We start from the raw sequence: 72,089 nt of genomic DNA, 5'->3' as shown, positions 1-72,089 counted from the left end.
TTTTGGCTGCATTACATTTATCCCAAAAGGTCTTGTATGTTTTCTTTTCATTTCGTTCATCTCTAGGTATTTTCTATTTATTTGTTATTTCTTCTTTGCACCATTGTTTATTTAGGAATTTGTTTCCGAACTAACAGATGTCACAGCAACAGAGAGTACAATGGTGGTCAGCAGGGTCTGAGGGATCGGACAATGGTGGAGATGTTGGGCCAACGGTAGAAGCCTGCAATCATACAATGAATGAGTTCTCAGAGTCTATGGAACAGCAAGGTGATCTCGCTAGTAATACCCACTTGTGTACTTCAATCTTGATCAGAAATTAGACCGTAAGTGTTCTCATCACACACACACACACACACACACACACACACACAAACAGAGAGACATAAACACATTACCTTGTTACTGATGAAGTGATTAATGTGCTAAGTGACCGATGATGGTAATCACTGCATAAAGTACACATATGTCAAATCATCACATTATACACCGTAAATTTGTACAATTTCATTTGTCAATTATACATCAATAAACCCGGAGGGGAAACATGAAGGAATAACCACCATACAACAGAGTAACAATGTTTGAGCATCTCTGTGTTCCTTCTCCTCCTTGGCTCTCTTAGGGTCTGATAGTATTCTCTGAGAGAGCTTCCTTTATCGATTATTCTGGGGTCCTTGTACCCGTCTCAGAGTGGGTATTCCGGTTTAGTCATCTGTACTTACCATATCTGATTTCGTAGGGTGGAAAATAGGGAAAGGTGGGCAGGAAAGTCGTTAGTAATCTTGAAAATCATTCTTTTTCATTTTGGCACGTAGTTTACTTAGTTCTCAATTCCCTCAAAGACTTATTAGGCACCTGATATAATTTCAGGCCTCCAATCATTACTATGTCCTACGGATCTCAGGAAGGTCCTTTTGTAGAAGTAATTTTCTGGCCTCATTAAATTACTGCCTTTCCCCACAACATACTACAGCTACCATGAGGCTCCCTGGCACAAAGGTGGAAAGATGACAACTTCTGTCTCTTTTCTCTGTTGTAACAGTCAACTGAAATTGGACTTCTATTTGAAAACCACTTCTAATCTCATCTCTTACTCTTTAGGACTTACAAGCAGTGAGTATTCTAATTCAGCAAGGTTTTGAGTTTCTGGGCTGTATTATTTTTCTTTTCATTCTTTACATTTCTGGCCTGTCAACCAGAAAGTTTTTCCTGAACATACGTCTACTGAATTACCCTGAGCAAATCAACAATTGACCAACCGTTGCTCTGCATCTAAAGATACCATGGACAACCATTACTGCAAACATTTTGCCATTGAATAACACGTAGAACCACATTTACGGCTTCCAATATCAGATTCCTTTCCAACCACGTCCAGACACATAAGACAATGACACAATTTTGAGATTTGTTATGGGAGCATCCCACCTCAAAGAACTAATGTCTATGTCAGGTCAAATAACAGTAGCTACAGTAGAGAAAACTCCCAAATCTCAGTGTTTATTTTTCACTCATGTCATAGTCTGATGAGCTTTGAACAGTAACATGGGCATCTGTTTGCTTCTGCAGTTCCGGCATCTTTGACTCCTTTACTTCTAACCACAAGAAGAGATATGCTTAATAAACACATCCCTTTTCACAGCTTACTGGACCAGTAAGCTGAGCACTTGGAAAACAAGCTGCAGAGCAACAGTCATTTTGTAAATCAAGATAAACATTGGAATCCCCAGTGTATCTCAAAGGGGGGGTGGTCAAAATAATCAAGAATGTAATTTCCGAAGTGAAAAATTATAATGAGACCCTGAGGTTGTTGAGTTTTGCAGTAAGAACGGCACGTTATACACATGGAGAGCAGGGAGCACTTTGTTTTGTAAGGTCCCTTTAAATTCCCTTTCTTTTGTACTACCCATGTTTTCAGAACTATTATAATTTTATACAGAGTACCCCAATAATTTCCCCAACTGGTTATTTTCTAGTGTCAGATTAAAAATTCGGTTAAATTGGAAAAGAAAATGAACACAGAGTATGAACGGGTAATAGAGTTTAAGAAGCTCCTTGCATGCCCTACATGCATGTCTGAACCACTCCCCTGCTGGAGCACCTGGGTGTGGTGGTGACGGTAGTGGTGGTGGTGACGGTGATGATGACAGAGACAATGGTGATCAGCCACCTCTCAAATGACAATTATGTGCTCGGCATTGTGCCAACTGAATGACACACATTCATGTAATTTTTATGCCTAAGCAAGTTGGCGCTGTAAAAGTGATTTTCCCCACACTTTATTAAAGGGTTTGAAATCCCAAGAAGGTAAACTATTTGTTCCTCAAACCAATCAAGCAATAATTAGGAAAATAACCTCTATTTGAAACTGTATAGAAATAATCATTGATACGACTCGAAATTCAGATAACACTGACTCAGAGAGCCTGAAACTCGGGATCAAAGAAAGATCAAAATCAAGCAAAATTATGATATGATATTGCTAAAAGCAGGTTTTTAAAAAAAGAAAAAATTTTTCCCATCACAGAAAAGAATTGTATTTTATTCAGGAAGTGGGGGATAAGTAACAATTGCTCAGCTGGTAGTAAGCCAGGCCCAGGTGACCGAACGACACAGAAGACAGCAAGAGAATCCTCAGAGGGCGCCCAGGAGGAAGGCTGCTGCTCTTCCTTCTGAGGCTCTGCGATGCTTTCTTGGGCACCTCCCAGAGGGAAGCAGTACAGCAGCCTCAGATAAGAAACCTCTGTCTGTCAGGAAGCACCACACGCATATGGAGGCTGAAGGGTGGAAAAGCTTCTTCCGTATCCATGATAGGCTTTGAAGAGAAGATGAAGGTGGAGCTGTGGAACTAGTGGAGCCGATTGTCCTTATCCTTTGCAGATGCAGATTAAAGGGCAAGCTCTTACCTACTCTTGGGCGGGCACTTCTGCTAGCAATGATGAGCAGGTGCCCCAGGAGGGCATTTCTGCTTGCACTGCTGAGGCAGGCATGGGTCAGGGCACTTTATAGGTGGGCAAGGGTCTGGACACTTGCAAGGTGGGCAAGGGTCTGGACACTTGCAAGGTGGACAAGGGTCTGGACACTTGCAAGGTGGGCATGGCTCAGGGCACTTTATAGGTGGGCAAGGGTCTGGGCACTTGCAAGGTGGGCAAGGGTCTGGACACTTGCAAGGTGGGCAAGGGTCAGGACACTTTGGTGGGCACACTGGTGGTGGCTGGCAGGGCTGCTTGCACTGCTGATGTTGAGAAGACATCTTTCTGGAGTCTTAATATCTGAAAGAAAGTATATGACTGTGTTCACAAGAAGGAATTCCTATAGAGAAAAGAGCAAAATCTTTTGGAATAACAACAGATAGTATCTCACCAATCTCTAAGTATGTGCTTTAATCTCTTTAATACCTTTTCATGAATTTCTGACTTCTCTCTCCCTCTTCAGAAAATCGTTATAGCAATCCAGAGAAAACCTTCTCTTTTCTCACACAACTTTTCTAAAGAAAATGTCTTTGTTTTAAAGAAACAAGCAAGGTTTTCTCTTTTGGTTTGTGTCTTTCTTTCTTTCTGTATTTTTTACTTTCTTTCTTTTTTATGAAAACGACATCTTCATAAAAGACCATCACAAGTTCTAAAATCCTGGGCAAGCTCACAAGCAATTTCTATCACCATTTTCTCTCATGAGGTCCCGACAGCAGGACTTATGTACAGAGCAAAGGGCAATCAGGATGAATCTAAGGGTCTCACACCTTCTAAGGCAAATGCCTCTGAAATCCCAGCAGAGGTCCAAGAGAAAGGCATAGAAAAAGGTAAACACTTTGCTCTTTCTCCCTTCATGTAAAATTTTCCTGTTGATTTCTTTTTCAATAGCGGAATTCAAACTAGGTATCAGAAATCTAGTCAATACAACACAACGTTGTGCCCAGATTCCAAGTTCCCATCCACTAAGTAGCATTATACCCATGATGATAACTTTGGACCCATCAAACTTGCTGTCTCCAGCATAAACTCAACATGCAGTTGTCCAAGAACAAAGTTGAACTGAAGAATCAGACTCACCAGGTTCTACAAATTCAATCGGAACTCGAGTAGCAGGAAGATAGCCATCGTGGAGCAGAGGCCCTTTTTATTGGGGTTTGCCGCCCCACCCAGGGGGAAGCGGAACTACCCAAACTGGCCTGGTCCAATCACTCCCCAGCCCAAATGCAAATCCATCCATAACTGGCTTGGCAGTGACTCTGAAAACAGGAAATATCTTGTTACAGGTCTCCTCACTGGATTATGTTCTCATGACTCACAGAGTTCCTGCCTTACCTCTCACTTTCAGTGGTTTAAGGCGGTGGGAGCACTTGGAGTGTCCTCTAACTTGTAGTCAGAAGTTCCCTTCCTTGACTGGGGAGGATGACCCTTTTCTATCTTTCACCATCCTTGACATCTAAAGCTGCCTGCCTGCCTAGTTGCACTTGATCTGGTGGCAAGTTTATTGTACATGATGATTTCAAAAGGGCCTTGCTACCTGGTGACATATGTCTCCTTACCTCAAATCTTTCTTACAATTCATTTCCCCTTGTTTCATGGCTTGCTAAACAGAGTCTCCTTTCATCTTCGATAATGGACGCAGGGAAATTTGCACATCATCTCATATGATTTCCTATCATGACACTTGGAAACGGGTAGTAAAGTGTGGACCACTACGGTCCTCCTTTCACTGTTTGCCTCTTCAAATGAAGAACATCCAGCAGTCAGATTCCTGTGAACTTTATAAATCTGTTTTACTTCCTATCACAAGGAATTCACCAGGCACGGAGCATCCCCTGCCATAACTCGGATGATCCGGCAGCTCAGGCCCAAGACTTACAGCAGAAATGAAGCTTTTTGCTCATACCTCCCAAAGGGACATAACACATTCTCCAATCTAATTTCTCCCAACTGACCTCCTTGGATGTCTTCAATTTTTGAAGAAATCTCAGAGGATTGCTCCAGTATTCTGGCTTCCTGTCGCTTTGAAATTATTGGGAAACCCAATAAATTAGGCAATGCCATTCACGCACCTAAATTTGTACGTATTTAATACTTATGAATTATTAAAACACATGTTGTTTCACATCAAATCTAGGGGTAAATTCAAGAGAAAGTTGTAATCTCTTTATTAAAAATGCAGTCACTGAAGTTCATTGCCATTCATATACAACTTCTTAATCATTAATAATAATTTTGTTATATTTTAAACCTATTTTTTGCATTTTCCATTTTGGTCACGGTGGGGCATGTGTCAAATAAACCTATTTCCTCTTCTACTTTCTTCATACACTTTGTCAATGTGCTGGGAAGAAGCTTTGATGGTTAATTTATGGGGCAGATTCACTGGCACATGTCTCCAGTTTTCTGGTCAAACATTATTCTTTATGTTTCTGTAAGGATGATTGTGGATGAGAGCATTATTTAAATCAGTAGCCTGATCTAAGTCGGTGGCCCTCTATAAAGTGGAAAGTTCTCATCCAATCCACTGACGGCCTGAATAGAACAAGGCTGACGCTCCCTCCGGTAAAAGAATATTCCCCTGTTAGATGGACTTCCAGCAGAATTTCTGCTCTGCAGACTTTGCGTGTTCCAGATATTTTAACCTCTCTGTATCTGTCCTTGTCCCTCTTTCTGTAACATATTTCTGTATGTATATAAGTACGTACTTGTTGTAATATATAATTTGAATACTTCATCTGTCATTTCATGTGCATCATCACCTATGGCCCATTGAAATAAACATTTTCAAAGTTATTAGGAAGTGAAGTTAAAGCCCAAAAACTGAATGTAATATGACACATGGGGTGTGGAATTATGACAAATATAATGAGCTTTTAGCAAAGAGCTGAAGTTCAGGAACCAGTGCCTTAGCATGTCCTGCAAAGATTTCATTTCTGCCTTTTCAGTGATTTAGCTGTCAACAGTGTTTCTACAGTTCCTCCCTCCTATCCTTGACACGAACACTACTCTATGCTGTCCCCTTGGGCACTGAAGATTCTTGTGATGGGTCACGGTTGGTGAAGGCCCCTGTCTGCTTTAGGAAGAGAGTTGCAAACCTCGCTTTATGATACTGTTTAATGTGGGAAAACATGTTTAATGGAATCAGGATGTCCCATCTCACCTGACGTGAACTCTTCCCTAGACCGCTGTCGTATGCTTAAAATTCCTTTATCAGAAAATAAATCTCCTGTATTCCATAAGTAAATACCAGGCTTCAATTCTGTGGAAACAAAACTAGATATAAGATATCATTTAAGGCTCACAGCATCACATACAAATGATTCAGAGTGACGCTGGGACGGGAGAGATAAAGATCTGACATTGGGGTGAAATGTGAACTTAGGGCACCTCTGATATATGTGCTTTTTTCCACTCATTCCAACAATGTTTAGGTCTTTGAAGAGAGCAATTTGAAAAAAAATTTCACTCTTTATTGTCTATCTTCTTTTTCACATTCCAGAACACTCACCTCCATATTATCTTCACGGCCAATATCTACCCCTTAACCAACCAGTTTGGTACTTTGATATATCGCCCATGCATTTAGTAATAGTCATTTCATATATTTCATAATTCTTCCTGCAGTCAGAAGGAAGAACTGGCCTAGTAATTTCTCTTAGCCAAATAATAAGGAAGTTTCTTAGGAATGGGGTTTTATAATGGGACAGCAGGAAGAAGATGAGAACAAAGAGGAGAGGAAAAGAAAGAGGAGACACTTGAAACCTGTGAAAGAGTCATCAGCTAAGCATGTGCCAGAAAGCCAGGACGTAAACTTTTCTTGCAGCTTAGCACATCTTCCCTGACTACTATATATTTTTAAAATAATATGATACATTGTTATAAAAGTGAACGTATATCATTTCATATATAATGGGGAGAACATAAAGCTGTTAAAAAATGAGCATGTCTATTAAATGGCCAGAAATAATCACTGCTTATACTTTGCTGTATTTAGTGTTACGAGTTTGCAATCGTCATAAACCCACACACATGCATACATGTCTATCAGGTTGCTGATTTGAGATCATCTTTTGTAATATAGATATCTCCAGACATAGGTGGCTCTCTTTTGGCTGCATTACATTTATCCCAAAAGGTCTTGTATGTTTTCTTTTCATTTCGTTCATCTCTAGGTATTTTCTATTTATTTGTTATTTCTTCTTTGCACCATTGTTTATTTAGGAATTTGTTTCCGAACTAACAGATGTCACAGCAACAGAGAGTACAATGGTGGTCAGCAGGGTCTGAGGGATCGGACAATGGTGGAGATGTTGGGCCAACGGTAGAAGCCTGCAATCATACAATGAATGAGTTCTCAGAGTCTATGGAACAGCAAGGTGATCTCGCTAGTAATACCCACTTGTGTACTTCAATCTTGATCAGAAATTAGACCGTAAGTGTTCTCATCACACACACACACAAACAGAGAGACATAAACACATTACCTTGTTACTGATGAAGTGATTAATGTGCTAAGTGACCGATGATGGTAATCACTGCATAAAGTACACATATGTCAAATCATCACATTATACACCGTAAATTTGTACAATTTCATTTGTCAATTATACATCAATAAACCCAGAGGGAAAACATGAAGGAATAACCATCATACAACAGAGTAACAATGTTTGAGCATCTCTGTGTTCCTTCTCCTCCATGGCTCTCTTAGGATCTGATAGTATTCTCTGAGAGAGCTTCCTTTATCGATTATTCTGGGGTCCTTGTACCCGTCTCAGAGTGGGTATTCCGGTTTAGTCATCTGTACTTACCATATCTGATTTCGTAGGGTGGAAAATAGGGAAAGGTGGGCAGGAAAGTCGTTAGTAATCTTGAAAATCATTCTTTTTCATTTTGGCACGTAGTTTATTTAGTTCTCAATTCCCTCAAAGACTTATTAGGCACCTGATATAATTTCAGGCCTCCAAACATTTCTATGTCCTACGGATCTCAGGAAGGTCCTTTTGTAGAAGTAATTTTCTGGCCTCATTAAATTACTGCCTTTCCCCACAACATACTACAGCTACCATGAGGCTCCCTGGCACAAAGGTGGAAAGATGACAACTTCTGTCTCTTTTCTCTGTTGTAACAGTCAACTGAAATTGGACTTCTATTTGAAAACCACTTCTAATCTCATCTCTTACTCTTTAGGACTTACAAGCAGTGAGTATTCTAATTCAGCAAGGTTTTGAGTTTCTGGGCTGTATTATTTTTCTTTTCATTCTTTACATTTCTGGCCTGTCAACCAGAAAGTTTTTCCTGAACATACGTCTACTGAATTACCCTGAGCAAATCAACAATTGACCAACCGTTGCTCTGCATCTAAAGATACCATGGACAACCATTACTGCAAACATTTTGCCATTGAATAACACGTAGAACCACATTTACGGCTTCCAATATCAGATTCCTTTCCAACCACGTCCAGACACATAAGACAATGACACAATTTTGAGATTTGTTATGGGAGCATCCCACCTCAAAGAACTAATGTCTATGTCAGGTCAAATAACAGTAGCTACAGTAGAGAAAACTCCCAAATCTCAGTGTTTATTTTTCACTCATGTCATAGTCTGATGAGCGTTGAACAGTAACATGGGCATCTGTTTGCTTCTGCAGTTCCGGCATCTTTGACTCCTTTACTTCTAACCACAAGAAGAGATATGCTTAATAAACACATCCCTTTTCACAGCTTACTGGACCAGTAAGCTGAGCACTTGGAAAACAAGCTGCAGAGCAACAGTCATTTTGTAAATCAAGATAAACATTGGAATCCCCAGTGTATCTCAAAGGGGGGGTGGTCAAAATAATCAAGAATGTAATTTCCGAAGTGAAAAATTATAATGAGACCCTGAGGTTGTTGAGTTTTGCAGTAAGAACGGCACGTTATACACATGGAGAGCAGGGAGCACTTTGTTTTGTAAGGTCCCTTTAAATTCCCTTTCTTTTGTACTACCCATGTTTTCAGAACTATTATACTTTTATACAGAGTACCCCAATAATTTCCCCAACTGGTTATTTTCTAGTGTCAGATTAAAAATTCGGTTAAATTGGAAAAGAAAATGAACACAGAGTATGAACGGGTAATAGAGTTTAAGAAGCTCCTTGCATGCCCTACATGCATGTCTGAGCCACTCCCCTGCTGGAGCACCTGGGTGTGGTGGTGACGGTTGTGGTGGTGGTGACGGTGATGATGACAGAGACAATGGTGATCAGCCACCTCTCAAATGCCAATTATGTGCTCGGCATTGTGCCAACTGAATGACACACATTCATGTAATTTTTATGCCTAAGCAAGTTGGCGCTGTAAAAGTGATTTTCCCCACACTTTATTAAAGGGTTTGAAATCCCAAGAAGGTAAACTATTTGTTCCTCAAACCAATCAAGCAATAATTAGGAAAATAACCTCTATTTGAAACTGTATAGAAATAATCATTGATACGACTCGAAATTCAGATAACACTGACTCTGAGAGCCTGAAACTCGGGATCAAAGAAAGATCAAAATCAAGCAAAATTATGATATGATATTGCTAAAAGCAGGTTTTTAAAAAAAGAAAAAATTTTTCCCATCACAGAAAAGAATTGTATTTTATTCAGGAAGTGGGGGATAAGTAACAATTGCTCAGCTGGTAGTAAGCCAGGCCCAGGTGACCGAACGACACAGAAGACAGCAAGAGAATCCTCAGAGGGCGCCCAGGAGGAAGGCTGCTGCTCTTCCTTCTGAGGCTCTGCGATGCTTTCTTGGGCACCTCCCAGAGGGAAGCAGTACAGCAGCCTCAGATAAGAAACCTCTGTCTGTCAGGAAGCACCACACGCATATGGAGGCTGAAGGGTGGAAAAGGTTCTTCCGTATCCATGATAGGCTTTGAAGAGAAGATGAAGGTGGAGCTGTGGAACTAGTGGAGCCGATTGTCCTTATCCTTTGCAGATGCAGATTAAAGGGCAAGCTCTTACCTACTCTTGGGCGGGCACTTCTGCTAGCAATGATGAGCAGGTGCCCCAGGAGGGCATTTCTGCTTGCACTGCTGAGGCAGGCATGGGTCAGGGCACTTTATAGGTGGGCAAGGGTCTGGACACTTGCAAGGTGGGCAAGGGTCTGGACACTTGCAAGGTGGACAAGGGTCTGGACACTTGCAAGGTGGGCATGGCTCAGGGCACTTTATAGGTGGGCAAGGGTCTGGGCACTTGCAAGGTGGGCAAGGGTCTGGACACTTGCAAGGTGGGCAAGGGTCAGGACACTTTGGTGGGCACACTGGTGGTGGCTGGCAGGGCTGCTTGCACTGCTGATGTTGAGAAGACATCTTTCTGGAGTCTTAATATCTGAAAGAAAGTATATGACTGTGTTCACAAGAAGGAATTCCTATAGAGAAAAGAGCAAAATCTTTTGGAATAACAACAGATAGTATCTCACCAATCTCTAAGTATGTGCTTTAATCTCTTTAATACCTTTTCATGAATTTCTGACTTCTCTCTCCCTCTTCAGAAAATCGTTATAGCAATCCAGAGAAAACCTTCTCTTTTCTCACACAACTTTTCTAAAGAAAATGTCTTTGTTTTAAAGAAACAAGCAAGGTTTTCTCTTTTGGTTTGTGTCTTTCTTTCTTTCTGTATTTTTTAATTTCTTTCTTTTTTATGAAAACGACATCTTCATAAAAGACCATCACAAGTTCTAAAATCCTGGGCAAGCTCACAAGCAATTTCTATCACCATTTTCTCTCATGAGGTCCCGACAGCAGGACTTATGTACAGAGCAAAGGGCAATCAGGATGAATCTAAGGGTCTCACACCTTCTAAGGCAAATGCCTCTGAAATCCCAGCAGAGGTCCAAGAGAAAGGCATAGAAAAAGGTAAACACTTTGCTCTTTCTCCCTTCATGTAAAATTTTCCTGTTGATTTCTTTTTCAATAGCGGAATTCAAACTAGGTATCAGAAATCTAGTCAATACAACACAACGTTGTGCCCAGATTCCAAGTTCCCATCCACTAAGTAGCATTATACCCATGATGATAACTTTGGACCCATCAAACTTGCTGTCTCCAGCATAAACTCAACATTCAGTTGTCCAAGAACAAAGTTGAACTGAAGAATCAGACTCACCAGGTTCTACAAATTCAATCAGAACTCGAGTAGCAGGAGGAGAGCCGTCGTGGAGCAGAGGACCTTTTTATTGGGGTTTGCCGCCCCACCCAGGGGGAAGCGGAACTACCAAAACTGGCCTGGTCCAATCACTCCCCAGCCCAAATGCAAATCCATCCATAACTGGCTTGGCAGTGACTCTGAAAACAGGAAATATCTTGTTACAGGTCTCCTCACTGGATTATGTTCTCATGACTCACAGAGTTCCTGCCTTACCTCTCACTTTCAGTGGTTTAAGGCGGTGGGAGCACTTGGAGTGTCCTCTAACTTGTAGTCAGAAGTTCCCTTCCTTGACTGGGGAGGATGACCCTTTTCTATCTTTCACCATCCTTGACATCTAAAGCTGCCTGCCTGCCTAGTTGCACTTGATCTGGTGGCAAGTTTATTGTACATGATGATTTCAAAAGGGCCTTGCTACCTGGTGACATATGTCTCCTTACCTCAAATCTTTCTTACAATTCATTTCCCCTTGTTTCATGGCTTGCTAAACAGAGTCTCCTTTCATCTTCGATAATGGACGCAGGGAAATTTGCACATCATCTCATATGATTTCCTATCATGACACTTGGAAACGGGTAGTAAAGTGTGGACCACTACGGTCCTCCTTTCACTGTTTGCCTCTTCAAATGAAGAACATCCAGCAGTCAGATTCCTGTGAACTTTATAAATCTGTTTTACTTCCTATCACAAGGAATTCACCAGGCACGGAGCATCCCCTGCCATAACTCGGATGATCCGGCAGCTCAGGCCCAAGACTTACAGCAGAAATGAAGCTTTTTGCTCATACCTCCCAAAGGGACATAACACATTCTCCAATCTAATTTCTCCCAACTGACCTCCTTGGATGTCTTCAATTTTTGAAGAAATCTCAGAGGATTGCTCCAGTATTCTGGCTTCCTGTCGCTTTGAAATTATTGGGAAACCCAATAAATTAGGCAATGCCATTCACGCACCTAAATTTGTACGTATTTAATACTTATGAATTATTAAAACACATGTTGTTTCACATCAAATCTAGGGGTAAATTCAAGAGAAAGTTGTAATCTCTTTATTAAAAATGCAGTCACTGAAGTTCATTGCCATTCATATACAACTTCTTAATCATTAATAATAATTTTGTTATATTTTAAACCTATTTTTTGCATTTTCCATTTTGGTCACGGTGGGGCATGTGTCAAATAAACCTATTTCCTCTTCTACTTTCTTCATACACTTTGTCAATGTGCTGGGAAGAAGCTTTGATGGTTAATTTATGGGGCAGATTCACTGGCACATGTCTCCAGTTTTCTGGTCAAACATTATTCTTTATGTTTCTGTAAGGATGATTGTGGATGAGAGCATTATTTAAATCAGTAGCCTGATCTAAGTCGGTGGCCCTCTATAAAGTGGAAAGTTCTCATCCAATCCACTGACGGCCTGAATAGAACAAGGCTGACGCTCCCTCCGGTAAAAGAATATTCCCCTGTTAGATGGACTTCCAGCAGAATTTCTGCTCTGCAGACTTTGCGTGTTCCAGATATTTTAACCTCTCTGTATCTGTCCTTGTCCCTCTTTCTGTAACATATTTCTGTATGTATATAAGTACGTACTTGTTGTAATATATAATTTGAATACTTCATCTGTCATTTCATGTGCATCATCACCTATGGCCCATTGAAATAAACATTTTCAAAGTTATTAGGAAGTGAAGTTAAAGCCCAAAAACTGAATGTAATATGACACATGGGGTGTGGAATTATGACAAATATAATGAGCTTTTAGCAAAGAGCTGAAGTTCAGGAACCAGTGCCTTAGCATGTCCTGCAAAGATTTCATTTCTGCCTTTTCAGTGATTTAGCTGTCAACAGTGTTTCTACAGTTCCTCCCTCCTATCCTTGACACGAACACTACTCTATGCTGTCCCCTTGGGCACTGAAGATTCTTGTGATGGGTCACGGTTGGTGAAGGCCCCTGTCTGCTTTAGGAAGAGAGTTGCAAACCTCGCTTTATGATACTGTTTAATGTGGGAAAACATGTTTAATGGAATCAGGATGTCCCATCTCACCTGACGTGAACTCTTCCCTAGACCGCTGTCGTATGCTTAAAATTCCTTTATCAGAAAATAAATCTCCTGTATTCCATAAGTAAATACCAGGCTTCAATTCTGTGGAAACAAAACTAGATATAAGATATCATTTAAGGCTCACAGCATCACATACAAATGATTCAGAGTGACGCTGGGACGGGAGAGATAAAGATCTGACATTGGGGTGAAATGTGAACTTAGGGCACCTCTGATATATGTGCTTTTTTCCACTCATTCCAACAATGTTTAGGTCTTTGAAGAGAGCAATTTGAAAAAAAATTTCACTCTTTATTGTCTATCTTCTTTTTCACATTCCAGAACACTCACCTCCATATTATCTTCACGGCCAATATCTACCCCTTAACCAACCAGTTTGGTACTTTGATATATCGCCCATGCATTTAGTAATAGTCATTTCATATATTTCATAATTCTTCCTGCAGTCAGAAGGAAGAACTGGCCTAGTAATTTCTCTTAGCCAAATAATAAGGAAGTTTCTTAGGAATGGGGTTTTATAATGGGACAGCAGGAAGAAGATGAGAACAAAGAGGAGAGGAAAAGAAAGAGGAGACACTTGAAACCTGTGAAAGAGTCATCAGCTAAGCATGTGCCAGAAAGCCAGGACGTAAACTTTTCTTGCAGCTTAGCACATCTTCCCTGACTACTATATATTTTTAAAATAATATGATACATTGTTATAAAAGTGAACGTATATCATTTCATATATAATGGGGAGAACATAAAGCTGTTAAAAAATGAGCATGTCTATTAAATGGCCAGAAATAATCACTGCTTATACTTTGCTGTATTTAGTGTTACGAGTTTGCAATCGTCATAAACCCACACACATGCATACATGTCTATCAGGTTGCTGATTTGAGATCATCTTTTGTAATATAGATATCTCCAGACATAGGTGGCTCTCTTTTGGCTGCATTACATTTATCCCAAAAGGTCTTGTATGTTTTCTTTTCATTTCGTTCATCTCTAGGTATTTTCTATTTATTTGTTATTTCTTCTTTGCACCATTGTTTATTTAGGAATTTGTTTCTGAACTAACAGATGTCACAGCAACAGAGAGTACAATGGTGGTCAGCAGGGTCTGAGGGATCGGACAATGGTGGAGATGTTGGGCCAACGGTAGAAGCCTGCAATCATACAATGAATGAGTTCTCAGAGTCTATGGAACAGCAAGGTGATCTCGCTAGTAATACCCACTTGTGTACTTCAATCTTGATCAGAAAGTAGACCGTAAGTGTTCTCATCACACACACACACACACACACACACACAAACAGAGAGACATAAACACATTACCTTGTTACTGATGAAGTGATTAATGTGCTAAGTGACCGATGATGGTAATCACTGCATAAAGTACACATATGTCAAATCATCACATTATACACCGTAAATTTGTACAATTTCATTTGTCAATTATACATCAATAAACCCAGAGGGAAAACATGAAGGAATAACCATCATACAACAGAGTAACAATGTTTGAGCATCTCTGTGTTCCTTCTCCTCCTTGGCTCTCTTAGGATCTGATAGTATTCTCTGAGAGAGCTTCCTTTATCGATTATTCTGGGGTCCTTGTACCCGTCTCAGAGTGGGTATTCCGGTTTAGTCATCTGTACTTACCATATCTGATTTCGTAGGGTGGAAAATAGGGAAAGGTGGGCAGGAAAGTCGTTAGTAATCTTGAAAATCATTCTTTTTCATTTTGGCACGTAGTTTATTTAGTTCTCAATTCCCTCAAAGACTTATTAGGCACCTGATATAATTTCAGGCCTCCAAACATTTTTATGTCCTACGGATCTCAGGAAGGTCCTTTTGTAGAAGTAATTTTCTGGCCTCATTAAATTACTGCCTTTCCCCACAACATACTACAGCTACCATGAGGCTCCCTGGCACAAAGGTGGAAAGATGACAACTTCTGTCTCTTTTCTCTGTTGTAACAGTCAACCGAAATTGGACTTCTATTTGAAAACCACTTCTAATCTCATCTCTTACTCTTTAGGACTTACAAGCAGTGAGTATTCTAATTCAGCAAGGTTTTGAGTTTCTGGGCTGTATTATTTTTCTTTTCATTCTTTACATTTCTGGCCTGTCAACCAGAAAGTTTTTCCTGAACATACGTCTACTGAATTACCCTGAGCAAATCAACAATTGACCAACCGTTGCTCTGCATCTAAAGATACCATGGACAACCATTACTGCAAACATTTTGCCATTGAATAACACGTAGAACCACATTTACGGCTTCCAATATCAGATTCCTTTCCAACCACGTCCAGACACATAAGACAATGACACAATTTTGAGATTTGTTATGGGAGCATCCCACCTCAAAGAACTAATGTCTATGTCATGTCAAATAACAGTAGCTACAGTAGAGAAAACTCCCAAATCTCAGTGTTTATTTTTCACTCATGTCATAGTCTGATGAGCGTTGAACAGTAACATGGGCATCTGTTTGCTTCTGCAGTTCCGGCATCTTTGACTCCTTTACTTCTAACCACAAGAAGAGATATGCTTAATAAACACATCCCTTTTCACAGCTTACTGGACCAGTAAGCTGAGCACTTGGAAAACAAGCTGCAGAGCAACAGTCATTTTGTAAATCAAGATTAACATTGGAATCCCCAGTTTATCTCAAAGGGGGGGTGGTCAAAATAATCAAGAATGTAATTTCCGAAGTGAAAAATTATAATGAGACCCTGAGGTTGTTGAGTTTTGCAGTAAGAACGGCACGTTATACACATGGAGAGCAGGGAGCACTTTGTTTTGTAAGGTCCCTTTAAATTCCCTTTCTTTTGTACTACCCATGTTTTCAGAACTATTATAATTTTATACAGAGTACCCCAATAATTTCCCCAACTGGTTATTTTCTAGTGTCAGATTAAAAATTCGGTTAAATTGGAAAAGAAAATGAACACAGAGTATGAACGGGTAATAGAGTTTAAGAAGCTCCTTGCATGCCCTACATGCATGTCTGAGCCACTCCCCTGCTGGAGCACCTGGGTGTGGTGGTGACGGTCGTGGTGGTGGTGACGGTGATGATGACAGAGACAATGGTGATCAGCCACCTCTCAAATGCCAATTATGTGCTCGGCATTGTGCCAACTGAATGACACACATTCATGTAATTTTTATGCCTAAGCAAGTTGGCGCTGTAAAAGTGATTTTCCCCACACTTTATTAAAGGGTTTGAAATCCCAAAAAGGTAAACTATTTGTTCCTCAAACCAATCAAGCAATAATTAGGAAAATAACCTCTATTTGAAACTGTATAGAAATAATCATTGATACGACTCGAAATTCAGATAACACTGACTCCGAGAGCCTGAAACTCGGGATCAAAGAAAGATCAAAATCAAGCAAAATTATGATATGATATTGCTAAAAGCAGGTTTTTAAAAAAAGAAAAAATTTTTCCCATCACAGAAAAGAATTGTATTTTATTCAGGAAGTGGGGGATAAGTAACAATTGCTCAGCTGGTAGTAAGCCAGGCCCAGGTGACCGAACGACACAGAAGACAGCAAGAGAATCCTCAGAGGGCGCCCAGGAGGAAGGCTGCTGCTCTTCCTTCTGAGGCTCTGCGATGCTTTCTTGGGCACCTCCCAGAGGGAAGCAGTACAGCAGCCTCAGATAAGAAACCTCTGTCTGTCAGGAAGCACCACACGCATATGGAGGCTGAAGGGTGGAAAAGGTTCTTCCGTATCCATGATAGGCTTTGAAGAGAAGATGAAGGTGGAGCTGTGGAACTAGTGGAGCCGATTGTCCTTATCCTTTGCAGATGCAGATTAAAGGGCAAGCTCTTACCTACTCTTGGGCGGGCACTTCTGCTAGCAATGATGAGCAGGTGCCCCAGGAGGGCATTTCTGCTTGCACTGCTGAGGCAGGCATGGGTCAGGGCACTTTATAGGTGGGCAAGGGTCTGGACACTTGCAAGGTGGGCAAGGGTCTGGACACTTGCAAGGTGGACAAGGGTCTGGACACTTGCAAGGTGGGCATGGCTCAGGGCACTTTATAGGTGGGCAAGGGTCTGGGCACTTGCAAGGTGGGCAAGGGTCTGGACACTTGCAAGGTGGGCAAGGGTCAGGACACTTTGGTGGGCACACTGGTGGTGGCTGGCAGGGCTGCTTGCACTGCTGATGTTGAGAAGACATCTTTCTGGAGTCTTAATATCTGAAAGAAAGTATATGACTGTGTTCACAAGAAGGAATTCCTATAGAGGAAAGAGCAAAATCTTTTGGAATAACAACAGATAGTATCTCACCAATCTCTAAGTATGTGCTTTAATCTCTTTAATACCTTTTCATGAATTTCTGACTTCTCTCTCCCTCTTCAGAAAATCGTTATAGCAATCCAGAGAAAACCTTCTCTTTTCTCACACAACTTTTCTAAAGAAAATGTCTTTGTTTTAAAGAAACAAGCAAGGTTTTCTCTTTTTGTTTGTGTCTTTCTTTCTTTCTGTATTTTTTACTTTCTTTATTTTTTATGAAAACGACATCTTCATAAAAGACCATCTCAAGTTCTAAAATCCTGGGCAAGATCACAAGCAAGTTCTATCACCATTTTCTCTCATGAGGTCCCGACAGCAGGACTTATGTACAGAGCAAAGGGCAATCAGGATGAATCTAAGGGTCTCACACCTTCTAAGGCAAATGCCTCTGAAATCCCAGCAGAGGTCCAAGAGAAAGGCATAGAAAAAGGTAAACACTTTGCTCTTTCTCCCTTCATGTAAAATTTTCCTGTTGATTTCTTTTTCAATAGCGGAATTCAAACTAGGTATCAGAAATCTAGTCAATACAACACAACGTTGTGCCCAGATTCCAAGTTCCCATCCACTAAGTAGCATTATACCCATGATGATAACTTTGGACCCATCAAACTTGCTGTCTCCAGCATAAACTCAACATTCAGTTGTCCAAGAACAAAGTTGAACTGAAGAATCAGACTCACCAGGTTCTACAAATTCAATCGGAACTCGAGTAGCAGGAGGAGAGCCGCCGTGGAGCAGAGGACCTTTTTATTGGGGTTTGCTGCCCCACCCAGGGGGAAGCGGAACTACCCAAACTGGCCTGGTCCAATCACTCCCCAGCCCAAATGCAAATCCATCCATAACTGGCTTGGCAGTGACTCTGAAAACAGGAAATATCTTGTTACAGGTCTCCTCACTGGATTATGTTCTCATGACTCACAGAGTTCCTGCCTTACCTCTCACTTTCAGTGGTTTAAGGCGGTGGGAGCACTTGGAGTGTCCTCTAACTTGTAGTCAGAAGTTCCCTTCCTTGACTGGGGAGGATGACCCTTTTCTATCTTTCACCATCCTTGACATCTAAAGCTGCCTGCCTGCCTAGTTGCACTTGATCTGGTGGCAAGTTTATTGTACATGATGATTTCAAAAGGGCCTTGCTACCTGGTGACATATGTCTCCTTACCTCAAATCTTTCTTACAATTCATTTCCCCTTGTTTCATGGCTTGCTAAACAGAGTCTCCTTTCATCTTCGATAATGGACGCAGGGAAATTTGCACATCATCTCATATGATTTCCTATCATGACACTTGGAAACGGGTAGTAAAGTGTGGACCACTACGGTCCTCCTTTCACTGTTTGCCTCTTCAAATGAAGAACATCCAGCAGTCAGATTCCTGTGAACTTTATAAATCTGTTTTACTTCCTATCACAAGGAATTCACCAGGCACGGAGCATCCCCTGCCATAACTCGGATGATCCGGCAGCTCAGGCCCAAGACTTACAGCAGAAATGAAGCTTTTTGCTCATATCTCCCAAAGGGACATAACACATTCTCCAATCTAATTTCTCCCAACTGACCTCCTTGGATGTCTTCAATTTTTGAAGAAATCTCAGAGAATTGCTCCAGTATTCTGGCTTCCTGTCGCTTTGAAATTATTGGGAAACCCAATAAATTAGGCAATGCCATTCACGCACCTAAATTTGTACGTATTTAATACTTATGAATTATTTAAACACATGTTGTTTCACATCAAATCTAGGGGTAAATTCAAGAGGAAGTTGTAATCTCTTTATTAAAAATGCAGTCACTGAAGTTCATTGCCATTCATATACAACTTCTTAATCATTAATAATAATTTTGTTATATTTTAAACCTATTTTTTGCATTTTCCATTTTGGTCACGGTGGGGCATGTGTCAAATAAACCTATTTCCTCTTCTACTTTCTTCATACACTTTGTCAATGTGCTGGGAAGAAGCTTTGATGGTTAATTTATGGGGCAGATTCACTGGCACATGTCTCCAGTTTTCTGGTCAAACATTATTCTTTATGTTTCTGTAAGGATGATTTTGGATGAGAGCATTATTTAAATCAGTAGCCTGATCTAAGTCGGTGGCCCTCTATAAAGTGGAAAGTTCTCATCCAATCCACTGACGGCCTGAATAGAACAAGGCTGACGCTCCCTCCGGTAAAAGAATATTCCCCTGTTAGATGGACTTCCAGCAGAATTTCTGCTCTGCAGACTTTGCGTGTTCCAGATATTTTAACCTCTCTGTATCTGTCCTAGTCCCTCTTTCTGTAACATATTTCTGTATGTATATAAGTACGTACTTGTTGTAATATATAATTTGAATACTTCATCTGTCATTTCATGTGCATCATCACCTGTGGCCCATTGAAATAAACATTTTCAAAGTTATTAGGAAGTGAAGTTAAAGCCCAAAAAATGAATGTAATATGGCACATGGGGTGTGGAATTATGACAAATATAATGAGCTTTTAGCAAAGAGCTGAAGTTCAGGAACCAGTGCCTTAGCATGTCCTGCAAAGATTTCATTTCTGCCTTTTCAGTGATTTAGCTGTCAACAGTGTTTCTACAGTTCCTCCCTCCTATCCTTGACACGAACACTACTCTATGCTGTCCCCTTGGGCACTGAAGAGTCTTGTGATGGGTCACGGTTGGTGAAGGCCCCTGTCTGCTTTAGGAAGAGAGTTGCAAACCTCGCTTTATGATACTGTTTAATGTGGGAAAACATGTTTAATGGAATCAGGATGTCCCATCTCACCTGACGTGAACTCTTCCCTAGACCGCTGTCGTATGCTTAAAATTCCTTTATCAGAAAATAAATCTCCTGTATTCCATAAGTAAATACCAGGCTTCAATTCTGTGGAAACAAAACTAGATATAAGATATCATTTAAGGCTCACAGCATCACATACAAATGATTCAGAGTGACGCTGGGACGGGAGAGATAAAGATCTGACATTGGGGTGAAATGTGAACTTAGGGCACCTCTGATATATGTGCTTTTTTCCACTCATTCCAACAATGTTTAGGTCTTTGAAGAGAGCAATTTGAAAAAAAATTTCACTCTTTATTGTCTATCTTCTTTTTCACATTCCAGAACACTCACCTCCATATTATCTTCACGGCCAATATCTACCCCTTAACCAACCAGTTTGGTACTTTGATATATCGCCCATGCATTTAGTAATAGTCATTTCATATATTTCATAATTCTTCCTGCAGTCAGAAGGAAGAACTGGCCTAGTAATTTCTCTTAGCCAAATAATAAGGAAGTTTCTTAGGAATGGGGTTTTATAATGGGACAGCAGGAAGAAGATGAGAACAAAGAGGAGAGGAAAAGAAAGAGGAGACACTTGAAACCTGTGAAAGAGTCATCAGCTAAGCATGTGCCAGAAAGCCAGGACGTAAACTTTTCTTGCAGCTTAGCACATCTTCCCTGACTACTATATATTTTTAAAATAATATGATACATTGTTATAAAAGTGAACGTATATCATTTCATATATAATGGGGAGAACATAAAGCTGTTAAAAAATGAGCATGTCTATTAAATGGCCAGAAATAATCACTGCTTATACTTTGCTGTATTTAGTGTTACGAGTTTGCAATCGTCATAAACCCACACACATGCATACATGTCTATCATGTTGCTGATTTGAGATCATCTTTTGTAATATAGATATCTCCAGACATAGGTGGCTCTCTTTTGGCTGCATTACATTTATCCCAAAAGGTCTTGTATGTTTTCTTTTCATTTCGTTCATCTCTAGGTATTTTCTATTTATTTGTTATTTCTTCTTTGCACCATTGTTTATTTAGGAATTTGTTTCCGAACTAACAGATGTCACAGCAACAGAGAGTACAATGGTGGTCAGCAGGGTCTGAGGGGTCGGACAACGGTGGAGATGTTGGGCCAACGGTAGCAGCCTGCAACCATACGATGAATGAGTTCTCAGAGTCTACGGAACAGCATGGTGATCTCGCTAGTAATACCCACTTGTGTACTTCAATCTTGATCAGAAATTAGACCGTAAGTGTTCTCATCACACACACACACACACACACACACAAACAGAGAGACATAAACACATTACCTTGTTACTGATGAAGTGATTAATGTGCTAAGTGACCGATGATGGTAATCACTGCATAAAGTACACATATGTCAAATCATCACATTATACACCGTAAATTTGTACAATTTCATTTGTCAATTATACATCAATAAACCCGGAGGGAAAACATGAAGGAATAACCATCATACAACAGAGTAACAATGTTTGAGCATCTCTGTGTTCCTTCTCCTCCTTGGCTCTCTTAGGATCTGATACTATTCTCTGAGAGAGCTTCCTTTATCGATTATTCTGGGGTCCTTGTACCCGTCTCAGAGTGGATATTCCGGTTTAGTCATCTGTACTTACCATATCTGATTTCGTAGGGTGGAAAATAGGGAAAGGTGGGCAGGAAAGTCGTTAGTAATCTTGAAAATCATTCTTTTTCATTTTGGCACGTAGTTTATTTAGTTCTCAATTCCCTCAAAGACTTATTAGGCCCCTGATATAATTTCAGGCCTCCAATCATTTCTATGTCCTACGGATCTCAGGAAGGTCCTTTTGTAGAAGTACTTTTCTGGCCTGATTAAATTACTGCCTTTCCCCACAACATACTACAGCTACCACGAGGCTCCCTGGCACAAAGGTGGAAAGATGACAACTTCTGTCTCTTTTCTCTGTTGTAACAGTCAACTGAAATTGGACTTCTATTTGAAAACCACTTCTAATCTCATCTCTTACTCTTTAGGACTTACAAGCAGTGAGTATTCTAATTCAGCAAGGTTTTGAGTTTCTGGGCTGTATTATTTTTCTTTTCATTCTTTACATTTCTGGCCTGTCAACCAGAAAGTTTTTCCTGAACATACGTCTACTGAATTACCCTGAGCAAATCAACAATTGACCAACCGTTGCTCTGCATCTAAAGATACCATGGACAACCATTACTGCAAACATTTTGCCATTGAATAACACGTAGAACCACATTTACGGCTTCCAATATCAGATTCCTTTCCAACCACGTCCAGACACATAAGACAATGCCACAATTTTGAGATTTGTTATGGGAGCATCCCACCTCAAAGAACTAATGTCTATGTCAGGTCAAATAACAGTAGCTACAGTAGAGAAAACTCCCAAATCTCAGTGTTTATTTTTCACTCATGTCATAGTCTGATGAGCGTTGAACAGTAACATGGGCATCTGTTTGCTTCTGCAGTTCCGGCATCTTTGACTCCTTTACTTCTAACCACAAGAAGACATATGCTTAATAAACACGTCCCTTTTCACAGCTTACTGGACCGGTAAGCTGAACACTTGGAAAACAAGCTGCATAGCAACAGTCATTTTGTAAATCAAGATTAACATTGGAATCCCCAGTGTATCTCAAACGGGGGGTCAAAATAATCAAGAATGTAATTTCCGAGGTGAAAAATTATAATAAGACCCTGAGGTTGTTGAGTTTTGCAGTAAGAACGGCACGTTATACACATGGAGAGCAGGGAGCGCTTCATTTTGTAAGGTCCCTTTAAATTCCCTTTCTTTTGTACTACCCATGTTTTCAGAACTATTATAATTTTATACAGAGTACCCCAATAATTTCCCCAACTGGTTATTTTCTAGTGTCAGATTAAAAATTCGGTTAAATTGGAAAAGAAAATGAACACAGAGTATGAACGGGTAATAGAGTTTAAGAAGCTCCTTGCATGCCCTACATGCATGTCTGAGCCACTCCCCTGCTGGAGCACCTGGGTGTGGTGGTGACGGTCGTGGTGGTGGTGACGGTGATGATGACAGAGACAATGGTGATCAGCCACCTCTCAAATGCCAATTATGTGCTCGGCATTGTGCCAACTGAATGACACACATTCATGTAATTTTTATTCCTAAGAAAGTTGGCACTGTAAATGTGATTTTCCCCACTCTTTATTAAAGGTTTTGATATCCCAAGAAGGTAAACTATTTGTTCCTCAAACCAATCAAGCAATAATTAGGAAAATAACCTCTATTTGAAACTGTATAGAAATAATCATTGATACGACTCGAAATTCAGATAACACTGACTCCGAGAGCCTGAAACTCGGGATCAAAGAAAGATCGAAATCAAGCAAAATTATGATATGATATTGCTAAAAGCAGGTTTTTAAAAAAAGAAAAAAAATTTCCCATCACAGAACAGAACTGTATTTTATTCAGGAAGTGGGGGATAAGTAACAATTGCTCAGCTGGTAGTAAGCCAGGCCCAGGTGACCGAACGACACAGAAGACAGCGAGAGAATCCTCAGAGGGCGCCCAGGAGGAAGGCTGCTGCTCTTCCTTCTGAGGCTCTGCCATGCTTTCTTGGGCACCTCCCAGAGGGAAGCAGTACAGCAGCCTCAGATAAGAAACCTCTGTCTGTCAGGAAGCACCACACGCATATTGAGGCTGAAGGGTGGAGAAGCTTCTTCCGTATCCATGATAGGCTTTGAAGAGAAGATGAAGGTGGAGCTGTGGAACTAGTGGAGCCGATTGTCCTTATCCTTTCCAGATGCAGATGAAAGGGCAAGCCCTTACCTACTCTTCGGCAGGCATTTCTGCTAGCAGTGATGAGCAGATGCCCCAGGAGGGCATTTCTGCTTGCACTGCTGAGGCAGGCATGTGTCAGGGCACTTTATAGGTGGGCAAGAGTCTGGACACTTGCAAGGTGGGCAAGGGTCTGGACAATTGCAAGGTGGGTAAGGTTCTGGACAATTGCAAGGTGGGCATGGCTCAGGGCACTTTATAGGTGGGCAAGGGTCTGGGCACTTGCAAGGTGGGCAAGGGTCTGGACACTTGCAAGGTGGACAAGGGTCTGGACACTTGCAAAGTGGGCATGGCTCAGGGCCCTTTATAGGTGGGCAAGGGTCTGGGCACTTGCAAGGTGGGCAAGGGTCAGGACACATTGGTGGGCACACTGGTGGTGGCTGGCAGGGCTGCTTGCACTGCTGATGTTGAGAAGACCTCTTTCTGGAGTCTTAATATCTGAAAGAAAGTATATGACTGTGTTCACAAGAAGGAATTCCTATAGAGAAAAGAGCAAAATCTTTTGGAATAACAACAGATAGTATCTCACCAATCTCTAAGTATGTGCTTTAATCTCTTTAATACCTTTTCATGAATTTCTGACTTCTCTCTCCCTCTTCAGAAAATCGTTATAGCAATCCAGAGAAAACCTTCTCTTTTCTCACACAAATTTTCTTAAGAAAATGTCTTTGTTTTAAAGAAACAAGCAAGGTTTTCTCTTTTTGTTTGTGTCTTTCTTTCTGTATTTTTTACTTTCTTTCTTTTTTATGAAAACGACATCTTCATAAAAGACCATCTCAAGTTCTAAAATCCTGGGCAAGCTCACAAGCAAGTTCTATCACCATTTTCTCTCATGAGGTCCCGACAGCAGGACTTATGTACAGAGCAAAGGGCAATCAGGATGAATCTAAGGGTCTCACACCTTCTAAGGCAAATGCCTCTGAAATCCCAGCAGAGGTCCAAGAGAAAGGCATAGAAAAAGGTAAACACTTTGCTCTTTCTCCCTTCATGTAAAATTTTCCTGTTGATTTCTTTTTCAATAGCGGAATTCAAACTAGGTATCAGAAATCTAGTCAATACAACACAACGTTGTGCCCAGATTCCAAGTTCCCATCCACTAAGTAGCATTATACCCATGATGATAACTTTGGACCCATCAAACTTGCTGTCTCCAGCATCAACTCAACATTCAGTTGTCCAAGAACAAAGTTGAACTGAAGAATCAGACTCACCAGGTTCTACAAATTCAATCAGAACTCGAGTAGCAGGAGGAGAGCCGTCGTGGAGCAGAGGACCTTTTTATTGGGGTTTGCTGCCCCACCCAGGGGGAAGCGGAACTACCCAAACTGGCCTGGTCCAATCACTCCCCAGCCCAAGTGCAAATCCATCCATAACTGGCTTGGCAGTGACTCTGAAAACAGGAAATATCTTGTTACAGGTCTCCTCACTGGATTATGTTCTCATGACTCACAGAGTTCCTGCCTTACCTCTCACTTTCAGTGGTTTAAGGCGGTGGGAGCACTTGGAGTGTCCTCTAACTTGTAGTCAGAAGTTCCCTTCCTTGACTGGGGAGGATGACCCTTTTCTATCTTTCACCATCCTTGACATCTAAATCTGCCTGCCTGCCTAGTTGCACTTGATCTGGTGGCAAGTTTATTGTACATGATGATTTCAAAAGGGCCTTGCTACCTGGTGACATATGTCTCCTTACCTCAAGTCTTTCTTACAATTCATTTCCCCTTGTTTCATGGCTTGCTAAACAGAGTCTCCTTTCATCTTCGATAATGGACGCAGGGAAATTTGCACATCATCTCATATGATTTCCTATCATGACACTTGGAAACGGGTAGTAAAGTGTGGACCACTACGGTCCTCCTTTCACTGTTTGCCTCTTCAAATGAAGAACATCCAGCAGTCAGATTCCTGTGAACTTTATAAATCTGTTTTACTTCCTATCACAAGGAATTCACCAGGCACGGAGCATCCCCTGCCATAACTCGGATGATCCGGCAGCTCAGGCCCAAGACTTACAGCAGAAATGAAGCTTTTTGCTCATACCTCCCAAAGGGACATAACACATTCTCCAATCTAATTTCTCCCAACTGACCTCCTTGGATGTCTTCAATTTTTGAGGAAATCTCAGAGGATTGCTCCAGTGTTCTGGCTTCCTGTCGCTTTGAAATTATTGGGAAACCCAATAAATTAGGCAATGCCATTCACGCACCTAAATTTGTACGTATTTAATACTTATGAATTATTTAAACACATGTTGTTTCAAATCAAATCTAGGGGTAAATTCAAGAGGAAGTTGTAATCTCTTTATTAAAAATGCAGTCACTGAAGTTCATTGCCATTCATATACAACTTCTTAATCATTAATAATAATTTTGTTATATTTTAAACCTATTTTTTGCATTTTCCATTTTGGTCACGGTGGGGCATGTGTCAAATAAACCTATTTCCTCTTCTACTTTCTTCATACACTTTGTCAATGTGCTGGGAAGAAGCTTTGATGGTTAATTTATGGGGCAGATTCACTGGCACATGTCTCCAGTTTTCTGGAGACAAACATTATTCTTTATGTTTCTGTAAGGATGATTTTGGATGAGAGCATTATTTAAATCAGTAGCCTGATCTAAGTCGGTTGCCCTCTATAAAGTGGAAAGTTCTCATCCAATCCACTGACGGCCTGAATAGAGCAAGGCTGACGCTCCCTCTGGTAAAAGAATATTCCCCTGTTAGATGGACTTCCAGCAGAATTTCTGCTCTGCAGACTTTGCGTGTTCCAGATATTTTAACCTCTCTGTATCTGTCCTTGTCCCTCTTTCTGTAACATATTTCTGTATGTATATAAGTACGTACTTGTTGTAATATATAATTTGAATATTTCATCTGTCATTTCATGTGCATCATCACCTATGGCCCATTGAAATAAACATTTTCAAAGTTATTAGGAAGTGAAGTTAAAGCCCAAAAAATGAATGTAATATGACACATGGGGTGTGGAATTATGACAAATATAATGAGCTTTTAGCAAAGAGCTGAAGTTCAGGAACCAGTGCCTTAGCATGCCCTGCAAAGATTTCATTTCTGCCTTTTCAGTGATTTAGCTGTCAACAGTGTTTCTACAGTTCCTCCCTCCTATCCTTGACACGAACACTACTCTATGCTGTCCCCTTGGGCACTGAAGAGTCTTGTGATGGGTCACGGTTGGTGAAGGCCCCTGTCTGCTTTAGGAAGAGAGTTGCAAACCTCGCTTTATGATACTGTTTAATGTGGGAAAACATGTTTAATGGAATCAGGATGTCCCATCTCACCTGACGTGAACTCTTCCCTAGACCGCTGTCATATGCTTAAAATTCCTTTATCAGAACATAAATCTCCTGTATTCCATAAGTAAATACCAGGCTTCAATTCTGTGGGAACAAAACTAGATATAAGATATCATTTAAGGCTCACAGCATCACATACAAATGATTCAGAGTGACGCTGGGACGGGAGAGATAAAGATCTGACATTGGGGTGAAATGTGAACTTAGGGCACCTCTGATATATGTGCTTTTTTCCACTCATTCCAACAATGTTTAGGTCTTTGAAGAGAGCAATTTGAAAAAAAATTTCACTCTTTATTGTCTATCTTCTTTTTCACATTCCAGAACACTCACCTCCATATTATCTTCACGGCCAATATCTACCCCTTAACCATCCAGTTTGGTACTTTGATATATCACCCATGCATTTAGTAATAGTCATTTCATATATTTCATAATTCTTCCTGCAGTCAGAAGGAAAAACTGGCCTAGTAATTTCTCTTAGCCAAATAATAAGGAAGTTTCTTAGGAATGGGGTTTTATAATGGGACAGCAGGAAGAAGATGAGAACAAAGAGGAGAGGAAAAGAAAGAGGAGACACTTGAAACCTGTGAAAGAGTCATCAGCTAAGCATGTGCCAGAAAGCCAGGACGTAAACTTTCCTTGCAGCTTAGCCACATCTTCCCTGACTACTATATATTTTTAAAATAATATGATACATTGTTATAAAAGTGAACGTATATCATTTCATATATAATGGGGAGAACATAAAGCTGTTAAAAAATGAGCATGTCTATTAAATGGCCAGAAATAATCATTGCTTATACTTTGCTGTATTTAGTGTAACGAGTTTGCAATTGTCATAAACCCACACACATGCACACATGTCTATCATGTTGCTGATTTGAGATCATCTTTTGTAATATAGATATCTCCAGACATAGGTGGCTCTCTTTTTGCTGCATTACATTTATCCCAAAAGGTCTTGTATGTTTTCTTTTCATTTCGTTCATCTCTAGGTATTTTCTATTTATTTGTTATTTCTTCTTTGCACCATTGTTTATTTAGGAATTTGTTTCCGAACTAACAGATGTCACAGCAACAGAGAGTACAATGGTGGTCAGCAGGGTCTGAGGGGTCGGACAACGGTGGAGATGTTGGGCCAACGGTAGCAGCCTGCAACCATACGATGAATGAGTTCTCAGAGTCTACGGAACAGCATGGTGATCTCGCTAGTAATACCCACTTGTGTACTTCAATCTTGATCAGAAATTAGACCGTAAGTGTTCTCATCACACACACACACACACACACACACAAACAGAGAGACATAAACACATTACCTTGTTACTGATGAAGTGATTAATGTGCTAAGTGACCGATGATGGTAATCACTGCATAAAGTACACATATGTCAAATCATCACATTATACACCGTAAATTTGTACAATTTCATTTGTCAATTATACATCAATAAACCCGGAGGGAAAACATGAAGGAATAACCATCATACAACAGAGTAACAATGTTTGAGCATCTCTGTGTTCCTTCTCCTCCTTGGCTCTCTTAGGATCTGATACTATTCTCTGAGAGAGCTTCCTTTATCGATTATTCTGGGGTCCTTGTACCCGTCTCAGAGTGGATATTCCGGTTTAGTCATCTGTACTTACCATATCTGATTTCGTAGGGTGGAAAATAGGGAAAGGTGGGCAGGAAAGTCGTTAGTAATCTTGAAAATCATTCTTTTTCATTTTGGCACGTAGTTTATTTAGTTCTCAATTCCCTCAAAGACTTATTAGGCCCCTGATATAATTTCAGGCCTCCAATCATTTCTATGTCCTACGGATCTCAGGAAGGTCCTTTTGTAGAAGTACTTTTCTGGCCTGATTAAATTACTGCCTTTCCCCACAACATACTACAGCTACCACGAGGCTCCCTGGCACAAAGGTGGAAAGATGACAACTTCTGTCTCTTTTCTCTGTTGTAACAGTCAACTGAAATTGGACTTCTATTTGAAAACCACTTCTAATCTCATCTCTTACTCTTTAGGACTTACAAGCAGTGAGTATTCTAATTCAGCAAGGTTTTGAGTTTCTGGGCTGTATTATTTTTCTTTTCATTCTTTACATTTCTGGCCTGTCAACCAGAAAGTTTTTCCTGAACATACGTCTACTGAATTACCCTGAGCAAATCAACAATTGACCAACCGTTGCTCTGCATCTAAAGATACCATGGACAACCATTACTGCAAACATTTTGCCATTGAATAACACGTAGAACCACATTTACGGCTTCCAATATCAGATTCCTTTCCAACCACGTCCAGACACATAAGACAATGCCACAATTTTGAGATTTGTTATGGGAGCATCCCACCTCAAAGAACTAATGTCTATGTCAGGTCAAATAACAGTAGCTACAGTAGAGAAAACTCCCAAATCTCAGTGTTTATTTTTCACTCATGTCATAGTCTGATGAGCGTTGAACAGTAACATGGGCATCTGTTTGCTTCTGCAGTTCCGGCATCTTTGACTCCTTTACTTCTAACCACAAGAAGACATATGCTTAATAAACACGTCCCTTTTCACAGCTTACTGGACCGGTAAGCTGAACACTTGGAAAACAAGCTGCATAGCAACAGTCATTTTGTAAATCAAGATTAACATTGGAATCCCCAGTGTATCTCAAACGGGGGGTCAAAATAATCAAGAATGTAATTTCCGAGGTGAAAAATTATAATAAGACCCTGAGGTTGTTGAGTTTTGCAGTAAGAACGGCACGTTATACACATGGAGAGCAGGGAGCGCTTCATTTTGTAAGGTCCCTTTAAATTCCCTTTCTTTTGTACTACCCATGTTTTCAGAACTATTATAATTTTATACAGAGTACCCCAATAATTTCCCCAACTGGTTATTTTCTAGTGTCAGATTAAAAATTCGGTTAAATTGGAAAAGAAAATGAACACAGAGTATGAACGGGTAATAGAGTTTAAGAAGCTCCTTGCATGCCCTACATGCATGTCTGAGCCACTCCCCTGCTGGAGCACCTGGGTGTGGTGGTGACGGTCGTGGTGGTGGTGACGGTGATGATGACAGAGACAATGGTGATCAGCCACCTCTCAAATGCCAATTATGTGCTCGGCATTGTGCCAACTGAATGACACACATTCATGTAATTTTTATTCCTAAGAAAGTTGGCACTGTAAATGTGATTTTCCCCACTCTTTATTAAAGGTTTTGATATCCCAAGAAGGTAAACTATTTGTTCCTCAAACCAATCAAGCAATAATTAGGAAAATAACCTCTATTTGAAACTGTATAGAAATAATCATTGATACGACTCGAAATTCAGATAACACTGACTCCGAGAGCCTGAAACTCGGGATCAAAGAAAGATCGAAATCAAGCAAAATTATGATATGATATTGCTAAAAGCAGGTTTTTAAAAAAAGAAAAAAAATTTCCCATCACAGAACAGAACTGTATTTTATTCAGGAAGTGGGGGATAAGTAACAATTGCTCAGCTGGTAGTAAGCCAGGCCCAGGTGACCGAACGACACAGAAGACAGCGAGAGAATCCTCAGAGGGCGCCCAGGAGGAAGGCTGCTGCTCTTCCTTCTGAGGCTCTGCCATGCTTTCTTGGGCACCTCCCAGAGGGAAGCAGTACAGCAGCCTCAGATAAGAAACCTCTGTCTGTCAGGAAGCACCACACGCATATTGAGGCTGAAGGGTGGAGAAGCTTCTTCCGTATCCATGATAGGCTTTGAAGAGAAGATGAAGGTGGAGCTGTGGAACTAGTGGAGCCGATTGTCCTTATCCTTTCCAGATGCAGATAAAAGGTCAAGCCCTTACCTACTCTTCGGCAGGCATTTCTGCTAGCAGTGATGAGCAGATGCCCCAGGAGGGCATTTCTGCTTGCACTGCTGAGGCAGGCATGTGTCAGGGCACTTTATAGGTGGGCAAGAGTCTGGACACTTGCAAGGTGGGCAAGGGTCTGGACAATTGCAAGGTGGGTAAGGTTCTGGACAATTGCAAGGTGGGCATGGCTCAGGGCACTTTATAGGTGGGCAAGGGTCTGGGCACTTGCAAGGTGGGCAAGGGTCTGGACACTTGCAAGGTGGACAAGGGTCTGGACACTTGCAAAGTGGGCATGGCTCAGGGCCCTTTATAGGTGGGCAAGGGTCTGGGCACTTGCAAGGTGGGCAAGGGTCAGGACACATTGGTGGGCACACTGGTGGTGGCTGGCAGGGCTGCTTGCACTGCTGATGTTGAGAAGACCTCTTTCTGGAGTCTTAATATCTGAAAGAAAGTATATGACTGTGTTCACAAGAAGGAATTCCTATAGAGAAAAGAGCAAAATCTTTTGGAATAACAACAGATAGTATCTCACCAATCTCTAAGTATGTGCTTTAATCTCTTTAATACCTTTTCATGAATTTCTGACTTCTCTCTCCCTCTTCAGAAAATCGTTATAGCAATCCAGAGAAAACCTTCTCTTTTCTCACACAAATTTTCTTAAGAAAATGTCTTTGTTTTAAAGAAACAAGCAAGGTTTTCTCTTTTTGTTTGTGTCTTTCTTTCTGTATTTTTTACTTTCTTTCTTTTTTATGAAAACGACATCTTCATAAAAGACCATCTCAAGTTCTAAAATCCTGGGCAAGCTCACAAGCAAGTTCTATCACCATTTTCTCTCATGAGGTCCCGACAGCAGGACTTATGTACAGAGCAAAGGGCAATCAGGATGAATCTAAGGGTCTCACACCTTCTAAGGCAAATGCCTCTGAAATCCCAGCAGAGGTCCAAGAGAAAGGCATAGAAAAAGGTAAACACTTTGCTCTTTCTCCCTTCATGTAAAATTTTCCTGTTGATTTCTTTTTCAATAGCGGAATTCAAACTAGGTATCAGAAATCTAGTCAATACAACACAACGTTGTGCCCAGATTCCAAGTTCCCATCCACTAAGTAGCATTATACCCATGATGATAACTTTGGACCCATCAAACTTGCTGTCTCCAGCATAAACTCAACATTCAGTTGTCCAAGAACAAAGTTGAACTGAAGAATCAGACTCACCAGGTTCTACAAATTCAATCAGAACTCGAGTAGCAGGAGGAGAGCCGTCGTGGAGCAGAGGACCTTTTTATTGGGGTTTGCTGCCCCACCCAGGGGGAAGCGGAACTACCCAAACTGGCCTGGTCCAATCACTCCCCAGCCCAAGTGCAAATCCATCCATAACTGGCTTGGCAGTGACTCTGAAAACAGGAAATATCTTGTTACAGGTCTCCTCACTGGATTATGTTCTCATGACTCACAGAGTTCCTGCCTTACCTCTCACTTTCAGTGGTTTAAGGCGGTGGGAGCACTTGGAGTGTCCTCTAACTTGTAGTCAGAAGTTCCCTTCCTTGACTGGGGAGGATGACCCTTTTCTATCTTTCACCATCCTTGACATCTAAAGCTGCCTGCCTGCCTAGTTGCACTTGATCTGGTGGCAAGTTTATTGTACATGATGATTTCAAAAGGGCCTTGCTACCTGGTGACATATGTCTCCTTACCTCAAGTCTTTCTTACAATTCATTTCCCCTTGTTTCATGGCTTGCTAAACAGAGTCTCCTTTCATCTTCGATAATGGACGCAGGGAAATTTGCACATCATCTCATATGATTTCCTATCATGACACTTGGAAACGGGTAGTAAAGTGTGGACCACTACGGTCCTCCTTTCACTGTTTGCCTCTTCAAATGAAGAACATCCAGCAGTCAGATTCCTGTGAACTTTATAAATCTGTTTTACTTCCTATCACAAGGAATTCACCAGGCACGGAGCATCCCCTGCCATAACTCGGATGATCCGGCAGCTCAGGCCCAAGACTTACAGCAGAAATGAAGCTTTTTGCTCATACCTCCCAAAGGGACATAACACATTCTCCAATCTAATTTCTCCCAACTGACCTCCTTGGATGTCTTCAATTTTTGAGGAAATCTCAGAGGATTGCTCCAGTGTTCTGGCTTCCTGTCGCTTTGAAATTATTGGGAAACCCAATAAATTAGGCAATGCCATTCACGCACCTAAATTTGTACGTATTTAATACTTATGAATTATTTAAACACATGTTGTTTCAAATCAAATCTAGGGGTAAATTCAAGAGGAAGTTGTAATCTCTTTATTAAAAATGCAGTCACTGAAGTTCATTGCCATTCATATACAACTTCTTAATCATTAATAATAATTTTGTTATATTTTAAACCTATTTTTTGCATTTTCCATTTTGGTCACGGTGGGGCATGTGTCAAATAAACCTATTTCCTCTTCTACTTTCTTCATACACTTTGTCAATGTGCTGGGAAGAAGCTTTGATGGTTAATTTATGGGGCAGATTCACTGGCACATGTCTCCAGTTTTCTGGAGACAAACATTATTCTTTATGTTTCTGTAAGGATGATTTTGGATGAGAGCATTATTTAAATCAGTAGCCTGATCTAAGTCGGTTGCCCTCTATAAAGTAGAAAGTTCTCATCCAATCCACTGACGGCCTGAATAGAGCAAGGCTGACGCTCCCTCTGGTAAAAGAATATTCCCCTGTTAGAAGGACTTCCAGCAGAATTTCTGCTCTGCAGACTTTGCGTGTTCCAGATATTTTAACCTCTCTGTATCTGTCCTTGTCCCTCTTTCTGTAACATATTTCTGTATGTATATAAGTACGTACTTGTTGTAATATATAATTTGAATATTTCATCTGTCATTTCATGTGCATCATCACCTATGGCCCATTGAAATAAACATTTTCAAAGTTATTAGGAAGTGAAGTTAAAGCCCAAAAAATGAATGTAATATGACACATGGGGTGTGGAATTATGACAAATATAATGAGCTTTTAGCAAAGAGCTGAAGTTCAGGAACCAGTGCCTTAGCATGCCCTGCAAAGATTTCATTTCTGCCTTTTCAGTGATTTAGCTGTCAACAGTGTTTCTACAGTTCCTCCCTCCTATCCTTGACACGAACACTACTCTATGCTGTCCCCTTGGGCACTGAAGAGTCTTGTGATGGGTCACGGTTGGTGAAGGCCCCTGTCTGCTTTAGGAAGAGAGTTGCAAACCTCGCTTTATGATACTGTTTAATGTGGGAAAACATGTTTAATGGAATCAGGATGTCCCATCTCACCTGACGTGAACTCTTCCCTAGACCGCTGTCATATGCTTAAAATTCCTTTATCAGAAAATAAATCTCCTGTATTCCATAAGTAAATACCAGGCTTCAATTCTGTGGGAACAAAACTAGATATAAGATATCATTTAAGGCTCACAGCATCACATACAAATGATTCAGAGTGACGCTGGGACGGGAGAGATAAAGATCTGACATTGGGGTGAAATGTGAACTTAGGGCACCTCTGATATATGTGCTTTTTTCCACTCATTCCAACAATGTTTAGGTCTTTGAAGAGAGCAATTTGAAAAAAAATTTCACTCTTTATTGTCTATCTTCTTTTTCACATTCCAGAACACTCACCTCCATATTATCTTCACGGCCAATATCTACCCCTTAACCATCCAGTTTGGTACTTTGATATATCACCCATGCATTTAGTAATAGTCATTTCATATATTTCATAATTCTTCCTGCAGTCAGAAGGAAAAACTGGCCTAGTAATTTCTCTTAGCCAAATAATAAGGAAGTTTCTTAGGAATGGGGTTTTATAATGGGACAGCAGGAAGAAGATGAGAACAAAGAGGAGAGGAAAAGAAAGAGGAGACACTTGAAACCTGTGAAAGAGTCATCAGCTAAGCATGTGCCAGAAAGCCAGGACGTAAACTTTCCTTGCAGCTTAGCCACATCTTCCCTGACTACTATATATTTTTAAAATAATATGATACATTGTTATAAAAGTGAACGTATATCATTTCATATATAATGGGGAGAACATAAAGCTGTTAAAAAATGAGCATGTCTATTAAATGGCCAGAAATAATCACTGCTTATACTTTGCTGTATTTAGTGTAACGAGTTTGCAATTGTCATAAACCCACACACATGCACACATGTCTATCATGTTGCTGATTTGAGATCATCTTTTGTAATATAGATATCTCCAGACATAGGTGGCTCTCTTTTTGCTGCATTACATTTATCCCAAAAGGTCTTGTATGTTTTCTTTTCATTTCGTTCATCTCAAGGTATTTTCTATTCATTTGTTATTTCTTCTTTGCACCATTGTTTATTTAGGAATTTGTTTCCGAACTAACAGATGTCACGGCAACAGAGAGTACAATGGTGGTCAGCAGGGTCTGAGGGGTCGGACAACGGTGGAGATGTTGGGCCAACGGTAGAAGCCTGCAACCATACGATGAATGAGTTCTCAGAGTCTACGGAACAGCATGGTGATCTCGCTAGTAATACCCACTTGTGTACTTCAATCTTGATCAGAAATTAGACCGTAAGTGTTCTCATCACACACACACACACACACACACACACACAAACAGAGAGACATAAACACATTACCTTGTTACTGATGAAGTGATTAATGTGCTAAGTGACCGATGATGGTAATCACTGCATAAAGTACACATATGTCAAATCATCACATTATACACCGTAAATTTGTACAACTTCATTTGTCAATTATACATCAATAAACCCGGAGGGAAAACATGAAGGAATAACCATCATACAACAGAGTAACAATGTTTGAGCATCTCTGTGTTCCTTCTCCTCCTTGGCTCTCTTAGGATCTGATAGTATTCTCTGAGAGAGCTTCCTTTATCGATTATTCTGGGGTCCTTGTACCCGTCTCAGAGTGGATATTCCGGTTTAGTCATCTGTACTTACCATATCTGATTTTGTAGGGTGGAAAATAGGGAAAGGTGGGCAGGAAAGTCGTTAGTAATCTTGAAAATCATTCTTTTTCATTTTGGCACGTAGTTTATTTAGTTCTCAATTCCCTCAAAGACTTATTAGGCACCTGATATAATTTCAGGCCTCCAATCATTTCTATGTCCTACGGATCTCAGGAAGGTCCTTTTGTAGAAGTACTTTTCTGGCCTCATTAAATTACTGCCTTTCCCCACAACATACTACAGCTACCATGAGGCTCCCTGGCACAAAGGTGGAAAGATGACAACTTCTGTCTCTTTTCTCTGTTGTAACAGTCAACTGAAATTGGACTTCTATTTGAAAACCACTTCTAATCTCATCTCTTACTCTTTAGGACTTACAAGCAGTGAGTATTCTAATTCAGCAAGGTTTTGAGTTTCTGGGCTGTATTATTTTTCTTTTCATTCTTTACATTTCTGGCCTGTCAAACAGAAAGTTTTTCCTGAACATACGTCTACTGAATTACCCTGAGCAAATCAACAATTGACCAACCGTTGCTCTGCATCTAAAGATACCATGGACAACCATTACTGCAAACATTTTGCCATTGAATAACACGTAGAACCACATTTACGGCTTCCAATATCAGATTCCTTTCCAACCACGTCCAGACACATAAGACAATGACACAATTTTGAGATTTGTTATGGGAGCATCCCACCTCAAAGAACTAATGTCTGTGTCAGGTCAAATAACAGTAGCTACAGTAGAGAAAACTCCCAAATCTCAGTGTTTATTTTTCACTCATGTCATAGTCTGATGAGCGTTGAACAGTAACATGGGCATCTGTTTGCTTCTGCAGTTCCGGCATCTTTGACTCCTTTACTTCTAACCACAAGAAGACATATGCTTAATAAACACGTCCCTTTTCACAGCTTACTGGACCAGTAAGCTGAGCACTTGGAAAACAAGTTGCATAGCAACAGTCATTTTGTAAATCAAGATTAACATTGGAATCCCCAGTGTATCTCAAAGGGGGGGTCAAAATAATCAAGAATGTAATTTCCGAAGTGAAAAAATATAATAAGACCCTGAGGTTGTTGAGTTTTGCAGTAAGAACGGCACGTTATACACATGGAGAGCAGGGAGTGCTTCGTTTTGTAAGGTCCCTTTAAATTCCCTTTCTTTTGTACTACCCACGTTTTCAGAACTATTATAATTTTATACAGAGTACCCCAATAATTTCCCAAACTGGTTATTTTCTAGTGTCAGATTAAAAATTCGGTTAAATTGGAAAAGAAAATGAACACAGAGTATGAACGGGTAATAGACTTTAAGAATCTCCTTGCATGCCCTACATGCATGTCTGAGCCACTCCCCTGCTGGAGCACCTGGGTATGGTGGTGACGGTCGTGGTGGTGGTGACGGTGATGATGACAGAGACAGTGGTGATCAGCCACCTCTCAAATGCTAATTATGTGCTCGGCATTGTGCCAACTGAATGACACACATTCATGTAATTTTTATTCCTAAGAAAGTTGGCGCTGTAAATGTGATTTTCCCCACTCTTTATTAAAGGTTTTGATATCCCAAGAAGGTAAACTATTTGCTCCTCAAACCAATCAAGCAATAATTAGGAAAATAACCTCTATTTGAAACTGTATAGAAATAATCATTGATACGACTCGAAATTCAGATAACACTGACTCCAAGAGCCTGAAACTCGGGATCAAAGAAAGATCGAAATCAAGCAAAATTATGATATGATATTGCTAAAAGCAGGTTTTTAAAAAAAGAAAAAAATTTTCCCATCACAGAACAGAATTGTATTTTATTCAGGAAGTGGGGGATAAGTAACAATTGCTCAGCTGGTAGTAAGCCAGGCCCAGGTGACCGAACGACAGAGAAGACAGCGAGAGAATCCTCAGAGGGCGCCCAGGTGGAAGGCTGCTGCTCTTCCTTCTGAGGCTCTGTGATGCTTTCTTGGGCACCTCCCAGAGGGAAGCAGTACAGCAGCCTCAGATAAGAAACCTCTGTCTGTCAGGAAGCACCACACGCATATTGAGGCTGAAGGGTGGAAAAGGTTCTTCCGTATCCATGATAGGCTTTGAAGAGAAGATGAAGGTGGAGCTGTGGAACTAGTGGAGCCGATTGTCCTTATCCTTTCCAGATGCAGATAAAAGGGCAAGCCCTTACCTACACTTCGGCAGGCATTTCTGCTAGCAATGATGAGCAGATGCCCCAGGAGGGCATTTCTGCTTGCACTGCTGAGGCAGGCATGGGTCAGGGCACTTTATAGGTGGGCAAGGGTCTGGACACTTGCAAGGTGGACAAGGGTCTGGACACTTGCAAGGTGGGCATGGCTCAGGGCACTTTATAGGTGGGCAAGTGTCTGGACACTTGCCAGGTGGGCAAGGGTCTGGGCACTTGCAAGGTGGGCAAGGGTCTGGACACTTGCAAAGTGGGCAAGGGTCAGGACACTTTGGTGGGCACACTGGTGGTGGCTGGCAGGGCTGCTTGCACTGCTGATGTTGAGAAGACATCTTTCTGGAGTCTTAATATCTGAAAGAAAGTATATGACTGTGTTCACAAGAAGGAATTCCTATAGAGAAAAGAGCAAAATCTTTTGGAATAACAACAGATAGTATCTCACCAATCTCTAAGTATGTGCTTTAATCTCTTTAATACCTTTTCATGAATTTCTGACTTCTCTCTCGCTCTTCAGAAAACCGTTATAGCAATCCAGAGAAAACCTTCTCTTTTCTCACACAACTTTTCTAAAGAAAATGTCTTTGTTTTAAAGAAACAAGCAAAGTTTTCTCTTTTGGTTTGTGTCTTTCTTTCTTTCTGTATTTTTTAATTTCTTTCTTTTTTATGAAAACGACATCTTCACAAAAGGCCATCACAAGTTCTAAAATCCTGGGCAAGCTCACAAGCAATTTCTATCACCATTTTCTCTCATGAGGTCCCGACAGCAGGACTTATGTACAGAGCAAAGGGCAATCAGGATGAATCTAAGGGTCTCACACCTTCTAAGGCAAATGCCTCTGAAATCCCAGCAGAGGTCCAAGAGAAAGGCATAGAAAAAGGTAAACACTTTGCTCTTTCTCCCTTCATGTAAAATTTTCCTGTTGATTTCTTTTTCAATAGCGGAATTCAAACTAGGTATCAGAAATCTAGTCAATACAACACAACGTTGTGCCCAGATTCCAAGTTCCCATCCACTAAGTAGCATTATACCCATGATGATAACTTTGGACCCATCAAACTTGCTGTCTCCAGCATAAACTCAACATTCAGTTGTCCAAGAACAAAGTTGAACTGAAGAATCAGACTCACCAGGTTCTACAAATTCAATCGGAACTCGAGTAGCAGGAGGAGAGCCGTCGTGGAGCAGAGGCCCTTTTTATTGGGGTTTGCCGCCCCACCCAGGGGGAAGCGGAACTACCCAAACTGGCCTGGTCCAATCACTCCCCAGCCCAAATGCAAATCCATCCATAACTGGCTTGGCAGTGACTCTGAAAACAGGAAATATCTTGTTACAGGTCTCCTCACTGGATTATGTTCTCATGACTCACAGAGTTCCTGCCTTACCTCTCACTTTCAGTGGTTTAAGGCGGTGGGAGCACTTGGAGTGTCCTCTAACTTGTAGTCAGAAGTTCCCTTCCTTGACTGGGGAGGATGACCCTTTTCTATCTTTCACCATCCTTGACATCTAAATCTGCCTGCCTGCCTAGTTGCACTTGATCTGGTGGCAAGTTTATTGTACATGATGATTTCAAAAGGGCCTTGCTACCTGGTGACATATGTCTCCTTACCTCAAGTCTTTCTTACAATTCATTTCCCCTTGTTTCATGGCTTGCTAAACAGAGTCTCCTTTCATCTTCGATAATGGACGCAGGGAAATTTGCACATCATCTCATATGATTTCCTATCATGACACTTGGAAACGGGTAGTAAAGTGTGGACCACTACGGTCCTCCTTTCACTGTTTGCCTCTTCAAATGAAGAACATCCAGCAGTCAGATTCCTGTGAACTTTATAAATCTGTTTTACTTCCTATCACAAGGAATTCACCAGGCACGGAGCATCCCCGGCCATAACTCGGATGATCCGGCAGCTCAGGCCCAAGACTTACAGCAGAAATGAAGCTTTTTGCTCATACCTCCCAAAGGGACATAACACATTCTCCAATCTAATTTCTCCCAACTGACCTCCTTGGATGTCTTCAATTTTTGAAGAAATCTCAGAGGATTGCTCCAGTGTTCTGGCTTCCTGTCGCTTTGAAATTATTGGGAAACCCAATAAATTAGGCAATGCCATTCACGCACCTAAATTTGTACGTATTTAATACTTATGAATTATTTAAACTCACGTTGTTTCACATCAAATCTAGGGGTAAATTCAAGAGGAAGTTGTAATCTCTTTATTAAAAATGCAGTCACTGAAGTTCATTGCCATTCATATACAACTTCTTAATCATTAATAATAATTTTGTTATATTTTAAACCTATTTTTTGCATTTTCCATTTTGGTCACGGTGGGGCATGTGTCAAATAAACCTATTTCCTCTTCTACTTTCTTCATACACTTTGTCAATGTGCTGGGAAGAAGGTTTGATGGTTAATTTATGGGGCAGATTCACTGGCACATGTCTCCAGTTTTCTGAAGACAAACATTATTCTTTATGTTTCTGTAAGGATGATTTTGGATGAGAGCATTATTTAAATCAGTAGCCTGATCTAAGTCGGTTGCCCTCTATAAAGTGGAAAGTTCTCATCCAATCCACTGACGGCCTGAATAGAGCAAGGCTGACGCTCCCTCTGGTAAAAGAATATTCCCCTGTTAGATGGACTTCCAGCAGAATTTCTGCTCTGCAGACTTTGCGTGTTCCAGATATTTTAACCTCTCTGTATCTGTCCTTGTCCCTCTTTCTGTAACATATTTCTGTATGTATATAAGTACGTACTTGTTGTAATATATAATTTGAATATTTCATCTGTCATTTCATGTGCATCATCACCTATGGCCCATTGAAATAAACATTTTCAAAGTTATTAGGAAGTGAAGTTAAAGCCCAAAAAATGAATGTAATATGACACATGGGGTGTGGAATTATGACAAATATAATGAGCTTTTAGCAAAGAGCTGAAGTTCAGGAACCAGTGCCTTAGCATGCCCTGCAAAGATTTCATTTCTGCCTTTTCAGTGATTTAGCTGTCAACAGTGTTTCTACAGTTCCTCCCTCCTATCCTTGACACGAACACTACTCTATGCTGTCCCCTTGGGCACTGAAGAGTCTTGTGATGGGTCACGGTTGGTGAAGGCCCCTGTCTGCTTTAGGAAGAGAGTTGCAAACCTCGCTTTATGATACTGTTTAATGTGGGAAAACATGTTTAATGGAATCAGGATGTCCCATCTCACCTGACGTGAACTCTTCCCTAGACCGCTGTCGTATGCTTAAAATTCCTTTATCAGAAAATAAATCTCCTGTATTCCATAAGTAAATACCAGGCTTCAATTCTGTGGAAACAAAACTAGATATAAGATATCATTTAAGGCTCACAGCATCACATACAAATGATTCAGAGTGACGCTGGGACAGGAGAGATAAAGATCTGACATTGGGGTGAAATGTGAACTTAGGGCACATCTGATATATGTGCTTTTTTCCACTCATTCCAACAATGTTTAGGTCTTTGAAGAGAGCAATTTGAAAAAAAATTTCACTCTTTATTGTCTATCTTCTTTTTCACATTCCAGAACACTCACCTCCATATTATCTTCACGGCCAATATCTACCCCTTAACCATCCAGTTTGGTACTTTGATATATCACCCATGCATTTAGTAATAGTCATTTCATATATTTCATAATTCTTCCTGCAGTCAGAAGGAAAAACTGGCCTAGTAATTTCTCTTAGCCAAATAATAAGGAAGTTTCTTAGGAATGGGGTTTTATAATGGGACAGCAGGAAGAAGATGAGAACAAAGAGGAGAGGAAAAGAAAGAGGAGACACTTGAAACCTGTGAAAGAGTCATCAGCTAAGCATGTGCCAGAAAGCCAGGACGTAAACTTTCCTTGCAGCTTAGCCACATCTTCCCTGACTACTATATATTTTTAAAATAATATGATACATTGTTATAAAAGTGAACGTATATCATTTCATATATAATGGGGAGAACATAAAGCTGTTAAAAAATGAGCATGTCTATTAAATGGCCAGAAATAATCACTGCTTATACTTTGCTGTATTTAGTGTAACGAGTTTGCAATTGTCATAAACCCACACACATGCACACATGTCTATCATGTTGCTGATTTGAGATCATCTTTTGTAATATAGATATCTCCAGACATAGGTGGCTCTCTTTTTGCTGCATTACATTTATCCCAAAAGGTCTTGTATGTTTTCTTTTCATTTCGTTCATCTCAAGGTATTTTCTATTCATTTGTTATTTCTTCTTTGCACCATTGTTTATTTAGGAATTTGTTTCCGAACTAACAGATGTCACAGCAACAGAGAGTACAATGGTGGTCAGCAGGGTCTGAGGGGTCGGACAACGGTGGAGATGTTGGGCCAACGGTAGAAGCCTGCAACCATACGATGAATGAGTTCTCAGAGTCTACGGAACAGCATGGTGATCTCGCTAGTAATACCCACTTGTGTACTTCAATCTTGATCAGAAATTAGACCGTAAGTGTTCTCATCACACACACACACACACACACACAAACAGAGAGACATAAACACATTACCTTGTTACTGATGAAGTGATTAATGTGCTAAGTGACCGATGATGGTAATCACTGCATAAAGTACACATATGTCAAATCATCACATTATACACCGTAAATTTGTACAATTTCATTTGTCAATTATACATCAATAAACCCGGAGGGAAAACATGAAGGAATAACCATCATACAACAGAGTAACAATGTTTGAGCATCTCTGTGTTCCTTCTCCTCCTTGGCTCTCTTAGGATCTGATACTATTCTCTGAGAGAGCTTCCTTTATCGATTATTCTGGGGTCCTTGTACCCGTCTCAGAGTGGATATTCCGGTTTAGTCATCTGTACTTACCATATCGGATTTCGTAGGGTGGAAAATAGGGAAAGGTGGGCAGGAAAGTCGTTAGTAATCTTGAAAATCATTCTTTTTCATTTTGGCACGTAGTTTATTTAGTTCTCAATTCCCTCAAAGACTTATTAGGCACCTGATATAATTTCAGGCCTCCAATCATTACTATGTCCTACGGATCTCAGGAAGGTCCTTTTGTAGAAGTACTTTTCTGGCCTCATTAAATTACTGCCTTTCCCCACAACATACTACAGCTACCATGAGGCTCCCTGGCACAAAGGTGGAAAGATGACAACTTCTGTCTCTTTTCTCTGTTGTAACAGTCAACTGAAATTGGACTTCTATTTGAAAACCACTTCTAATCTCATCTCTTACTCTTTAGGACTTACAAGCAGTGAGTATTCTAATTCAGCAAGGTTTTGAGTTTCTGGGCTGTATTATTTTTCTTTTCATTCTTTACATTTCTGGCCTGTCAAACAGAAAGTTTTTCCTGAACATACGTCTACTGAATTACCCTGAGCAAATCAACAATTGACCAACCGTTGCTCTGCATCTAAAGATACCATGGACAACCATTACTGCAAACATTTTGCCATTGAATAACACGTAGAACCACATTTACGGCTTCCAATATCAGATTCCTTTCCAACCACGTCCAGACACATAAGTCAATGCCACAATTTTGAGATTTGTTATGGGAGCATCCCACCTCAAAGAACTAATGTCTGTGTCAGGTCAAATAACAGTAGCTACAGTAGAGAAAACTCCCAAATCTCAGTGTTTATTTTTCACTCATGTCATAGTCTGATGAGCGTTGAACAGTAACATGGGCATCTGTTTGCTTCTGCAGTTCCGGCATCTTTGACTCCTTTACTTCTAACCACAAGAAGACATATGCTTAATAAACACGTCCCTTTTCACAGCTTACTGGACCAGTAAGCTGAGCACTTGGAAAACAAGCTGCATAGCAACAGTCATTTTGTAAATCAAGATTAACATTGGAATCCCCAGTGTATCTCAAAGGGGGGGTCAAAATAATCAAGAATGTAATTTCCGAAGTGAAAAAATATAATAAGACCCTGAGGTTGTTGAGTTTTGCAGTAAGAACGGCACGTTATACACATGGAGAGCAGGGAGTGCTTCGTTTTGTAAGGTCCCTTTAAATTCCCTTTCTTTTGTACTACCCACGTTTTCAGAACTATTATAATTTTATACAGAGTACCCCAATAATTTCCCAAACTGGTTATTTTCTAGTGTCAGATTAAAAATTCGGTTAAATTGGAAAAGAAAATGAACACAGAGTATGAACGGGTAATAGACTTTAAGAATCTCCTTGCATGCCCTACATGCATGTCTGAGCCACTCCCCTGCTGGAGCACCTGGGTATGGTGGTGACGGTCGTGGTGGTGGTGACGGTGATGATGACAGAGACAGTGGTGATCAGCCACCTCTCAAATGCTAATTATGTGCTCGGCATTGTGCCAACTGAATGACACACATTCATGTAATTTTTATTCCTAAGAAAGTTGGCGCTGTAAATGTGATTTTCCCCACTCTTTATTAAAGGGTTTGATATCCCAAGAAGGTAAACTATTTGCTCCTCAAACCAATCAAGCAATAATTAGGAAAATAACCTCTATTTGAAACTGTATAGAAATAATCATTGATACGACTCGAAATTCAGATAACACTGACTCCAAGAGCCTGAAACTCGGGATCAAAGAAAGATCGAAATCAAGCAAAATTATGATATGATATTGCTAAAAGCAGGTTTTTAAAAAAAGAAAAAAATTTTCCCATCACAGAACAGAATTGTATTTTATTCAGGAAGTGGGGGATAAGTAACAATTGCTCAGCTGGTAGTAAGCCAGGCCCAGGTGACCGAACGACAGAGAAGACAGCGAGAGAATCCTCAGAGGGCGCCCAGGTGGAAGGCTGCTGCTCTTCCTTCTGAGGCTCTGTGATGCTTTCTTGGGCACCTCCCAGAGGGAAGCAGTACAGCAGCCTCAGATAAGAAACCTCTGTCTGTCAGGAAGCACCACACGCATATTGAGGCTGAAGGGTGGAGAAGCTTCTTCCGTATCCATGATAGGCTTTGAAGAGAAGATGAAGGTGGAGCTGTGGAACTAGTGGAGCCGATTGTCCTTATCCTTTCCAGATGCAGATAAAAGGGCAAGCCCTTACCTACACTTCGGCAGGCATTTCTGCTAGCAATGATGAGCAGATGCCCCAGGAGGGCATTTCTGCTTGCACTGCTGAGGCAGGCATGGGTCAGGGCACTTTATAGGTGGGCAAGGGTCTGGACACTTGCAAGGTGGACAAGGGTCTGGACACTTGCAAGGTGGGCATGGCTCAGGGCACTTTATAGGTGGGCAAGTGTCTGGACACTTGCCAGGTGGGCAAGGGTCTGGGCACTTGCAAGGTGGGCAAGGGTCTGGACACTTGCAAAGTGGGCAAGGGTCATGACACTTTGGTGGGCACACTGGTGGTGGCTGGCAGGGCTGCTTGCACTGCTGATGTTGAGAAGACATCTTTCTGGAGTCTTAATATCTGAAAGAAAGTATATGACTGTGTTCACAAGAAGGAATTCCTATAGAGAAAAGAGCAAAATCTTTTGGAATAACAACAGATAGTATCTCACCAATCTCTAAGTATGTGCTTTAATCTCTTTAATACCTTTTCATGAATTTCTGACTTCTCTCTCGCTCTTCAGAAAACCGTTATAGCAATCCAGAGAAAACCTTCTCTTTTCTCACACAACTTTTCTAAAGAAAATGTCTTTGTTTTAAAGAAACAAGCAAAGTTTTCTCTTTTGGTTTGTGTCTTTCTTTCTTTCTGTATTTTTTAATTTCTTTCTTTTTTATGAAAACGACATCTTCACAAAAGGCCATCACAAGTTCTAAAATCCTGGGCAAGCTCACAAGCAATTTCTATCACCATTTTCTCTCATGAGGTCCCGACAGCAGGACTTATGTACAGAGCAAAGGGCAATCAGGATGAATCTAAGGGTCTCACACCTTCTAAGGCAAATGCCTCTGAAATCCCAGCAGAGGTCCAAGAGAAAGGCATAGAAAAAGGTAAACACTTTGCTCTTTCTCCCTTCATGTAAAATTTTCCTGTTGATTTCTTTTTCAATAGCGGAATTCAAACTAGGTATCAGAAATCTAGTCAATACAACACAACGTTGTGCCCAGATTCCAAGTTCCCATCCACTAAGTAGCATTATACCCATGATGATAACTTTGGACCCATCAAACTTGCTGTCTCCAGCATAAACTCAACATTCAGTTGTCCAAGAACAAAGTTGAACTGAAGAATCAGACTCACCAGGTTCTACAAATTCAATCGGAACTCGAGTAGCAGGAGGAGAGCCGTCGTGGAGCAGAGGCCCTTTTTATTGGGGTTTGCCGCCCCACCCAGGGGGAAGCGGAACTACCAAAACTGGCCTGGTCCAATCACTCCCCAGCCCAAATGCAAATCCATCCATAACTGGCTTGGCAGTGACTCTGAAAACAGGAAATATCTTGTTACAGGTCTCCTCACTGGATTATGTTCTCATGACTCACAGAGTTCCTGCCTTACCTCTCACTTTCAGTGGTTTAAGGCGGTGGGAGCACTTGGAGTGTCCTCTAACTTGTAGTCAGAAGTTCCCTTCCTTGACTGGGGAGGATGACCCTTTTCTATCTTTCACCATCCTTGACATCTAAATCTGCCTGCCTGCCTAGTTGCACTTGATCTGGTGGCAAGTTTATTGTACATGATGATTTCAAAAGGGCCTTGCTACCTGGTGACATATGTCTCCTTACCTCAAGTCTTTCTTACAATTCATTTCCCCTTGTTTCATGGCTTGCTAAACAGAGTCTCCTTTCATCTTCGATAATGGACGCAGGGAAATTTGCACATCATCTCATATGATTTCCTATCATGACACTTGGAAACGGGTAGTAAAGTGTGGACCACTACGGTCCTCCTTTCACTGTTTGCCTCTTCAAATGAAGAACATCCAGCAGTCAGATTCCTGTGAACTTTATAAATCTGTTTTACTTCCTATCACAAGGAATTCACCAGGCACAGAGCATCCCCTGCCATAACTCGGATGATCCGGCAGCTCAGGCCCAAGACTTACAGCAGAAATGAAGCTTTTTGCTCATACCTCCCAAAGGGACATAACACATTCTCCAATCTAATTTCTCCCAACTGACCTCCTTGGATGTCTTCAATTTTTGAAGAAATCTCAGAGGATTGCTCCAGTGTTCTGGCTTCCTGTCGCTTTGAAATTATTGGGAAACCCAATAAATTAGGCAATGCCATTCACGCACCTAAATTTGTACGTATTTAATACTTATGAATTATTTAAACTCACGTTGTTTCACATCAAATCTAGGGGTAAATTCAAGAGGAAGTTGTAATCTCTTTATTAAAAATGCAGTCACTGAAGTTCATTGCCATTCATATACAACTTCTTAATCATTAATAATAATTTTGTTATATTTTAAACCTATTTTTTGCATTTTCCATTTTGGTCACGGTGGGGCATGTGTCAAATAAACCTATTTCCTCTTCTACTTTCTTCATACACTTTGTCAATGTGCTGGGAAGAAGGTTTGATGGTTAATTTATGGGGCAGATTCACTGGCACATGTCTCCAGTTTTCTGAAGACAAACATTATTCTTTATGTTTCTGTAAGGATGATTTTGGATGAGAGCATTATTTAAATCAGTAGCCTGATCTAAGTCAGTTGCCCTCTATAAAGTGGAAAGTTCTCATCCAATCCACTGACGGCCTGAATAGAGCAAGGCTGACGCTCCCTCTGGTAAAAGAATATTCCCCTGTTAGATGGACTTCCAGCAGAATTTCTGCTCTGCAGACTTTGCGTGTTCCAGATATTTTAACCTCTCTGTATCTGTCCTTGTCCCTCTTTCTGTAACATATTTCTGTATGTATATAAGTACGTACTTGTTGTAATATATAATTTGAATATTTCATCTGTCATTTCATGTGCATCATCACCTATGGCCCATTGAAATAAACATTTTCAAAGTTATTAGGAAGTGAAGTTAAAGCCCAAAAAATGAATGTAATATGACACATGGGGTGTGGAATTATGACAAATATAATGAGCTTTTAGCAAAGAGCTGAAGTTCAGGAACCAGTGCCTTAGCATGCCCTGCAAAGATTTCATTTCTGCCTTTTCAGTGATTTAGCTGTCAACAGTGTTTCTACAGTTCCTCCCTCCTATCCTTGACACGAACACTACTCTATGCTGTCCCCTTGGGCACTGAAGAGTCTTGTGATGGGTCACGGTTGGTGAAGGCCCCTGTCTGCTTTAGGAAGAGAGTTGCAAACCTCGCTTTATGATACTGTTTAATGTGGGAAAACATGTTTAATGGAATCAGGATGTCCCATCTCACCTGACGTGAACTCTTCCCTAGACCGCTGTCGTATGCTTAAAATTCCTTTATCAGAAAATAAATCTCCTGTATTCCATAAGTAAATACCAGGCTTCAATTCTGTGGAAACAAAACTAGATATAAGATATCATTTAAGGCTCACAGCATCACATACAAATGATTCAGAGTGACGCTGGGACAGGAGAGATAAAGATCTGACATTGGGGTGAAATGTGAACTTAGGGCACATCTGATATATGTGCTTTTTTCCACTCATTCCAACAATGTTTAGGTCTTTGAAGAGAGCAATTTGAAAAAAAATTTCACTCTTTATTGTCTATCTTCTTTTTCACATTCCAGAACACTCACCTCCATATTATCTTCACGGCCAATATCTACCCCTTAACCATCCAGTTTGGTACTTTGATATATCACCCATGCATTTAGTAATAGTCATTTCATATATTTCATAATTCTTCCTGCAGTCAGAAGGAAAAACTGGCCTAGTAATTTCTCTTAGCCAAATAATAAGGAAGTTTCTTAGGAATGGGGTTTTATAATGGGACAGCAGGAAGAAGATGAGAACAAAGAGGAGAGGAAAAGAAAGAGGAGACACTTGAAACCTGTGAAAGAGTCATCAGCTAAGCATGTGCCAGAAAGCCAGGACGTAAACTTTCCTTGCAGCTTAGCCACATCTTCCCTGACTACTATATATTTTTAAAATAATATGATACATTGTTATAAAAGTGAACGTATATCATTTCATATATAATGGGGAGAACATAAAGCTGTTAAAAAATGAGCATGTCTATTAAATGGCCAGAAATAATCACTGCTTATACTTTGCTGTATTTAGTGTAACGAGTTTGCAATTGTCATAAACCCACACACATGCACACATGTCTATCATGTTGCTGATTTGAGATCATCTTTTGTAATATAGATATCTCCAGACATAGGTGGCTCTCTTTTTGCTGCATTACATTTATCCCAAAAGGTCTTGTATGTTTTCTTTTCATTTCGTTCATCTCAAGGTATTTTCTATTCATTTGTTATTTCTTCTTTGCACCATTGTTTATTTAGGAATTTGTTTCCGAACTAACAGATGTCACAGCAACAGAGAGTACAATGGTGGTCAGCAGGGTCTGAGGGGTCGGACAACGGTGGAGATGTTGGGCCAACGGTAGAAGCCTGCAACCATACGATGAATGAGTTCTCAGAGTCTACGGAACAGCATGGTGATCTCGCTAGTAATACCCACTTGTGTACTTCAATCTTGATCAGAAATTAGACCGTAAGTGTTCTCATCACACACACACACACACACACACAAACAGAGAGACATAAACACATTACCTTGTTACTGATGAAGTGATTAATGTGCTAAGTGACCGATGATGGTAATCACTGCATAAAGTACACATATGTCAAATCATCACATTATACACCGTAAATTTGTACAATTTCATTTGTCAATTATACATCAATAAACCCGGAGGGAAAACATGAAGGAATAACCATCATACAACAGAGTAACAATGTTTGAGCATCTCTGTGTTCCTTCTCCTCCTTGGCTCTCTTAGGATCTGATACTATTCTCTGAGAGAGCTTCCTTTATCGATTATTCTGGGGTCCTTGTACCCGTCTCAGAGTGGATATTCCGGTTTAGTCATCTGTACTTACCATATCGGATTTCGTAGGGTGGAAAATAGGGAAAGGTGGGCAGGAAAGTCGTTAGTAATCTTGAAAATCATTCTTTTTCATTTTGGCACGTAGTTTATTTAGTTCTCAATTCCCTCAAAGACTTATTAGGCACCTGATATAATTTCAGGCCTCCAATCATTACTATGTCCTACGGATCTCAGGAAGGTCCTTTTGTAGAAGTACTTTTCTGGCCTCATTAAATTACTGCCTTTCCCCACAACATACTACAGCTACCATGAGGCTCCCTGGCACAAAGGTGGAAAGATGACAACTTCTGTCTCTTTTCTCTGTTGTAACAGTCAACTGAAATTGGACTTCTATTTGAAAACCACTTCTAATCTCATCTCTTACTCTTTAGGACTTACAAGCAGTGAGTATTCTAATTCAGCAAGGTTTTGAGTTTCTGGGCTGTATTATTTTTCTTTTCATTCTTTACATTTCTGGCCTGTCAAACAGAAAGTTTTTCCTGAACATACGTCTACTGAATTACCCTGAGCAAATCAACAATTGACCAACCGTTGCTCTGCATCTAAAGATACCATGGACAACCATTACTGCAAACATTTTGCCATTGAATAACACGTAGAACCACATTTACGGCTTCCAATATCAGATTCCTTTCCAACCACGTCCAGACACATAAGACAATGCCACAATTTTGAGATTTGTTATGGGAGCATCCCACCTCAAAGAACTAATGTCTGTGTCAGGTCAAATAACAGTAGCTACAGTAGAGAAAACTCCCAAATCTCAGTGTTTATTTTTCACTCATGTCATAGTCTGATGAGCGTTGAACAGTAACATGGGCATCTGTTTGCTTCTGCAGTTCCGGCATCTTTGACTCCTTTACTTCTAACCACAAGAAGACATATGCTTAATAAACACGTCCCTTTTCACAGCTTACTGGACCAGTAAGCTGAGCACTTGGAAAACAAGCTGCATAGCAACAGTCATTTTGTAAATCAAGATTAACATTGGAATCCCCAGTGTATCTCAAAGGGGGGGTCAAAATAATCAAGAATGTAATTTCCGAAGTGAAAAAATATAATAAGACCCTGAGGTTGTTGAGTTTTGCAGTAAGAACGGCACGTTATACACATGGAGAGCAGGGAGTGCTTCGTTTTGTAAGGTCCCTTTAAATTCCCTTTCTTTTGTACTACCCACGTTTTCAGAACTATTATAATTTTATACAGAGTACCCCAATAATTTCCCAAACTGGTTATTTTCTAGTGTCAGATTAAAAATTCGGTTAAATTGGAAAAGAAAATGAACACAGAGTATGAACGGGTAATAGACTTTAAGAATCTCCTTGCATGCCCTACATGCATGTCTGAGCCACTCCCCTGCTGGAGCACCTGGGTATGGTGGTGACGGTCGTGGTGGTGGTGACGGTGATGATGACAGAGACAGTGGTGATCAGCCACCTCTCAAATGCTAATTATGTGCTCGGCATTGTGCCAACTGAATGACACACATTCATGTAATTTTTATTCCTAAGAAAGTTGGCGCTGTAAATGTGATTTTCCCCACTCTTTATTAAAGGGTTTGATATCCCAAGAAGGTAAACTATTTGCTCCTCAAACCAATCAAGCAATAATTAGGAAAATAACCTCTATTTGAAACTGTATAGAAATAATCATTGATACGACTCGAAATTCAGATAACACTGACTCCAAGAGCCTGAAACTCGGGATCAAAGAAAGATCGAAATCAAGCAAAATTATGATATGATATTGCTAAAAGCAGGTTTTTAAAAAAAGAAAAAAATTTTCCCATCACAGAACAGAATTGTATTTTATTCAGGAAGTGGGGGATAAGTAACAATTGCTCAGCTGGTAGTAAGCCAGGCCCAGGTGACCGAACGACAGAGAAGACAGCGAGAGAATCCTCAGAGGGCGCCCAGGTGGAAGGCTGCTGCTCTTCCTTCTGAGGCTCTGTGATGCTTTCTTGGGCACCTCCCAGAGGGAAGCAGTACAGCAGCCTCAGATAAGAAACCTCTGTCTGTCAGGAAGCACCACACGCATATTGAGGCTGAAGGGTGGAGAAGCTTCTTCCGTATCCATGATAGGCTTTGAAGAGAAGATGAAGGTGGAGCTGTGGAACTAGTGGAGCCGATTGTCCTTATCCTTTCCAGATGCAGATAAAAGGGCAAGCCCTTACCTACACTTCGGCAGGCATTTCTGCTAGCAATGATGAGCAGATGCCCCAGGAGGGCATTTCTGCTTGCACTGCTGAGGCAGGCATGGGTCAGGGCACTTTATAGGTGGGCAAGGGTCTGGACACTTGCAAGGTGGACAAGGGTCTGGACACTTGCAAGGTGGGCATGGCTCAGGGCACTTTATAGGTGGGCAAGTGTCTGGACACTTGCCAGGTGGGCAAGGGTCTGGGCACTTGCAAGGTGGGCAAGGGTCTGGACACTTGCAAAGTGGGCAAGGGTCATGACACTTTGGTGGGCACACTGGTGGTGGCTGGCAGGGCTGCTTGCACTGCTGATGTTGAGAAGACATCTTTCTGGAGTCTTAATATCTGAAAGAAAGTATATGACTGTGTTCACAAGAAGGAATTCCTATAGAGAAAAGAGCAAAATCTTTTGGAATAACAACAGATAGTATCTCACCAATCTCTAAGTATGTGCTTTAATCTCTTTAATACCTTTTCATGAATTTCTGACTTCTCTCTCGCTCTTCAGAAAACCGTTATAGCAATCCAGAGAAAACCTTCTCTTTTCTCACACAACTTTTCTAAAGAAAATGTCTTTGTTTTAAAGAAACAAGCAAAGTTTTCTCTTTTGGTTTGTGTCTTTCTTTCTTTCTGTATTTTTTAATTTCTTTCTTTTTTATGAAAACGACATCTTCACAAAAGGCCATCACAAGTTCTAAAATCCTGGGCAAGCTCACAAGCAATTTCTATCACCATTTTCTCTCATGAGGTCCCGACAGCAGGACTTATGTACAGAGCAAAGGGCAATCAGGATGAATCTAAGGGTCTCACACCTTCTAAGGCAAATGCCTCTGAAATCCCAGCAGAGGTCCAAGAGAAAGGCATAGAAAAAGGTAAACACTTTGCTCTTTCTCCCTTCATGTAAAATTTTCCTGTTGATTTCTTTTTCAATAGCGGAATTCAAACTAGGTATCAGAAATCTAGTCAATACAACACAACGTTGTGCCCAGATTCCAAGTTCCCATCCACTAAGTAGCATTATACCCATGATGATAACTTTGGACCCATCAAACTTGCTGTCTCCAGCATAAACTCAACATTCAGTTGTCCAAGAACAAAGTTGAACTGAAGAATCAGACTCACCAGGTTCTACAAATTCAATCGGAACTCGAGTAGCAGGAGGAGAGCCGTCGTGGAGCAGAGGCCCTTTTTATTGGGGTTTGCCGCCCCACCCAGGGGGAAGCGGAACTACCAAAACTGGCCTGGTCCAATCACTCCCCAGCCCAAATGCAAATCCATCCATAACTGGCTTGGCAGTGACTCTGAAAACAGGAAATATCTTGTTACAGGTCTCCTCACTGGATTATGTTCTCATGACTCACAGAGTTCCTGCCTTACCTCTCACTTTCAGTGGTTTAAGGCGGTGGGAGCACTTGGAGTGTCCTCTAACTTGTAGTCAGAAGTTCCCTTCCTTGACTGGGGAGGATGACCCTTTTCTATCTTTCACCATCCTTGACATCTAAATCTGCCTGCCTGCCTAGTTGCACTTGATCTGGTGGCAAGTTTATTGTACATGATGATTTCAAAAGGGCCTTGCTACCTGGTGACATATGTCTCCTTACCTCAAGTCTTTCTTACAATTCATTTCCCCTTGTTTCATGGCTTGCTAAACAGAGTCTCCTTTCATCTTCGATAATGGACGCAGGGAAATTTGCACATCATCTCATATGATTTCCTATCATGACACTTGGAAACGGGTAGTAAAGTGTGGACCACTACGGTCCTCCTTTCACTGTTTGCCTCTTCAAATGAAGAACATCCAGCAGTCAGATTCCTGTGAACTTTATAAATCTGTTTTACTTCCTATCACAAGGAATTCACCAGGCACAGAGCATCCCCTGCCATAACTCGGATGATCCGGCAGCTCAGGCCCAAGACTTACAGCAGAAATGAAGCTTTTTGCTCATACCTCCCAAAGGGACATAACACATTCTCCAATCTAATTTCTCCCAACTGACCTCCTTGGATGTCTTCAATTTTTGAAGAAATCTCAGAGGATTGCTCCAGTGTTCTGGCTTCCTGTCGCTTTGAAATTATTGGGAAACCCAATAAATTAGGCAATGCCATTCACGCACCTAAATTTGTACGTATTTAATACTTATGAATTATTTAAACTCACGTTGTTTCACATCAAATCTAGGGGTAAATTCAAGAGGAAGTTGTAATCTCTTTATTAAAAATGCAGTCACTGAAGTTCATTGCCATTCATATACAACTTCTTAATCATTAATAATAATTTTGTTATATTTTAAACCTATTTTTTGCATTTTCCATTTTGGTCACGGTGGGGCATGTGTCAAATAAACCTATTTCCTCTTCTACTTTCTTCATACACTTTGTCAATGTGCTGGGAAGAAGGTTTGATGGTTAATTTATGGGGCAGATTCACTGGCACATGTCTCCAGTTTTCTGAAGACAAACATTATTCTTTATGTTTCTGTAAGGATGATTTTGGATGAGAGCATTATTTAAATCAGTAGCCTGATCTAAGTCAGTTGCCCTCTAAAAAGTGGAAAGTTCTCATCCAATCCACTGACGGCCTGAATAGAGCAAGGCTGACGCTCCCTCTGGTAAAAGAATATTCCCCTGTTAGATGGACTTCCAGCAGAATTTCTGCTCTGCAGACTTTGCGTGTTCCAGATATTTTAACCTCTCTGTATCTGTCCTTGTCCCTCTTTCTGTAACATATTTCTGTATGTATATAAGTACGTACTTGTTGTAATATATAATTTGAATATTTCATCTGTCATTTCATGTGCATCATCACCTATGGCCCATTGAAATAAACATTTTCAAAGTTATTAGGAAGTGAAGTTAAAGCCCAAAAAATGAATGTAATATGACACATGGGGTGTGGAATTATGACAAATATAATGAGCTTTTAGCAAAGAGCTGAAGTTCAGGAACCAGTGCCTTAGCATGCCCTGCAAAGATTTCATTTCTGCCTTTTCAGTGATTTAGCTGTCAACAGTGTTTCTACAGTTCCTCCCTCCTATCCTTGACACGAACACTACTCTATGCTGTCCCCTTGGGCACTGAAGAGTCTTGTGATGGGTCACGGTTGGTGAAGGCCCCTGTCTGCTTTAGGAAGAGAGTTGCAAACCTCGCTTTATGATACTGTTTAATGTGGGAAAACATGTTTAATGGAATCAGGATGTCCCATCTCACCTGACGTGAACTCTTCCCTAGACCGCTGTCGTATGCTTAAAATTCCTTTATCAGAAAATAAATCTCCTGTATTCCATAAGTAAATACCAGGCTTCAATTCTGTGGAAACAAAACTAGATATAAGATATCATTTAAGGCTCACAGCATCACATACAAATGATTCAGAGTGACGCTGGGACAGGAGAGATAAAGATCTGACATTGGGGTGAAATGTGAACTTAGGGCACATCTGATATATGTGCTTTTTTCCACTCATTCCAACAATGTTTAGGTCTTTGAAGAGAGCAATTTGAAAAAAAATTTCACTCTTTATTGTCTATCTTCTTTTTCACATTCCAGAACACTCACCTCCATATTATCTTCACGGCCAATATCTACCCCTTAACCATCCAGTTTGGTACTTTGATATATCACCCATGCATTTAGTAATAGTCATTTCATATATTTCATAATTCTTCCTGCAGTCAGAAGGAAAAACTGGCCTAGTAATTTCTCTTAGCCAAATAATAAGGAAGTTTCTTAGGAATGGGGTTTTATAATGGGACAGCAGGAAGAAGATGAGAACAAAGAGGAGAGGAAAAGAAAGAGGAGACACTTGAAACCTGTGAAAGAGTCATCAGCTAAGCATGTGCCAGAAAGCCAGGACGTAAACTTTCCTTGCAGCTTAGCCACATCTTCCCTGACTACTATATATTTTTAAAATAATATGATACATTGTTATAAAAGTGAACGTATATCATTTCATATATAATGGGGAGAACATAAAGCTGTTAAAAAATGAGCATGTCTATTAAATGGCCAGAAATAATCACTGCTTATACTTTGCTGTATTTAGTGTAACGAGTTTGCAATTGTCATAAACCCACACACATGCACACATGTCTATCATGTTGCTGATTTGAGATCATCTTTTGTAATATAGATATCTCCAGACATAGGTGGCTCTCTTTTTGCTGCATTACATTTATCCCAAAAGGTCTTGTATGTTTTCTTTTCATTTCGTTCATCTCAAGGTATTTTCTATTCATTTGTTATTTCTTCTTTGCACCATTGTTTATTTAGGAATTTGTTTCCGAACTAACAGATGTCACAGCAACAGAGAGTACAATGGTGGTCAGCAGGGTCTGAGGGGTCGGACAACGGTGGAGATGTTGGGCCAACGGTAGAAGCCTGCAACCATACGATGAATGAGTTCTCAGAGTCTACGGAACAGCATGGTGATCTCGCTAGTAATACCCACTTGTGTACTTCAATCTTGATCAGAAATTAGACCGTAAGTGTTCTCATCACACACACACACACACACACACAAACAGAGAGACATAAACACATTACCTTGTTACTGATGAAGTGATTAATGTGCTAAGTGACCGATGATGGTAATCACTGCATAAAGTACACATATGTCAAATCATCACATTATACACCGTAAATTTGTACAATTTCATTTGTCAATTATACATCAATAAACCCGGAGGGAAAACATGAAGGAATAACCATCATACAACAGAGTAACAATGTTTGAGCATCTCTGTGTTCCTTCTCCTCCTTGGCTCTCTTAGGATCTGATACTATTCTCTGAGAGAGCTTCCTTTATCGATTATTCTGGGGTCCTTGTACCCGTCTCAGAGTGGATATTCCGGTTTAGTCATCTGTACTTACCATATCGGATTTCGTAGGGTGGAAAATAGGGAAAGGTGGGCAGGAAAGTCGTTAGTAATCTTGAAAATCATTCTTTTTCATTTTGGCACGTAGTTTATTTAGTTCTCAATTCCCTCAAAGACTTATTAGGCACCTGATATAATTTCAGGCCTCCAATCATTACTATGTCCTACGGATCTCAGGAAGGTCCTTTTGTAGAAGTACTTTTCTGGCCTCATTAAATTACTGCCTTTCCCCACAACATACTACAGCTACCATGAGGCTCCCTGGCACAAAGGTGGAAAGATGACAACTTCTGTCTCTTTTCTCTGTTGTAACAGTCAACTGAAATTGGACTTCTATTTGAAAACCACTTCTAATCTCATCTCTTACTCTTTAGGACTTACAAGCAGTGAGTATTCTAATTCAGCAAGGTTTTGAGTTTCTGGGCTGTATTATTTTTCTTTTCATTCTTTACATTTCTGGCCTGTCAAACAGAAAGTTTTTCCTGAACATACGTCTACTGAATTACCCTGAGCAAATCAACAATTGACCAACCGTTGCTCTGCATCTAAAGATACCATGGACAACCATTACTGCAAACATTTTGCCATTGAATAACACGTAGAACCACATTTACGGCTTCCAATATCAGATTCCTTTCCAACCACGTCCAGACACATAAGACAATGCCACAATTTTGAGATTTGTTATGGGAGCATCCCACCTCAAAGAACTAATGTCTGTGTCAGGTCAAATAACAGTAGCTACAGTAGAGAAAACTCCCAAATCTCAGTGTTTATTTTTCACTCATGTCATAGTCTGATGAGCGTTGAACAGTAACATGGGCATCTGTTTGCTTCTGCAGTTCCGGCATCTTTGACTCCTTTACTTCTAACCACAAGAAGACATATGCTTAATAAACACGTCCCTTTTCACAGCTTACTGGACCAGTAAGCTGAGCACTTGGAAAACAAGCTGCATAGCAACAGTCATTTTGTAAATCAAGATTAACATTGGAATCCCCAGTGTATCTCAAAGGGGGGGTCAAAATAATCAAGAATGTAATTTCCGAAGTGAAAAAATATAATAAGACCCTGAGGTTGTTGAGTTTTGCAGTAAGAACGGCACGTTATACACATGGAGAGCAGGGAGTGCTTCGTTTTGTAAGGTCCCTTTAAATTCCCTTTCTTTTGTACTACCCACGTTTTCAGAACTATTATAATTTTATACAGAGTACCCCAATAATTTCCCAAACTGGTTATTTTCTAGTGTCAGATTAAAAATTCGGTTAAATTGGAAAAGAAAATGAACACAGAGTATGAACGGGTAATAGACTTTAAGAATCTCCTTGCATGCCCTACATGCATGTCTGAGCCACTCCCCTGCTGGAGCACCTGGGTATGGTGGTGACGGTCGTGGTGGTGGTGACGGTGATGATGACAGAGACAGTGGTGATCAGCCACCTCTCAAATGCTAATTATGTGCTCGGCATTGTGCCAACTGAATGACACACATTCATGTAATTTTTATTCCTAAGAAAGTTGGCGCTGTAAATGTGATTTTCCCCACTCTTTATTAAAGGGTTTGATATCCCAAGAAGGTAAACTATTTGCTCCTCAAACCAATCAAGCAATAATTAGGAAAATAACCTCTATTTGAAACTGTATAGAAATAATCATTGATACGACTCGAAATTCAGATAACACTGACTCCAAGAGCCTGAAACTCGGGATCAAAGAAAGATCGAAATCAAGCAAAATTATGATATGATATTGCTAAAAGCAGGTTTTTAAAAAAAGAAAAAAATTTTCCCATCACAGAACAGAATTGTATTTTATTCAGGAAGTGGGGGATAAGTAACAATTGCTCAGCTGGTAGTAAGCCAGGCCCAGGTGACCGAACGACAGAGAAGACAGCGAGAGAATCCTCAGAGGGCGCCCAGGTGGAAGGCTGCTGCTCTTCCTTCTGAGGCTCTGTGATGCTTTCTTGGGCACCTCCCAGAGGGAAGCAGTACAGCAGCCTCAGATAAGAAACCTCTGTCTGTCAGGAAGCACCACACGCATATTGAGGCTGAAGGGTGGAAAAGGTTCTTCCGTATCCATGATAGGCTTTGAAGAGAAGATGAAGGTGGAGCTGTGGAACTAGTGGAGCCGATTGTCCTTATCCTTTCCAGATGCAGATAAAAGGGCAAGCCCTTACCTACACTTCGGCAGGCATTTCTGCTAGCAATGATGAGCAGATGCCCCAGGAGGGCATTTCTGCTTGCACTGCTGAGGCAGGCATGGGTCAGGGCACTTTATAGGTGGGCAAGGGTCTGGACACTTGCAAGGTGGACAAGGGTCAGGACACTTGCAAGGTGGGCATGGCTCAGGGCACTTTATAGGTGGGCAAGGGTCTGGACACTTGCCAGGTGGGCAAGGGTCTGGGCACTTGCAAGGTGGGCAAGGGTCTGGACACTTGCAAAGTGGGCAAGGGTCAGGACACTTTGGTGGGCACACTGGTGGTGGCTGGCAGGGCTGCTTGCACTGCTGATGTTGAGAAGACATCTTTCTGGAGTCTTAATATCTGAAAGAAAGTATATGACTGTGTTCACAAGAAGGAATTCCTATAGAGAAAAGAGCAAAATCTTTTGGAATAACAACAGATAGTATCTCACCAATCTCTAAGTATGTGCTTTAATCTCTTTAATACCTTTTCATGAATTTCTGACTTCTCTCTCGCTCTTCAGAAAACCGTTATAGCAATCCAGAGAAAACCTTCTCTTTTCTCACACAACTTTTCTAAAGAAAATGTCTTTGTTTTAAAGAAACAAGCAAAGTTTTCTCTTTTGGTTTGTGTCTTTCTTTCTTTCTGTATTTTTTAATTTCTTTCTTTTTTATGAAAACGACATCTTCACAAAAGGCCATCACAAGTTCTAAAATCCTGGGCAAGCTCACAAGCAATTTCTATCACCATTTTCTCTCATGAGGTCCCGACAGCAGGACTTATGTACAGAGCAAAGGGCAATCAGGATGAATCTAAGGGTCTCACACCTTCTAAGGCAAATGCCTCTGAAATCCCAGCAGAGGTCCAAGAGAAAGGCATAGAAAAAGGTAAACACTTTGCTCTTTCTCCCTTCATGTAAAATTTTCCTGTTGAGTTCTTTTTCAATAGCGGAATTCAAACTAGGTATCAGAAATCTAGTCAATACAACACAACGTTGTGCCCAGATTCCAAGTTCCCATCCACTAAGTAGCATTATACCCATGATGATAACTTTGGACCCATCAAACTTGCTGTCTCCAGCATAAACTCAACATTCAGTTGTCCAAGAACAAAGTTGAACTGAAGAATCAGACTCACCAGGTTCTACAAATTCAATCGGAACTCGAGTAGCAGGAGGAGAGCCGTCGTGGAGCAGAGGCCCTTTTTATTGGGGTTTGCCGCCCCACCCAGGGGGAAGCGGAACTACCAAAACTGGCCTGGTCCAATCACTCCCCAGCCCAAATGCAAATCCATCCATAACTGGCTTGGCAGTGACTCTGAAAACAGGAAATATCTTGTTACAGGTCTCCTCACTGGATTATGTTCTCATGACTCACAGAGTTCCTGCCTTACCTCTCACTTTCAGTGGTTTAAGGCGGTGGGAGCACTTGGAGTGTCCTCTAACTTGTAGTCAGAAGTTCCCTTCCTTGACTGGGGAGGATGACCCTTTTCTATCTTTCACCATCCTTGACATCTAAATCTGCCTGCCTGCCTAGTTGCACTTGATCTGGTGGCAAGTTTATTGTACATGATGATTTCAAAAGGGCCTTGCTACCTGGTGACATATGTCTCCTTACCTCAAGTCTTTCTTACAATTCATTTCCCCTTGTTTCATGGCTTGCTAAACAGAGTCTCCTTTCATCTTCGATAATGGACGCAGGGAAATTTGCACATCATCTCATATGATTTCCTATCATGACACTTGGAAACGGGTAGTAAAGTGTGGACCACTACGGTCCTCCTTTCACTGTTTGCCTCTTCAAATGAAGAACATCCAGCAGTCAGATTCCTGTGAACTTTATAAATCTGTTTTACTTCCTATCACAAGGAATTCACCAGGCACGGAGCATCCCCTGCCATAACTCGGATGATCCGGCAGCTCAGGCCCAAGACTTACAGCAGAAATGAAGCTTTTTGCTCATACCTCCCAAAGGGACATAACACATTCTCCAATCTAATTTCTCCCAACTGACCTCCTTGGATGTCTTCAATTTTTGAAGAAATCTCAGAGGATTGCTCCAGTGTTCTGGCTTCCTGTCGCTTTGAAATTATTGGGAAACCCAATAAATTAGGCAATGCCATTCACGCACCTAAATTTGTACGTATTTAATACTTATGAATTATTTAAACTCACGTTGTTTCACATCAAATCTAGGGGTAAATTCAAGAGGAAGTTGTAATCTCTTTATTAAAAATGCAGTCACTGAAGTTCATTGCCATTCATATACAACTTCTTAATCATTAATAATAATTTTGTTATATTTTAAACCTATTTTTTGCATTTTCCATTTTGGTCACGGTGGGGCATGTGTCAAATAAACCTATTTCCTCTTCTACTTTCTTCATACACTTTGTCAATGTGCTGGGAAGAAGGTTTGATGGTTAATTTATGGGGCAGATTCACTGGCACATGTCTCCAGTTTTCTGAAGACAAACATTATTCTTTATGTTTCTGTAAGGATGATTTTGGATGAGAGCATTATTTAAATCAGTAGCCTGATCTAAGTCAGTTGCCCTCTATAAAGTGGAAAGTTCTCATCCAATCCACTGACGGCCTGAATAGAGCAAGGCTGACGCTCCCTCTGGTAAAAGAATATTCCCCTGTTAGATGGACTTCCAGCAGAATTTCTGCTCTGCAGACTTTGCGTGTTCCAGATATTTTAACCTCTCTGTATCTGTCCTTGTCCCTCTTTCTGTAACATATTTCTGTATGTATATAAGTACGTACTTGTTGTAATATATAATTTGAATATTTCATCTGTCATTTCATGTGCATCATCACCTATGGCCCATTGAAATAAACATTTTCAAAGTTATTAGGAAGTGAAGTTAAAGCCCAAAAAATGAATGTAATATGACACATGGGGTGTGGAATTATGACAAATATAATGAGCTTTTAGCAAAGAGCTGAAGTTCAGGAACCAGTGCCTTAGCATGCCCTGCAAAGATTTCATTTCTGCCTTTTCAGTGATTTAGCTGTCAACAGTGTTTCTACAGTTCCTCCCTCCTATCCTTGACACAAACACTACTCTATGCTGTCCCCTTGGGCACTGAAGAGTCTTGTGATGGGTCACGGTTGGTGAAGGCCCCTGTCTGCTTTAGGAAGAGAGTTGCAAACCTCGCTTTATGATACTGTTTAATGTGGGAAAACATGTTTAATGGAATCAGGATGTCCCATCTCACCTGACGTGAACTCTTCCCTAGACCGCTGTCGTATGCTTAAAATTCCTTTATCAGAAAATAAATCTCCTGTATTCCATAAGTAAATACCAGGCTTCAATTCTGTGGAAACAAAAGTAGATATAAGATATCATTTAAGGCTCACAGCATCACATACAAATGATTCAGAGTGACGCTGGGACAGGAGAGATAAAGATCTGACATTGGGGTGAAATGTGAACTTAGGGCACATCTGATATATGTGCTTTTTTCCACTCATTCCAACAATGTTTAGGTCTTTGAAGAGAGCAATTTGAAAAAAAATTTCACTCTTTATTGTCTATCTTCTTTTTCACATTCCAGAACACTCACCTCCATATTATCTTCACGGCCAATATCTACCCCTTAACCATCCAGTTTGGTACTTTGATATATCACCCATGCATTTAGTAATAGTCATTTCATATATTTCATAATTCTTCCTGCAGTCAGAAGGAAAAACTGGCCTAGTAATTTCTCTTAGCCAAATAATAAGGAAGTTTCTTAGGAATGGGGTTTTATAATGGGACAGCAGGAAGAAGATGAGAACAAAGAGGAGAGGAAAAGAAAGAGGAGACACTTGAAACCTGTGAAAGAGTCATCAGCTAAGCATGTGCCAGAAAGCCAGGACGTAAACTTTCCTTGCAGCTTAGCCACATCTTCCCTGACTACTATATATTTTTAAAATAATATGATACATTGTTATAAAAGTGAACGTATATCATTTCATATATAATGGGGAGAACATAAAGCTGTTAAAAAATGAGCATGTCTATTAAATGGCCAGAAATAATCACTGCTTATACTTTGCTGTATTTAGTGTAACGAGTTTGCAATTGTCATAAACCCACACACATGCACACATGTCTATCATGTTGCTGATTTGAGATCATCTTTTGTAATATAGATATCTCCAGACATAGGTGGCTCTCTTTTTGCTGCATTACATTTATCCCAAAAGGTCTTGTATGTTTTCTTTTCATTTCGTTCATCTCAAGGTATTTTCTATTCATTTGTTATTTCTTCTTTGCACCATTGTTTATTTAGGAATTTGTTTCCGAACTAACAGATGTCACAGCAACAGAGAGTACAATGGTGGTCAGCAGGGTCTGAGGGGTCGGACAACGGTGGAGATGTTGGGCCAACGGTAGAAGCCTGCAACCATACGATGAATGAGTTCTCAGAGTCTACGGAACAGCATGGTGATCTCGCTAGTAATACCCACTTGTGTACTTCAATCTTGATCAGAAATTAGACCGTAAGTGTTCTCATCACACACACACACACACACACACAAACAGAGAGACATAAACACATTACCTTGTTACTGATGAAGTGATTAATGTGCTAAGTGACCGATGATGGTAATCACTGCATAAAGTACACATATGTCAAATCATCACATTATACACCGTAAATTTGTACAATTTCATTTGTCAATTATACATCAATAAACCCGGAGGGAAAACATGAAGGAATAACCATCATACAACAGAGTAACAATGTTTGAGCATCTCTGTGTTCCTTCTCCTCCTTGGCTCTCTTAGGATCTGATACTATTCTCTGAGAGAGCTTCCTTTATCGATTATTCTGGGGTCCTTGTACCCGTCTCAGAGTGGATATTCCGGTTTAGTCATCTGTACTTACCATATCTGATTTCGTAGGGTGGAAAATAGGGAAAGGTGGGCAGGAAAGTCGTTAGTAATCTTGAAAATCATTCTTTTTCATTTTGGCACGTAGTTTATTTAGTTCTCAATTCCCTCAAAGACTTATTAGGCACCTGATATAATTTCAGGCCTCCAATCATTACTATGTCCTACGGATCTCAGGAAGGTCCTTTTGTAGAAGTACTTTTCTGGCCTCATTAAATTACTGCCTTTCCCCACAACATACTACAGCTACCATGAGGCTCCCTGGCACAAAGGTGGAAAGATGACAACTTCTGTCTCTTTTCTCTGTTGTAACAGTCAACTGAAATTGGACTTCTATTTGAAAACCACTTCTAATCTCATCTCTTACTCTTTAGGACTTACAAGCAGTGAGTATTCTAATTCAGCAAGGTTTTGAGTTTCTGGGCTGTATTATTTTTCTTTTCATTCTTTACATTTCTGGCCTGTCAAACAGAAAGTTTTTCCTGAACATACGTCTACTGAATTACCCTGAGCAAATCAACAATTGACCAACCGTTGCTCTGCATCTAAAGATACCATGGACAACCATTACTGCAAACATTTTGCCATTGAATAACACGTAGAACCACATTTACGGCTTCCAATATCAGATTCCTTTCCAACCACGTCCAGACACATAAGACAATGCCACAATTTTGAGATTTGTTATGGGAGCATCCCACCTCAAAGAACTAATGTCTGTGTCAGGTCAAATAACAGTAGCTACAGTAGAGAAAACTCCCAAATCTCAGTGTTTATTTTTCACTCATGTCATAGTCTGATGAGCGTTGAACAGTAACATGGGCATCTGTTTGCTTCTGCAGTTCCGGCATCTTTGACTCCTTTACTTCTAACCACAAGAAGACATATGCTTAATAAACACGTCCCTTTTCACAGCTTACTGGACCAGTAAGCTGAGCACTTGGAAAACAAGCTGCATAGCAACAGTCATTTTGTAAATCAAGATTAACATTGGAATCCCCAGTGTATCTCAAAGGGGGGGTCAAAATAATCAAGAATGTAATTTCCGAAGTGAAAAAATATAATAAGACCCTGAGGTTGTTGAGTTTTGCAGTAAGAACGGCACGTTATACACATGGAGAGCAGGGAGTGCTTCGTTTTGTAAGGTCCCTTTAAATTCCCTTTCTTTTGTACTACCCACGTTTTCAGAACTATTATAATTTTATACAGAGTACCCCAATAATTTCCCAAACTGGTTATTTTCTAGTGTCAGATTAAAAATTCGGTTAAATTGGAAAAGAAAATGAACACAGAGTATGAACGGGTAATAGACTTTAAGAATCTCCTTGCATGCCCTACATGCATGTCTGAGCCACTCCCCTGCTGGAGCACCTGGGTATGGTGGTGACGGTCGTGGTGGTGGTGACGGTGATGATGACAGAGACAGTGGTGATCAGCCACCTCTCAAATGCTAATTATGTGCTCGGCATTGTGCCAACTGAATGACACACATTCATGTAATTTTTATTCCTAAGAAAGTTGGCGCTGTAAATGTGATTTTCCCCACTCTTTATTAAAGGGTTTGATATCCCAAGAAGGTAAACTATTTGCTCCTCAAACCAATCAAGCAATAATTAGGAAAATAACCTCTATTTGAAACTGTATAGAAATAATCATTGATACGACTCGAAATTCAGATAACACTGACTCCAAGAGCCTGAAACTCGGGATCAAAGAAAGATCGAAATCAAGCAAAATTATGATATGATATTGCTAAAAGCAGGTTTTTAAAAAAAGAAAAAAATTTTCCCATCACAGAACAGAATTGTATTTTATTCAGGAAGTGGGGGATAAGTAACAATTGCTCAGCTGGTAGTAAGCCAGGCCCAGGTGACCGAACGACAGAGAAGACAGCGAGAGAATCCTCAGAGGGCGCCCAGGTGGAAGGCTGCTGCTCTTCCTTCTGAGGCTCTGTGATGCTTTCTTGGGCACCTCCCAGAGGGAAGCAGTACAGCAGCCTCAGATAAGAAACCTCTGTCTGTCAGGAAGCACCACACGCATATTGAGGCTGAAGGGTGGAGAAGCTTCTTCCGTATCCATGATAGGCTTTGAAGAGAAGATGAAGGTGGAGCTGTGGAACTAGTGGAGCCGATTGTCCTTATCCTTTCCAGATGCAGATAAAAGGGCAAGCCCTTACCTACACTTCGGCAGGCATTTCTGCTAGCAATGATGAGCAGATGCCCCAGGAGGGCATTTCTGCTTGCACTGCTGAGGCAGGCATGGGTCAGGGCACTTTATAGGTGGGCAAGGGTCTGGACACTTGCAAGGTGGGCAAGGGTCAGGACACTTTGGTGGGCACACTGGTGGTGGCTGGCAGGGCTGCTTGCACTGCTGATGTTGAGAAGACATCTTTCTGGAGTCTTAATATCTGAAAGAAAGTATATGACTGTGTTCACAAGAAGGAATTCCTATAGAGAAAAGAGCAAAATCTTTTGGAATAACAACAGATAGTATCTCACCAATCTCTAAGTATGTGCTTTAATCTCTTTAATACCTTTTCATGAATTTCTGACTTCTCTCTCGCTCTTCAGAAAACCGTTATAGCAATCCAGAGAAAACCTTCTCTTTTCTCACACAACTTTTCTAAAGAAAATGTCTTTGTTTTAAAGAAACAAGCAAAGTTTTCTCTTTTGGTTTGTGTCTTTCTTTCTTTCTGTATTTTTTAATTTCTTTCTTTTTTATGAAAACGACATCTTCACAAAAGGCCATCACAAGTTCTAAAATCCTGGGCAAGCTCACAAGCAATTTCTATCACCATTTTCTCTCATGAGGTCCCGACAGCAGGACTTATGTACAGAGCAAAGGGCAATCAGGATGAATCTAAGGGTCTCACACCTTCTAAGGCAAATGCCTCTGAAATCCCAGCAGAGGTCCAAGAGAAAGGCATAGAAAAAGGTAAACACTTTGCTCTTTCTCCCTTCATGTAAAATTTTCCTGTTGATTTCTTTTTCAATAGCGGAATTCAAACTAGGTATCAGAAATCTAGTCAATACAACACAACGTTGTGCCCAGATTCCAAGTTCCCATCCACTAAGTAGCATTATACCCATGATGATAACTTTGGACCCATCAAACTTGCTGTCTCCAGCATAAACTCAACATTCAGTTGTCCAAGAACAAAGTTGAACTGAAGAATCAGACTCACCAGGTTCTACAAATTCAATCGGAACTCGAGTAGCAGGAGGAGAGCCGTCGTGGAGCAGAGGCCCTTTTTATTGGGGTTTGCCGCCCCACCCAGGGGGAAGCGGAACTACCAAAACTGGCCTGGTCCAATCACTCCCCAGCCCAAATGCAAATCCATCCATAACTGGCTTGGCAGTGACTCTGAAAACAGGAAATATCTTGTTACAGGTCTCCTCACTGGATTATGTTCTCATGACTCACAGAGTTCCTGCCTTACCTCTCACTTTCAGTGGTTTAAGGCGGTGGGAGCACTTGGAGTGTCCTCTAACTTGTAGTCAGAAGTTCCCTTCCTTGACTGGGGAGGATGACCCTTTTCTATCTTTCACCATCCTTGACATCTAAATCTGCCTGCCTGCCTAGTTGCACTTGATCTGGTGGCAAGTTTATTGTACATGATGATTTCAAAAGGGCCTTGCTACCTGGTGACATATGTCTCCTTACCTCAAGTCTTTCTTACAATTCATTTCCCCTTGTTTCATGGCTTGCTAAACAGAGTCTCCTTTCATCTTCGATAATGGACGCAGGGAAATTTGCACATCATCTCATATGATTTCCTATCATGACACTTGGAAACGGGTAGTAAAGTGTGGACCACTACGGTCCTCCTTTCACTGTTTGCCTCTTCAAATGAAGAACATCCAGCAGTCAGATTCCTGTGAACTTTATAAATCTGTTTTACTTCCTATCACAAGGAATTCACCAGGCACTGAGCATCCCCTGCCATAACTCGGATGATCCGGCAGCTCAGGCCCAAGACTTACAGCAGAAATGAAGCTTTTTGCTCATACCTCCCAAAGGGACATAACACATTCTCCAATCTAATTTCTCCCAACTGACCTCCTTGGATGTCTTCAATTTTTGAAGAAATCTCAGAGGATTGCTCCAGTGTTCTGGCTTCCTGTCGCTTTGAAATTATTGGGAAACCCAATAAATTAGGCAATGCCATTCACGCACCTAAATTTGTACGTATTTAATACTTATGAATTATTTAAACTCACGTTGTTTCACATCAAATCTAGGGGTAAATTCAAGAGGAAGTTGTAATCTCTTTATTAAAAATGCAGTCACTGAAGTTCATTGCCATTCATATACAACTTCTTAATCATTAATAATAATTTTGTTATATTTTAAACCTATTTTTTGCATTTTCCATTTTGGTCACGGTGGGGCATGTGTCAAATAAACCTATTTCCTCTTCTACTTTCTTCATACACTTTGTCAATGTGCTGGGAAGAAGGTTTGATGGTTAATTTATGGGGCAGATTCACTGGCACATGTCTCCAGTTTTCTGGAGACAAACATTATTCTTTATGTTTCTGTAAGGATGATTTTGGATGAGAGCATTATTTAAATCAGTAGCCTGATCTAAGTCGGTTGCCCTCTATAAAGTGGAAAGTTCTCATCCAATCCACTGACGGCCTGAATAGAGCAAGGCTGACGCTCCCTCTGGTAAAAGAATATTCCCCTGTTAGATGGACTTCCAGCAGAATTTCTGCTCTGCAGACTTTGCGTGTTCCAGATATTTTAACCTCTCTGTATCTGTCCTTGTCCCTCTTTCTGTAACATATTTCTGTATGTATATAAGTACATACTTGTTGTAATATATAATTTGAATATTTCATCTGTCATTTCATGTGCATCATCACCTATGGCCCATTGAAATAAACATTTTCAAAGTTATTAGGAAGTGAAGTTAAAGCCCAAAAAATGAATGTAATATGACACATGGGGTGTGGAATTATGACAAATATAATGAGCTTTTAGCAAAGAGCTGAAGTTCAGGAACCAGTGCCTTAGCATGCCCTGCAAAGATTTCATTTCTGCCTTTTCAGTGATTTAGCTGTCAACAGTGTTTCTACAGTTCCTCCCTCCTATCCTTGACACAAACACTACTCTATGCTGTCCCCTTGGGCACTGAAGAGTCTTGTGATGGGTCACGGTTGGTGAAGGCCCCTGTCTGCTTTAGGAAGAGAGTTGCAAACCTCGCTTTATGATACTGTTTAATGTGGGAAAACATGTTTAATGGAATCAGGATGTCCCATCTCACCTGACGTGAACTCTTCCCTAGACCGCTGTCGTATGCTTAAAATTCCTTTATCAGAAAATAAATCTCCTGTATTCCATAAGTAAATACCAGGCTTCAATTCTGTGGAAACAAAACTAGATATAAGATATCATTTAAGGCTCACAGCATCACATACAAATGATTCAGAGTGACGCTGGGACAGGAGAGATAAAGATCTGACATTGGGGTGAAATGTGAACTTAGGGCACATCTGATATATGTGCTTTTTTCCACTCATTCCAACAATGTTTAGGTCTTTGAAGAGAGCAATTTGAAAAAAAATTTCACTCTTTATTGTCTATCTTCTTTTTCACATTCCAGAACACTCACCTCCATATTATCTTCACGGCCAATATCTACCCCTTAACCATCCAGTTTGGTACTTTGATATATCACCCATGCATTTAGTAATAGTCATTTCATATATTTCATAATTCTTCCTGCAGTCAGAAGGAAAAACTGGCCTAGTAATTTCTCTTAGCCAAATAATAAGGAAGTTTCTTAGGAATGGGGTTTTATAATGGGACAGCAGGAAGAAGATGAGAACAAAGAGGAGAGGAAAAGAAAGAGGAGACACTTGAAACCTGTGAAAGAGTCATCAGCTAAGCATGTGCCAGAAAGCCAGGACGTAAACTTTCCTTGCAGCTTAGCCACATCTTCCCTGACTACTATATATTTTTAAAATAATATGATACATTGTTATAAAAGTGAACGTATATCATTTCATATATAATGGGGAGAACATAAAGCTGTTAAAAAATGAGCATGTCTATTAAATGGCCAGAAATAATCACTGCTTATACTTTGCTGTATTTAGTGTAACGAGTTTGCAATTGTCATAAACCCACACACATGCACACATGTCTATCATGTTGCTGATTTGAGATCATCTTTTGTAATATAGATATCTCCAGACATAGGTGGCTCTCTTTTTGCTGCATTACATTTATCCCAAAAGGTCTTGTATGTTTTCTTTTCATTTCGTTCATCTCAAGGTATTTTCTATTCATTTGTTATTTCTTCTTTGCACCATTGTTTATTTAGGAATTTGTTTCCGAACTAACAGATGTCACAGCAACAGAGAGTACAATGGTGGTCAGCAGGGTCTGAGGGGTCGGACAACGGTGGAGATGTTGGGCCAACGGTAGAAGCCTGCAACCATACGATGAATGAGTTCTCAGAGTCTACGGAACAGCATGGTGATCTCGCTAGTAATACCCACTTGTGTACTTCAATCTTGATCAGAAATTAGACCGTAAGTGTTCTCATCACACACACACACACACACACACAAACAGAGAGACATAAACACATTACCTTGTTACTGATGAAGTGATTAATGTGCTAAGTGACCGATGATGGTAATCACTGCATAAAGTACACATATGTCAAATCATCACATTATACACCGTAAATTTGTACAATTTCATTTGTCAATTATACATCAATAAACCCGGAGGGAAAACATGAAGGAATAACCATCATACAACAGAGTAACAATGTTTGAGCATCTCTGTGTTCCTTCTCCTCCTTGGCTCTCTTAGGATCTGATAGTATTCTCTGAGAGAGCTTCCTTTATCGATTATTCTGGGGTCCTTGTACCCGTCTCAGAGTGGATATTCCGGTTTAGTCATCTGTACTTACCATATCTGATTTTGTAGGGTGGAAAATAGGGAAAGGTGGGCAGGAAAGTCGTTAGTAATCTTGAAAATCATTCTTTTTCATTTTGGCACGTAGTTTATTTAGTTCTCAATTCCCTCAAAGACTTATTAGGCACCTGATATAATTTCAGGCCTCCAATCATTTCTATGTCCTACGGATCTCAGGAAGGTCCTTTTGTAGAAGTACTTTTCTGGCCTCATTAAATTACTGCCTTTCCCCACAACATACTACAGCTACCATGAGGCTCCCTGGCACAAAGGTGGAAAGATGACAACTTCTGTCTCTTTTCTCTGTTGTAACAGTCAACTGAAATTGGACTTCTATTTGAAAACCACTTCTAATCTCATCTCTTACTCTTTAGGACTTACAAGCAGTGAGTATTCTAATTCAGCAAGGTTTTGAGTTTCTGGGCTGTATTATTTTTCTTTTCATTCTTTACATTTCTGGCCTGTCAAACAGAAAGTTTTTCCTGAACATACGTCTACTGAATTACCCTGAGCAAATCAACAATTGACCAACCGTTGCTCTGCATCTAAAGATACCATGGACAACCATTACTGCAAACATTTTGCCATTGAATAACACGTAGAACCACATTTACGGCTTCCAATAT

The sequence above is a fragment of the Mesoplodon mirus genome, assembly GCF_964341445.2.
Source record: "Mesoplodon mirus genome assembly, chromosome: 3".
Classification (NCBI taxonomy): Eukaryota; Metazoa; Chordata; class Mammalia; order Artiodactyla; family Ziphiidae; genus Mesoplodon; species Mesoplodon mirus.
Note: the sequence above shows the minus strand (reverse complement) of the source record.